Here is a 72,089-nt window from a genome sequence, read left to right on the forward strand (position 1 = left end):
TCTTCTTGATTTGTCCTTCTATCTTGATGGTTTGAGGAGTGGTAATTCCCACCAATGCATTACAAGATATGGTCGGATTTATTTGTTCTTCATCTAGGCTTTGTTCTTGGAGTATATCCTCTTCTTTTGACCTTTCTTGCTTCTTTTCTTCTTCCTCTTCACAATCTATGTAGAATAATTTCTTCTCAGTACACTTATGACCTTTAGTGTATTTGCTATCACAACTGTAACAAAGCCCTTTTGCTCTTTTTTCTTCCAATTGTTGTGGTGTCAACCTTATAGGTTGTGGAAGACTAGGGGCAACAACACTTCCGTCTTTATAGTTGTGAGTGGTATGCTTCCTGGTTGCCATAATTTTGCTTTCCATTTTTCTTGCTAACCTGAATGCCTTCTCTAATGAATCAGGTTCCCAAAGGCGAACATCATGTTGGATATTATCCTTTAAAGACCCTATGAACACATCAATCCTATTCTCCTCTGGAATATCTTTTACCCTTATGTTCAATTTTTGGAACTCCTCAATGTGCTCCATTATTGAACCCTTTTGTTTGAGACTTATGAATTGGCTAAAAAAAGTGTTGCTTTTTGTATCCTCATAATGTGCTATCAATTCTTCCGTAAAAATTGCCCAAGTGATAAATTGTTTACGAGAGCAAAGCCATTGATACCATACAAACTGATTTGGTTCCAAATATAAAGTTTCCATACGTACCTTTTGTGTGTTTTGCACATTATTGAGATCGAAGAATTGCTCCATCTGCAATATCCATGTTGCGGGATCCTTGCCATCCATCTTATATTCTGTTCCTTTTTGTGCAAGTGACACTTGTTGCACTTGGTCTCGTAATTTTGCTATATCATGTTGCATTTCTTCCTCTTCTTCATAGGTCATGCTAGAACTTTCAGGTTGCTTACTAGGTGTTTTCATTTTCTTTCCTCGGGGCATCAATTATCGATAATAATGGTTTACTATGCCCTTTGAATTCCTTCAAACCAAGCTTACGCAAAAATCAAAAAAAAAAAACTACACACCTTTTTTCGCTTTGTAGAAGTCTGATATTGAATCTGATGTATCTCTGAAATTTCAAATCATCCAGTTCTAAAATTGTGATCTGTAGTAGCCTTCTGTGTCCTATTTCCAATGCCACTAGTCTGATCCAAATTGGATTCTCCAAGAAAGAGTTATGCACAATCTCATGCAGTGACCTGATTATAGACTAGTTCAGTAGATCGAACTTGTATGAAGTGCCACGTGTCACTATTTCGACCTTTTACTCTGAAACATATATACAAGACAACTAAAGTTTGTCCTCTTTCTGTACCTTCTTACGCAATTTCAATCTGATGCTCAGAAAAAAGTTATGACGATTTTCCCCAGGTCACCTGTTTGGAATGTAATTCAGGAGTCTGCAAAAAAGACCAACTTCCTCATATTATATCTCCGCAAATGTAGCGCAAAAAGCTCTGAAATTCGGACCTGAGGTTCAGCGCGATTTCTTCTCAAATGGGTTTTTTTTGCAACTTCCGAAACGTCACAGAAAAAAAGTTATAGCGAAAATGCCACGATGACCTGTTTGGAGCAACGAAACCCTAGAATCCAAAGCTCTGGTACCAAATGTTATGAAACCAGCTCAAGAAAAGATAGATCAATGCCTTAGAATTCAGCCTCTTCGAGGGGGAAACCTCCTTTACATTACATAAATGAACAATTCTTGGATGATTCAAATGAAAAAACCTCCTTTCTATATATAGGAGTCTAAGGAGTCACAATATAATCCAGCCGACCTAACAATAATAATATAAAGCCACAAAAATAACAATAGAGGGATTCTATGGGGCACAGTAATAACAATATGGGGCAATAGGGGCACAACAATATTAATAAGGGGTATAACTACAATAGTAATGGGGTAATCACTAGTATTATAGGGACCCAACAGATTTCTTTTGAAGAAAAACTAACCTTAGTTTATAAAAAGGTATATGTTTATAAGACTAGAATCAATTAGAATATTCATGCAGTAACAATTAGTATTACAGAAGGCTTAATATTTAGTGAAGAAAGATACAAGCTTATAGCATGTTATTTTTATCAAAACATAGTATTATGGAACAGTGCCAATAATGAAGTAATACTTGAACTATTCTTTATGACAATCAGAAGATCTATTGTAATTAATAATAACTATTGAATTAAGAATCCATGTGGCATTAACATGAACATTTATAGAATCTGAGAAAAAATAATAAAACCCTACTTAGGAATTTCCTCCCTTGGCAAAGACTGGAACCGTGATTCCAATTCAAAATAACAAGAAATCGAATAAACGACAGGGCTAGTATTTAACTAATTACATCGAGGAAAAGCAAATAATAATTTATCATTCCCAAGTCATTCTATAAACATCAAAATCATCTTTCCACCATGACAAGGCTAGTATTTAACTAATTACATCAAGGAGGAGAAGCAAGTAATAATTTATCATTCCCGAGTCATTCTATAAACATCAAAATCATCTTTCCACCAAAGTGGCAATAGAGGCAAGTGTAAACAAGACATAATCGAATATAGAGAGCATATGCATATTTCTTTAGAAAATAAAACAAAGCAGTGTATAAAGTCAAGCTACCAAGTGTTCAATCCGGAGCAACGGCCGAAAAGCCCTCGAGCTCTCAGACCCTCAAGTGCCGAATTCCAGAGTATATTTTAAATTACAAATGGTGTATATTTTAAATTACAAATAGAGTTACAAAGAAAATAGTCATGGACTTATGAGTTTCAAAACCCTAAAACCTATCTACAATTTTCCACGCGAGATTTTTTGAGGAAGGCATTCTAAGCCATTCCCACCATACTTTAATAAAATAAAAATAGGAAGAGAGTAAATCTAAGCTATAGTATCTCTGGTTGGATATCTACCATATTACTTTGGTTTTCTTTCTCGTTGATTGTTAACCTTTTCCTCAAAAAGAGCTTCACTGTCGCACCACTACCAACCCTGTCCTCCAATTCTTCATTGTATTTTGCATGACTACGAAAGTGTGTGAATCTAGTGAATATAATTATTGTGTTGCTTTTAGAGTTGTCAGTGAAAGTGTGAATCTAGTGAATATAATTATTGTGTTGCTTTTATAGTTGTCGAGGAAAGTGAATCTAGTGAATATAGTTATTGTGTTGTTTTAGACTTGTTGGTGGGAATTGAAAAAAAATCATTTTCCTCGTATATTTTGTAGGAACGTCTTGCTGCCAAGAGACACAACCACCACAAAGGCTGCCCTCTACCTGTCCAACCATTCCAGCAGATCGGAGCCCTCCCCGCTACCAGCGACGGGTTGCACGACCAGCATCAGCGGGCTGACGAAGAGTGGGGACTCTGATGGCGTTCTGTAAATAGCAAAATATACTTGTCTTCATATTCAAAGCAGGATTTCAGAGCTACGACCACGCATCATTCCTCTATACATAACTAAAATATCCCAGGCTTCATACAGCCTGAATGAGACCGTGGACGATAGGAATCCGAAGGGCAAGCCTTAACAACAATTCATTAAGACAATGATTGACTAGTGACTTTCCATGCCCATCAAAAATACATGCATGATGAACTCCAACATACATGCATGGTGAACTCCAAAGCTCTGGCAATGAACATGATCTTTCTGCGAAGGAGCGGAACAAAGATGATTGATGCTCAATTAGAAGGGCGGGTACAATTCGATGGCAACACTGTAGTGAATTTGGTGGGTGAAATCTAACAGCTCCCTCGGCTGGTACAATTTGACAGCAAGACCGGTTAGTAAAAGTCCTAGGGCTCCACTGCAGGGGTCTAGCTGGTATAAGTCTGGGGGCTCCACTGCAGCTCGATTTAACAAACAACTTTAAGGAAAAATATTAAGTGAACTAACAACTCAACGACGTTGGTCACTTTTCGAGCTATTGTTCCACTGCATAGTGGAGAAGAAGGAGAGATTGTAGAATTGTTCAATGGCTTGGTGGAGAAGGTGAATTTGTTCGATACCAAGAGAATTCGTAGGTAAGTTTAGGCTTCATAGTTTTAGACTTAGTACTATTGAGCCTTATTTTGTGTTGTGTGTGGAGCATGATTGTTCAGAGGCCTTTTGTTTCAACCAGATGTATACCCCAGGAAGTTTGTACACCCCTCCATGCGGGGGGGTATGGGGGGACTTGTCCCCCCGCGGGGGTCCGGGGGTCAGCGGTCCCTCAGTGGCGGTTCGAGGGTAGCGCCCCCGAAGCCAAAAATAGATGTAAGATTGCCTTGTAAAAGTATAGTAATTCCTAGTCAATCTAGGTCGTTCATTAGGCGGATGATCTGACGGTAGAAATTATGTTTAATTTAGGGTTTTTTTCCCTACAAGGCAACCCCTCTTTTGTATGAGGACATTGTATTTGAGGCTGTGATATAGATGTGTATTCTCTGAGCGAGAAACAGAGAGGTGAGACAGTGAGAGAAAACAGAGGATATTACAACGGATTTGTTGTAGGTTGTGTCTCTTCATTTTGCTGGATAATAGAAAGGAAGGACTGGATGTTCGGGGTGGACATAGCCCAAACTGGGTGAACCACGTATATATGTGTCTCTCTTGTTTTATGCTTTTTCTGTGTTTATATTTCTGTAATATTTTATGTGTTCCATTGCTCTGTAATATATAATTTTCTAACAACTGGTATCAGAGCCAAAGGTCTATTTGGCTGATAAACTCGTAGGAAAGAAGGGTTCCTCATTCGAGTGGGACCAATGGCAGAAGATGGTAAGTTTAGGGTTGAGAAATTTAATGACCAAAACTTCTCACTATGGAAGATGTCGATGGAAGATTATCTGTATCAGAAAGATCTGTACCTACCATTGAGCGGGAAAACGAAGAAGCCGACGGCTATGATAGATGAAGAATGGAACCTTCTCGATAGAAAGGCACTCGAAACAATACGGTTGTGCCTCACTGTGTCAGTCGCCTTCAACATTTCGAAGGAAACAATGACAGAGGGTTTGATTCAGGCGTTGTCGAAACTATATGAAAAACCCTCCGCCTCAAACAAGGTATTTATTATGAAACGATTATTTAATATGAAGATGTCGAAAGGTGGATCTGTTGCAGATCATTTAAATTATTTTAATACAGTTACAATTCAGTTAAGTTCTGTAGGGGTAAACTTTGAAGATGAAGTTAGAACTCTGTTATTCTTGTGCTCATTGCCAGAAAGTTGGAATGGTTTAATAATGGACTTTAGTAACTCTGTCTCTGGATCTAGTACTTTAAAGTTTGATGATGTTGTCGGTGCTATCCTTAGCGAGGAAATGTGACGGAAAAGCTCCGGTGAGACATCGGGTAATGCTTTGAGTGCAGAGTCTAGGAGAAGAAAAATGGAAAGAGGAAAGAGCTTAAGATATCGCAGTAAATCAAGGAAAGGCAGATCCAAGTCCAGACCGGGGATAGTTTGCTGGAAATGCGGAAAGAAAGCACACCTAAAGAAAGACTGTAGATCTTGGAAGGGAAAAGAAGGAGATGCACAACAATAAAACAATCATGAAGCAAATGTGACAGGTGAGGTGTTACAAGATGCTTTGATTCTTTCTTTCAAAAATATTATTGATTCCTGGGTGGTAGATTCAGGGGCCTCATTCCATGCCACACCTGATAAGAAATATTTTCATGACTATGTTCAAGGAGATTTTGGACAAGTTCATTTGGGTGATGATAAACCCTATAAAATTGTTGGAATGGGTAAGGTTCTTGTAAAACAGCAAAATGGAAACCAATGGCTACTAAAGGAGGTAAGGCATGTTCCAGATCTAAAGAAAAATCTGATTTCAACAGGGCAGTTAGGCGGTGAAGGTTATGTGACAACTTTCACAGATAAAGCTTGGAAGGTCACCAAAGGAGCCCTGGTAATAGCAAAAGGTGAAAAGGTTGGTACATTGTATTTATGCAATGGTATTTCTAACTCTGTTAATGCTTTAACTTCCAAAGGAGTAGATGCAGCATTATGGCATCATAGGCTCGGACACATGAGTGAAAATGGGATGAAGATTCTTCACTTAAGGAAATTGTTGTCAGGTTTGAAGAATGTTGATTTGGACTTCTGTGAAAATTTCATTTATGGAAAACAGAAGAGAGTCAGATTTCTAAGAGTTGGGAAAGAAAATAAGAGCGAAAAGTTAGAGCTTGTGCATATAGATGTATGGGGACCTACTCAGGTATCATCTCTCGGTGGCTCTCATTATTATGTTACCTTTATTGATGATGCAACTAGAAAAACTTGGATTTATTGTATTAAGAATAAATCTGATGTATTTGATACTTTCAAGAAATGGAAAGCTTTGGTTGAGATTGAGACAAGAAAGAAATTGAAGTGTCTTAGATCAGATAATGGAGGTGAATATTGCAGCCAAGAGTTTGATAGGTACTGTTAAAAGCATGGAATTCGCAAAGAGAAGACAGTTCCAAGAACACCCCAAGAAAATGGTGTGTCAGAAAGGATGAACAGAACAATCATGGAGCGTGCAAGGTGCATGAGATTGCATGCATGATTGCCTTTACAGTTTTGGGCAGATGTTGTAGATACTGTTGTTTATCTAATAAATAGAGGGCCTTCAAGTTCCTTGGATGGTGGTGTTCCAGAGGAAACATGGACAGGTAAAAAGGTAAACTACTCCTTTTTAAAGCCTTTTGGTTGTGAGGCATTTTTCCATATTGATAAAGAAAATAGAACAAAGCTTGAGGCAAAGTCAAAGAAATGTACCTTTATTGGATATGGTGTTAATGATTTTGGTTATCGCTTATATGATTATGAAAATCACAAAATCATTAGAAACAGATATGTAATATTCAATGAAAAGGTCTTGTATAAGAATCAGTTGTAGGAAAAGAAGCAAGAAAAAGAAAACAAGGAATATGCAGTTCTTGATGAAATCTTTGAAAAGTAAAGGTGCCTGAAAATAATAATAATTAAAAACCACAACAACAACAACCACCACAACAGTAACAGGCACCCCAAACACCTGAAAGTGGTGTTAGAAGATCTACCAAGATAAGTAGACCCCCTGAACGATACTCTCCTTCATTATATTATTTATTGTTGACTGATTCTGGTGAACCCGAATGTTATGAAGAAGCAATGCAGGTTGAAAGAAGGAAGAAGTGGGCGACAGCCATGGAAGAAGAGATGGACTCCTTAATGCATAACTAGACTTGGGACTTAATCAGGTTGCCTATAGGAAAAACTACATTGAAAAATAAATGGGTTTACAGGCTGAAGGAAGATGATGGAGGAAAATAGAGGTACAAAGCTAGACTTGTGGTGAAGGGGTTTGCACAGAAGAAAGGTATTGATTTTGATGAAATATTTTCTCCTGTTGTTAAAATGACTTCAATCAGAACTATTTTAAGTCTAGTAGCAGCTGAAGATTTGCATCTTGAGTGGTTAGATGTAAAGACATCCTTTCTCCATGGGGATTTGGAAGAAGAGATATATATGCAACAACCACAAGGATATGAGGTGAAAGGGAAGGAGAAACTACTGTGCAGGTTGAAGAAGAGCTTGTATGGCTTAAAACAGACTCCAAGGCAGTGGTATCTAAAATTTGACAAGTTTATGTCTAAACAAGGTTATACTAGATGTCACACTGATCATTGTGTTTATCTGAAAAAGAAAAATGATGGCAGCTATATTATATTGTTATTATATGTAGATGACATGCTTGTTGCAGTGTCTAACATGCAGGAAATAAATGTGTTCAAAACAAAATTGGCAAATTCATTTGCAATGAAGGATTTGGGAGCTGCAAAATAAATCCTTGGTATGAGAATCACTAGAGATAGGAAAAATCGCAAATTAACATTGTCTCAGAATGAGTACATACAAAAGGTGTTGAAAAGATTTAATATGCACAATGCAAAACCAGTTAGTACACCTTTTTCTAGCCATTTCAAACTTAGTAAGGAAATGTGCCCAAAGACCCAAGAAGACATGGATTATATGTCTAAAGTTACATATGCATCAGCAGCTGGAAGCTTAATGTATGCAATGGTCTGCACAAGGCCTGATATTGCACATGCAGTGGGAGTTGTAAGCAGGTACATGAACAATCCAGGAAAGGAACATTGGATGGCAGTGAAATGGATTCTCAGATATTTGAAAGGTACCACAAATCAAGCATTATGCTTTGGTGGTTCAAACATTTCTCTACAGGGATATGTTGATGCAGATATGGCAGGTGACAGAGGTAACAGGAGGAGCACTACAGGATATGTATTTACTTTTGGTGGAACAGTTGTCAGTTGGGTTTCGAAAATCCAAAGTGTTGTTGCGCTTTCAACAACAGAAGAAAAATATGATGCTGCTACAGAGGCTAGTAAAGAAATGATTTGGTTACAAAGGTTTATGCGTGAATTGGGTAAGGAGCATGATATGGGCACGTTATACAGTGATAGCCAAAGTGCCATTCCTCTTGCAAAGAACTCAGCATTTCATTCCAGGACTAAACACATACAACTCAAGTACCATTTCATACGATCAGTGTTGGAAGATGGAGAGTTGAAGCTGGAAAAGATACACACTAGCCAGAATCTTGTAGACATGCTAACAAAAGTTGTAACCAGAGAGAAACTGAGAACATGCTCAATTTCAATTGGTCTTCAAGGATGACGATGAAGATGAGAAACAGCCAGGTCCAAAGAGGAGTCACTGTCCAGAAAATGAAGCAGCGGTGGAGTTGCTACAATCATTCTCCAAGTGGGAGATTGTTGTGTGTGGAGCATGATTGTTCAGAGGTCTTTTGTTTCAGCCAGATGTATACCCTAGGAAGTTTGTACACCCCTCCACGCGGGGTGGTGCGGGGGGACTTGTCCCCCCCCCGTAGGGGTCCGGGGGGGCTGATCCCCCCCGGCTGGGGGGTCCGGGGGCTAGCGGTCCCCCGGCGGGGGTTCAGGGGCAGTGCCCCCGAAGCCAAAAATAGATGTAAAATTTCCTTGCAAAAGTATAGTAATTTCTAGTCAATCTGGGCCGTTCATTCGGCGAATGATCTGATGGTAGAACTTATGTTTAGTTTAGGGTTTTTTGCCCTAGAAGGCAACCTCTCTCTTTGTATGAGGGCATTGTGTTTGAGGCTATGATATAGATGTGTATTCTCTGAGCAAGAAACAGAGAGGTGAGATTGTGAGAGAAAACAGGGGATACTACAACGGATTTGTTGTAGGTTGTGTCTCTTCATTTTGCTGGATAATAGAAAGGAAGGACTGGCTGTTCGGGGTGGATGTAGCCCAAACTGGGTGAACCACGTATATCTGTGTCTCTCTTGTTTTATGCGTTTTCCGTGTTTATATTTCTGTAATATTTTATGTTTTCCATTGCTTCGTAATATATAATTTTCTAACATTTTGCTCCAAGCCACAAAATCGGGTAGTATTCTATCCTACTCTCTGCGAACATCCTAACATTACCACGATAAAAATTACAAACCTATAATTCTTTTGCAACAGAGAAATATTAGTATCGGTCCTCCTCGTAACTTGAAACCCTCACCTGCTACAAACCCATGCAAGAAAAGATTAGAAACCATGCTCTACTCTGTAATTCTTAGTTCATTCTTGTATGGGTTATAACCAAGAATCCACGCACCCATCACCTTGTCAGATGCCACTAAATCCAAGTTGGAGTCCCCGATGTAGTGAAGGACCTGTAAGTTCTCGGATGGGATCTGAAGAACATCATAAAAGTTGACGATCGTTGAACCTCATATTATCTCCAACCACAAAATGCCATTGTGATTGAAGCCACATAAAGAAAAAGGATTCAAGGAGTCTTTTTAGATCTGCAACATATAGATCATATGGAGAGTTAATGCTAAATAGTTCAAAAATCAATCCCATGAGCCAAAAATATATATAGAAAATATAAAATAAGAGTCAAAATGTTGGGGAAACAGAAAAACATACCAGATAGACTTCAATATATGGAAAATTATATACCCGGCATGCAAAAGTCTTGGATCTGATGAGAGATGTTGTCCACTGTTATCTGCATCCTCCAGATACCATGTGGAGATGATAGCCCCTGTTTTGATAAAGCATCTGCCCTCCGGTTATTATCCCTGGCAATGTGGGAAATTGTGTAGTCCTTCCTGTTGCTCCATAAAGCCTCAATCTTGTTCAGCCATCCATAAAGATTGATATTTCTTATGATATGTTTAGACTGTACATGTTCAATGATGACTTTCGAATCTCCAAAAATATGAAGCTTTTGTAAGCCACGAAAGTCACAAAAATATATAAGTCCAGCCAGGGCCATGGCTTCTGCTTTGTTGTTTGATCCGGCTCCTCCATTCCAATGTATGTCAAAAGCTTGTCCATCCTCTGGATTAATGAAAACTCCACAGGCGCAAGTACCATGTTGAGCAGCTCCGTCAAAATAAGCATGAGGATATCCTGAGGCATCCTTGGACTGACGATACCTTCCATGCCTGACTTTGGATTGGCGAGGCCGTCCAAGCGCATTGTATAAGCAAAGGATAGATTCATAAACTGTTGATAGTGGTTCCCTTTTGGAATTGAAAATCATCCGGTTCCGCCATTTCCATATGGCCCAGATTGTTAATAATGGAATGGGCCTCCACTCGATGAACATGTTACTCCATCCTTTGAAAGCCTCATTAATGGAAGGTGAAGTGACATTGGCGAAACCAAAATGAGCAGCAAGATTCTGCCAAATCAACTGTGCTTGAGGACATTGTAGAAAAATGTGTAAATTGTTCTCAGAATTTGATCTACATAGGGGGCATATAGCTGGCCCACACCAATTCCACTTTTAGAGATTAGCAATTTTATATATTGGATTTTGGCAATTGAAATTACAAATTAATAAATACATATACAATTTTCCAAGTATTTTGTCAATCGACTTTATGTTCTATTAATGTCTTCCATGTTAATGTATTCCAAGTATTGTATCACTACCGGTGTTTTATTATTCTCTAACCCTTAATTATATAAGTTTATTATTCTCATAGATCTTGTGAGTATTTGGTTCATACTTGCGAATATTTTCTTCTTGAATTTAAGATTTATATGTCGAATGAAAATCCTGATTTCTAAGTATTTTTATAAATTCAATAGGCCATCCCAAGTAGCTAATTCAAAATCGTGAAGGTAAATCAATTGTGATTTATTATTTTTTAGCTCAAATATTTGATGGGGACACTACAAAATTTCAATGTTACTTTTTGATAAGTTTGTGCTCCATATCTAATTTAAGATTTTTTTAAAAAAATCAAATATTTGAATTACTTTTCCAAATTAGAATCTCTTAATATTCCTTTTTATTTCACATCTCTTTAAATGATATGGGAGAAAAAGCATATTGATAATAATGAGAGTTTCTTTCTTATATTTTAAGTTGTCTGAAATTCTATATACACTCATTTTCAAGTGATGTTATTAGTTCATAGTTCGAATATTCTTAACGTTTATAGATTGTCTTTTAGACCATTATTTAGTTTTTCTCATGAGTATGCTTAAGAAAGTGGTTTTGAGAATGTTACAAGCATTAGAATGCTGGTAATTTTTTACAGTTCCTAAATCCATAATTATAAATTATTTATATAATCTGAATGCATTCTTTTTGGTAGCATGTAGTTTTATAATCTTTAGTTCCATAGCTACGTCATCTTAGTATTCAGTCAAGGTATAGAGGGACTCCTTGTATCCCAAAATATTTTTATTTCCTTAATAATTTACTCTTTAAACATTTAATTGAAACTGAGATTCAAAGTATTTCTCTGCAATCTTGTCAAGAGGTAGTTGCAAAATACATATGTCAATAGGTTTTGGAACTATCCCTCCATATCAGCGCACAATAACACTAAACTTTCTTAAATCTACTTATAAGATTGTATTCATCTATCGATCCCCTATTCACCCTAACATCATATACATATAATTTTTTTAGAGGCTCGTAACATCATGTATATATTTTTAGAGGCTCGTAGTTATGGATAGACAGTAAAATGATGAGTTTTTCATTCTTAATTAATGGAGAATTAAATTAAAAAGAATTATAAATAAATATTTTGTTTGGTATTATTTTAAAATAATAATTTTAAATTAAAAAAAAAATATAAATAAATATTTTGTTTGATATTATTTTAAAATAATAATTTTTTATTATAATATTTTGTATTAAAATGTATAATATTTATTAATAAAATAAATTGTTTTGAAAATAATTCGGAAGAAATCACATTGGCAAATTTAGGCTGACACGTTTCAAACTAACCAGTGTCGAATTGTTACAAAGTATCCCAATACATAATGAATTACAACTAACATTTTACATTATCAAAAATATTTTATTTATAAATTTTATAAATAATTTATTTTAAAATATTTCAATAAATATCTACATTTAAATTTGGATATAAAAGTATTTTTCTCCTCACTCCGTTATTCTTTATATGTTCTCATATAATTATTCAAAAAAGTTTACCTTTATTTAAAATTAATAATAATTAAACACAATAAAATTTAATTTCATAAATTAATTTTATAATTTATAAACATTAATAATTCATTCATTTCATAACTAGTAATTTAATAATTTAATTTTCTAAGCATGGGGTTTTACGCAGTGCATTATATTAGATATCATTTTGGGATTCAATTGCGTTAAGTAAGTCATTCACGTATGACCATTTCCATGAGAGGTAGTCGTAACTGACTAATTTCTCATGATTTTTGAATAGTTCACTTAGCACTCATTGCATCGGGTGATGCTCACAGGGGTGAAGAAGTGGGATTGAAACTAGTGAAATGAATCACATAGCATCAATCATCACTTCTGGGGCTTGCACCCGGTAACCAGGACTTCCCAGGAGGTCACCCATCCCAGAACTCCTCTGGCTAAAGCGCGCTTAACTGTGGAGTTTTCCCCACAATCAAGCCCACTTAGCTTGCTACCCCATTTGCAAAACCTTAGCAAGTATTGTGCCTCGTGAACCATTCAAGTAGAGATCCCTTGACTCTTTTTGAATTTAAGTATGGGGGTTTTACGCAGTGCATTATATTAGATATCATTTTGGGATTCAACTGCGTTAAGTAAGTCATTCATGTATGACCATTTCCATGAGAGGTAGTCGTAACTGACTAATTTCTCATGATTTTTGAATAGTTCACTTAGCACTCATTGCATCGGGTGATGCTCATAGGGGTGAAGAAGTGGGATTGAAACTAGTGAAATGAATCACATAGCATCAATCATCACTTCCAGGGCTTGCACCCGGTAACCAGGACTTCCCAGGAGGTCACCCATCCCAGAACTCCTCTGGCTCAAGCGCGCTTAACTGTGGAGTTTTCCCCACAATCAAGCCCACTTAGCTTGCTACCCCATTTGCAAAACCTTAGCAAGTATTATGCCTCATGAACCATTCAAGTAGAGATCCCTTGACTCTTTTTGAATTTAAGTATGGGGGTTTTACGCAGTGCATTATATTAGATATCATTTTGGGATTCAACTGCGTTAAGTAAGTCATTCACGTATGACCATTTCCATGAGAGGTAGTCGTAACTGACTAATTTCTCATGATTTTTGAATAGTTCACTTAGCACTCATTGCATCGGGTGATGCTCACAGGGGTGAAGAAGTGGGATTGAAACTAGTGAAATGAATCACCCAGCATCAATCATCACTTCCGGGGCTTGCACCCAGTAACCAGGACTTCCCAGGAGGTCACCCATCCCAGAACTCCTCTGGCTCAAGCGCACTTAACTGTGGAGTTTTCCCCACAATCAAGCCCACTTAGCTTGCTACGACATTTGCAAAACCTTAGCAAGTATTGTGCCTCATGAACCATTCAAGTAGAGATCCCTTGACTCTTTTTGAATTTAAGTATGGGGGTTTTACGCAGTGCATTATATTAGATATCATTTTGGGATTCAACTGCGTTAAGTAAGTCATTCACGTATGACCATTTCCATGAGAGGTAGTCGTAACTGACTCCCAAAATGAAAAATGATATCTAATATAATGCACTGCGTAAAACCCCCATACTTAAATTCAAAAAGAGTCAAGGGATCTCTACTTGAATGGTTCATGAGGCACAATACTTGCTAAGGTTTTGCAAATGGGGTAGCAAGCTAAATGGGCTTGATTGTGGGGAAACCTCCACAGTTAAGCGCGCTTGAGCCAGAGGAGTTCTAGGATGGGTGACCTCCTGGGAAGTCCTGGTTACTGGGTGCAAGCCCCGGAAGTGATGATTGATGCTATGTGATTCATTTCACTAGTTTCAATCCCACTTCTTCACCCCTGTGAGCATCACCCGATGCAATGAGTGCTAAGTGAACTATTCAAAAATCATGAGAAATTAGTCAATTACGACTACTTCTCATGGAAATGGTCATACGTGAATGACTTACTTAACGCAGTTGAATCCCAAAATGATATTTAATATAATGCACTGCGTAAAACCCCCATAATTAAATTCAAAAAGAGTCAAGGGATCTCTACTTGAATGGTTCATGAGGCATAATATTTGCTAAGGTTTTGCAAATGGGGTAGCAAGCTAAGTGGGCTTGATTGTGGGGAAAACTCCACAGTTAAGCGTGCTTGAGCCAGAGGAGTTCTGGGATGGGTGACCTCCTGGGAAGTCCTGGTTACCGGGTGCAAGCCCCGGAAGTGATGATTGATGCTATGTGATTCATTTCACTAGTTTCAATCCCACTTCTTCACCCCTGTGAGCATCACCCGATGCAATGAGTGCTAAGTGAACTATTCAAAAATCATGAGAAATTAGTCAGTTACGACTACCTCCCATGGAAATGGTCATACGTGAATGACTTACTTAACGCAGTTGAATCCCAAAATGATATCTAATATAATGCACTGCGTAAAACCCCCATACTTAAATTCAAAAAGAGTCAAGGGATCTCTACTTGAATGGTTCATGAGGCACAATACTTGCTAAGGTTTTGCAAATGGGGTAGCAAGCTAAGTGGGCTTGATTGTGGGGAAAACTCCACAGTTAAGCGTGCTTGAGCCAGAGGAGTTCTGGGATGGGTGACCTCCTGGGAAGCCTTGGTTACCGGGTGCAAGCCCCGGAAGTGATGATTGATGCTATGTGATTCATTTCACTAGTTTCAATCCCACTTCTTCACCCTTGTGAGCATCACCCGATGCAATGAGTGCTAAGTGAACTATTCAAAAATCATGAGAAATTAGTCAGTTACGACTACCTCTCATGGAAATGGTCATACGTGAATGACTTACTTAACGCAGTTGAATCCCAAAATGATATCTAATATAATGCACTGCGTAAAACCACCATACTTAAATTCAAAAAGAGTCAAGGGATCTCTACTTGAATGGTTCATGAGGCACAATACTTGCTAAGGTTTTGCAAATGGGGTAGCAAGCTAAGTGGGCTTGATTGTGGGGAAAACTCCACAGTTAAGCGTGCTTGAGCCAGAGGAGTTTTGGGATGGGTGACCTCCTGGGAAGTCCTGGTTACCGGGTGCAAGCCCCGGAAGTGATGATTGATGCTATGTGATTCATTTCACTAGTTTCAATCCCACTTCTTCACCCCTGTGAGCATCACCCGATGCAATGAGTGCTAAGTGAACTATTCAAAAATCATGAGAAATTAGTCAGTTACGACTACCTCTCATGGAAATGGTCATACGTGAATGACTTACTTAACGCAGTTGAATCCCAAAATGATATCTAATTTAATTTTCTATTCAATAATTCGTCAACTTTAATTCATAACTCTAATTTAATAACTTAATTCAAAATTAAAGAATTTATTAACTCTTAACTTAATAAACTAACTTTCTAACCATTAACTCATCTAACTTTAAAATTGAAAAACTTATTAACTAATGAGTGAATAATATGTCAACCTCCTACCGACTCACAAATCTCTTTATTCTTATTATATTATGACATATAAGCCTCTTTTCAAATTATTGTTCCCCTTTCTTTTCTTCAGCACATTGGGTAAAGTAAGAAGTTAAGTAAGAAGTTATCTTTCACTTTATTTAGTATTAGTTAGAAATCTACTAACTCATTATCCCTAGTTTTTTAACTAGAAAAAAATATTTATTCATTAACTTACTAATTATTTAATTATCATTTATCATATTGATATTTTTGGTATACATTATATTTATTGCAAGATGATCTCTGCGCAGTATACATAGGGGCCGAGAGATGTTTGAGGGTGGAGCTTCTAAAAATATGTTTTTTTAGTTTTAATAAATGGTTTTATACCCCATGGTTTTCTAATTGTGATTAAAGTTGAAATATAATTTGAGTACATGGATTAAGGTTGTGGATGCCATAATATCTTACGTATTGGATTGTAAATGGTGAATTTAATACAATTAGGTGTGATTAAGAACATTTGTTGATTTTCATACTTAAGGTTTCTAGCATAAATATATAAGAAATATATATGAATGTTATTAATTACTTTTATATTTTATAATGAATTTGGGTGTGCATCGCTCATTGTAAATATTTAGAGCTTACATTTGGTATTAAAGAAATTATTAGCTCTAGTGGGATGCCTTTGTTTCCAAAAAACTAATAATAATGGGCATGTGATAAACCTAGTTTTGGTGGGAGTTATGTAGCAGCAATTCTTGTGGTGAAACAAGATGGCAAGAAATTCTAAATTTGACAGTGAGAAATTTAATGCATAAGGATATGCTCTGTGGAAGCTAAAGATGGAAGAACTTTTGGTCGATAAATAACAGTGAGTCACTATGATCCGAGTACTGCACCTATGAGCATGTTGACATAAGATTGGTTAAAGTTGCGTAGGAATTCAAAGAGCACGATCTAATTGTATCCTTAAAATTTAACATTGTTAAATGTTTTCGAAGAAGATACAACCAAGCCATTATGGGATAACTTAGGGGCTTTGTATTAGTCTAAATCTTTGGTAAACATACTTTTGCTTTAATAGACATTGCACCTCTTAAGGATGAATGATGGAGACTTGGTAACAAAGCATTTAAATTCCTTCAATACTATGGTAAGTTAGTTATTGTTCATTTATATTAATATTTTAGATGAAGATAAGTACATTAGTTTATTGTGTACATTACTAGATTCATGGGATACTATGTTTATAGATATTGATAATAATGCAACCACTTTAAAGTTTGATGATATGCTCTCATCCTTTCTATCATAAGAAATGTAGAATTTTGTAGACTTTTTCCTACAAATCAACTAAACAATGTAAACTTTGAAATGGGAATTGATACTCTTACCTGTTTCGTAGAGATAGCAAAAAAGTGACCTGATTTTGAAAAGGGATGATGCAGAACACACGTTTTTTTTACAGCATAGTTTTTGGCACTTTCATTTTTTTATGTACACTGCATTTTAGAATGGTAGTGATTTTCATGCTGATTTAAAAAAGTGGTAATTCTACATCAGACCCTTTTTTTAAAAGACCTATTTTTGACTTTAAATTTTCTAATGTATGAAATGTAAATAATTATTTTGTAAATTTAATAATTTTTGAAGTGGTCGTTTTTTCATATTTTCTTGTTTATATTTTAATTTTAATATTTTTGTAGTAAAGTTTTTATTGTTTTGCATTTTTAAATTAGAAGGTTGATATTTTGAATTTTCGATATTCTACATATTTATACATCCTTAGTTAATTTTTCAATCCATATGAAATAATTGTTTCTAAAAAACAATATGTTTTTAACAATGGACATAAAAATAACCATTTTTAACATAAATATAACTAAAAAACTACACGTTTTGATAATTTTTTGCTAGAATTGACATGTCAAAATCACAATTTTTATACGAAAATTTTAACTAAACTGGTTAAATAATAGTTCTTTTTTTAATGAATTTCATGTCAAAAAAATAATAATAATCACTTTTTTTCCAAAAAATAATGATTAAATTAAAAATTAATGTGAAAATCACATATTACAAGAATTGAACGCGTAACAGTGTCAGTTCCAGTAATCAGAATCAAATAACCGCCGCCAGACAGCCCATGGGGGTGGCTATCCAATTCTCGAAATTAGATAGCCACCGCCCGGCCACACCCACCCCCATCCAATTCTCGAAACCAAATAGCCACTGCCCAGCCACCCGTGGGGGTCGCTGGCCGGTGGCTATCTGATTCGGTGGTCATCTGATTCTGAGAATCGGATAGCCACCGCCTGGCCACCCCTAAGGGTGGTCGGGCGGTGGCTATCTGATTCTGAGAATCGGATAGCCACCCCCATGGGCAACCGGGCGATGACTATTCGATTCCAAGAATTGGATAGCCACCCCCACGGGCATCCCGGCGATGACTATTCGATCCGAGAATCAGATAGCCACCCCCATAGGCAGTCAGGCGATGGTTATTCGATTCCGAGAATCAGATAACCACCCCCGGTGGTCAGGTGATGGCTATCCAATTCTCGGAATCGAATAACCACCCCCTGACCGCCCTTGAGGTGGATATCTGATTCTCAAAATCAGATAGCCACTGCTCGGCCGCCCCCATGGTCGGCCTAGCGGTGGCTATCCAATTCTGAGAATCAGATAACCACCACCCAGCCACCCCCACAGGTGGCTGAGTGGTGGCTATCTGATTCCGAGAATCAGATAGCCACTGCCTAACCGCCAGTGGGGGTGGCCGGGAAGTGGCTATTCGAGCCACTGCCCGGCTGCCCGTGGGGGTGGTGGCCGATAAAATTGTTTTTTTAAATAAAAAATAATTTTTGTTAAATATGTTTATTGTGTGTGTGTGTGTGTGTGTGTGTGTGTGTGTGTGTGTGTATATTAAATGTTATTTTAAAAAATATCAAAATATATTTAGTTTTTCTTAATTTTAATGTTTTTTTGTTTTTATTTTTTTTTTAAATCTAAATTTTAAATCATTGTCAAATCTAAATTTTAAATTTTACATTTTTTAATATAAAATTTGAAATGTTTCTTTTTTTTAAATCAAAGATATATATTTTTTTATTTTTTTTAAATTTTAAATTTCTTTTTATTTTATTTTTTAATTTGAAAATATGTATTTTTTTTAAATTTTAATTATTTTTCGGGTTTCTATTCTTATTTTTAATTTTAGCATATTTTTGTTTTTTAGGGTTTTTGGAGAATGTTTTTAATCTTAATTTTTGTAGTTTTTAATTTATTTATTTTTGTTATTTTTCTATGTTTTTTTAATCTAGTTTGTTTTTAGTTTAATTTAATTCTTTTAGTTTTTCTTAATGCTTTTTTTAAATTTCCTATTTTTACTTCTTTTTTTTTCTTTCTTCTTTTTCTGTTTTCTTTTCTTTTCTTTTCTTTTTTGAAATTTTTTATGGTTTACCACATTAAAAGAAATTGTTATTTTTTTGAAAATATGTTTTCTTATTATTTATTTCTTTAAATTTTTTTAATTTTTTAATTCTTATATTTTATAGGTTATTATTTTTTTTATTTTTTTGTTAATACCTTTTTATGATTGATTTTTTTTTTTTCTTTCTTTTGTTTTTAATATATATTTTTATTTACGTTTTGTATTTTTTTTAACTTTTTTTTTTTGTATTTTTCATTCTTTTTATTTTTGTTTTTAATTTTAATTTTATGTTTTCATTATTTTTTTGAAATTTTAATGTTTTTGGGAGTCATAACAAAATCTTTTAGACCATTATTTCAAAATGTTGAAAATTTACCAAAAAAAAAGGTGTTATTCAAGCATCAACACTTTTCATTTTGAGGGTGTTTTTTGCACAATTTTTGCACATAAAAATTCGGTTTAATTGACATTTTTTTTAAATGTTGAAAATTAACCCTAAAAAAAATCCATCTTTCCATTATTAGCACTTTTCATTTTCACGCTGTTTTTTGCACAATTTTTGCACAAAAAATTCGTTCTCACTGCCATTTTTAAAACATGTTCAAAATTGACCCTAAAAAAAAAACCATCATTTTAGTATACACACTTTTCGTTTTTAGCACTATTTTTTTATGTTTTTTCAGGGTTTTTGGTGCAGAGTTCTTGTTTTGAATTTATAGTTCTCGTTTCAAAGTTTACATTGTTGTTAGCTATAAATCAGCTAGCTCTGGTACCATGTAGAAATTCCCACATGTAGATCACTTGATAATGCAATATACTAAAGAAAAATACGTGATCTACTTCTACAACCAATTTATCGAACATGAGAAACATCAATAAGAACACATATAACTAATATGGAGAAATCAATCACACATAACACAAAAGAAATAACCCGAGAAAAGCCTCAACCTAAAACCCCAACTCTATATTATCATACAAGTTGAAATATAGTCCGGATTACACAAAGCCTTAGCTCGGAAGTTATCTAGCTCTCAGTACAATCCCTCTGCTACTCATAGACAGTCAAAGGCTTCTCACAAGCCTTCTCCTCTGCCCTCCAAGCCTCCTATTTCCTGGTGCGATTTCCTTGGTGTCCAATGCTGCCACCTGTGTGAATTGGCCTCTTCACACACTCACTAACCTATGATCTAACTGCACAAACCTGAAGGAGATAAATCCTCATCATGGATGAGCTTATTTTATAAGAAAAATATTCATCCAACTGATAGTACATTGTCCTTTCTCTTATCTCATCTGGGTCTCTGACAAAACTGACATGCATCAGTTATCCATGAGTGAATACACAATTATCTTAAAATAATAGGTGTCACATGCATGCAAGCATCAACAAACTATATCTCATTAATTTAACAACTTGTTAAATTAATCTAATTGAACTTGACTAAGTTAAACTAAGTCAATTGATCCTCTCAATATAGAACTCATCCTTAATTCCTCAATCAGTGGAGCAAATCAAGGACACATTCCCCTGTCAGTGGAGAAATTATTGCATGTTCTCACAAAGACTTCAAGTTTGATTTTCCTTAACTAATTGACTCAAATTGAATTAATTAATTAATATTCCAAACTGCCAAACTGTTGGTAAGACCAAATTCGAATTTACTTCCTATAGATAGACCAGGGACTGCTATAAATAGGAAGGGACCCAAAAATTCTATTTTTAGAAGATGTTATTTTTAGCAGTTTCACCTCTCACTAAACATGGCCAAAATGCTCATTGGCAAAATTTCTATTTTTATAAGTGTTATTTTTAGTAGTTCTATTTTTAGCACTTCCTAAATTTAGCATTTCTTGTTGCACACTTTTCAACACTCCCTATCAACAAGAAAGGCTTCCTCTCGAATCCGATCCCGTAACTCTGGAATGTTATGCATGCAACACATCTACCAAGTTTGTTTGCTCTAGCAACACTCGGAACAAAAAAGCTCCCAACTGACCTCTATGTTGGGCTAGAAACATACTCTGTTGCTGAAGCTCTACTTGCTGTTGACAAGTGCTCCCTCTCTGACCTCTGCGCTACTGCAACATCTCCATGCATCTCGCACCGTTGCACCCTTCTCTGTGCTACCCTGCACTGTGCAACACACTTGTTCCTCTCACATTGTTGCAACCTGCATGATCTTCACTGTCCTGGTATTCCCTGCACTGTAGCTCTGTCTGCCGCTCCATCCGCATCTGTCTCTACCCAATAAGTCAATTCTTGCTACTCCACTTTGGGGCTCCGGTAGCAAGGTCTCATCCAAGAGGTTGGGTACCTCAAGGATCCTGCCCCTCCTCCAAGGAAGGATCACTCCACGTTGCCCCACCTCCTACCTAGAGGTATGGCTGGATGTGATCCCTCTTCCCACCTGGCTCGAAGTTTCCCCATATTGGAGGTTTATGCATGAGTAAATGTCTCTATTGGATCTCTTCTCAGCGTCCCCTGTTGTGGCTGCTCCACAACCTCCTGAAGCTGTTGCACCAATCGTAGCTCCTCCACAATTGTCTGAGACTTCTTATGGCTTTGCATGTTGAGACGTAATTTACTCTCCTTTTCAACCACCAAGTATCTAACCTTTTCCTTGCTCCTCAAGGCTTTGCATGCATCTTGTACCTCAAGTGCATACAGGTTCTTGGCTAGCACACAAATCTATTTCCACTTTGCCGCCATCACGAAATTTTCTAGAAAAAGAGCTGATTTTAAATCAGTGATATCTCCCTCATCCGAACTCCGATTCAACCGATTTTTTTATTTTATTTTTATTTTTTGGTATTTTTCCACAAGGAACCCAAATCTACTATTTGTTTTCGAAAACTTAGTATATAAATTTTTAGATATGCTCTGCAAACTCTCGGCCCAAAACTCAAAACTTTGAAATCTCCTCTTGGTATATTGTTCTTCCTTGATCACCTGTGCTCCAATACCATTCAGAAATTTTGTAGAATTTTTCTTACAAATCAGCTAGCTTTGGTACCATGTAGAACTTTTTCTACAAATCAGCTAGCTCTGATACCATGTATAAATTCCCATCTGTAGATCACCTAATAATGCAATATACTAAAGCAAAATACTTGATCTACTTCTACAACCAATTTAGCATAAGCTTAATCGAACATGAGCAACATCAATAAAAACACATATAACTGATATGGAGAAATCAATCACACATAACATAGAAGAAATAACACGGGGAAAGCCTTAGCCTAAAACCCTAACTCTATATTATCATACAAGTGGAAATATAGTCCAGATTACACAAAGCCTTAGCTCGGAAGCTATCTAGCTCTCAGTACAATCCCTCTGCTACTCATAGACAGTCAAAGGCTTCTCACAAGCCTTCTCCTCTGCCCTCCAAGCCTCCTATTTCCTTGTGCAATTTCCTTGGGTCCAATGCTGCCACCTATGTGAATTGGCCTCTTCACACACTCACTAACCTATGATCTAACTGCACAAACCTGAAGGAGATAAATCCTCATCATGGATGAGCTTATTTTATAAGAAAAATATTCATCCAACTGATAGTACATTGTCCCTTCTCTTATTTCATCTAGGTCTCTGACAAAACTGACATGCATCAGTTATCCATGAGTGAATACACAGTTATCTAAAAATAATAGTTGTCACATGCATGCAAGCATCAAAAAACTATATCTCATTAATTTAACAACTTGTTAAATTAATCTAACTAAACTTGAATAAGTTAAACTAAGTCAATTGATCCTCTCAATATAGAACTCATCCTTAATTCCTCAATCAGTGGAGCCAATCAAGGACACATTCCCCTGTCAGTGGAGAAATTATTGCATGTTCTCACAAAGACTTCAAGTTTGATTTTCCTTAACTAATTAACTCAAATTGAATTAATTAATTAATATTCCAAACTACTCGTAAGACCAAATTCGAATTTACTTCCTATAGATAGACCAGAGACTGCTATAAATAGGAAGGGACCCAGAAATAGTATTTTTAGAAGATGCTATTTTTAGTGGTTTCACCTCTCACCCAAGGTGGCCAAAATGCTCATTGGAAAAACTGCTATTTTTAGAAGTGTTATTTTTAGCAGCTCTATTTTTAGCACTTCCTAAATTTATCATTTCTTGTTGCACACTTTTCAACAAGAAATAGGTGGAAAACCATGGATAGTCAAAGAAAAATCCATTATCTCTAATAGGATGTTCCCTAGATACAAATAAAAATAATTCTTCGAGTGGGAGGTCTAGATTTAGAGTAGATTTAAATCCTTAGAAAATCCTTAAGGGAATTCTAGGAATGTGGTAAAGTCGGGCACTACAAGAAGGATTATAGATCTCAAAATGTTGATAAAGGGAGGAATTTGATGATGTTCCTTCAATAGAAGGAAATGACTCCTAAGAAGGAGGGAATGTGTACTTGGCTTCTTCAAGCACACATGCAAATCATGATGTATCTTTAATTGATTCAAGTGCTTATTTTCATGACTCCTCATGAGGAGTGGTTTTGTAAATATGGAAGTGATGACAGAGGTGACATTATCCTAGGAGATGAATAAATAGCTAGAATCATAATAAGACACAAATTTAAGATGTTTCTCTAATATGGAAAGATTAAAACACTCTCAAAGGTTTTGAAAATTTTAAATTTGGTTAGAAACTTGATATTTGTATGAAAGATAAGTAATGTGGATTCAGATATTGTATTTGAAAAGGAAATCTACAAAATGGTTTGAGGAGAAATGGTGTTGCTAAGGGGAGTTTAGAATGGAACTATATATAAGTTGTTGGTTAAAAGAGTGGGGACAAACTAGAGACAGTGATGGGCCTTGTGAATGTCTAATCGCCTTACTCTTTTAATTATTTTTTTGTAACATTATAGCTCAAAATCATGTTTTCTTTGAAGGTTACAATAGTGATTGATCCCAAGTTTTTAATTTTCAACAGAACATAGGGAACAATGGTGACAAGATTTCCCTATGCAGAAGAGATAATAATTTAAACCGAGAAATTCACTATCTAGAGCAGATATGGCGGTCCTTGAGCAGCTCTATCTAAAAGAGCTCTTTGATGAGTTTGAGAGAAGTGAGGGGAATGCCTTAATGGGTTACTCTTTAAATCACATATATGAAAGTTTCACATATACATGTGTTCTTCATATACGAAAACTATGCAATACAGGAGATGCACATATATAGAAGTTGTGCAACTTTTGTATGTGCACATATTTCGTATATGTGCATGTATTTTGGATATGCGCATATCTTCTGTATATGTGCATATATGGAAGTTGCACATATATGGTAGATGCACATATACGAAAGATATGCATATATACAAAAGACATGCATATATAGAAAATATATGAACATATACAAAATATATGCATATACATAAGGTATGCACACATACAAAAGACATGCATATATGGAAGATGAATATATGTAGAAGATATGCACATATTTAGAAGATATCCATATATATAGAAGATGTGCATATACAGAAGATATGCACATATACAAAAGATATGCATATACGAAATACATGCTCATAGATAGAATACATGCATATATGGAATATATGCATATGCAAAAGATATGCACATATGGAAGATGTGCATATACGGAAGATGCATATATACAGAAGATATGCACATATACAGAAGACATGCATCATCATCATCATCATCATCATCATCAGATATGCAAGATATGCATATATATAGATGATATGCATATACAAAAGACATGCATATATGGAAAATATGCATATATGAAAGATGCATATATATAGAGGATATGCATATATAGAAAAGATATGCATATACAGAAGATATCCACATAAAAAAGATGCATGTATACAAAATATATGCATATATATAGACGATATCCATATATAGAAGATATGCATATTTAGAAGATATGCACATATACAAAAGACATGCATATACATAAGATATGCATATGCAGAAGATATGCATATGCAGAAAATATGCATATATACAAAGGACGTGCATATACGAAAGTTACACATATATGGAACATATGTGCATATATAGAAGTTACACATATATATTTATTCTTACTTTTATTTACAAATGTTTAGATAATGAGTGGCCAAATTCCACACATTTTTTTCAATCTATTTTTCTAGTTTTTACAAATCACATAGGTTAATTAGTAAAATATTGATATTTCCACCTCTCTTTAGTCACACTTAGTCTAGTAGGAGAAAGAGTAAGCAGCCCATTATCCACCCATCATTTCTTTTTCATGCAAGGAACAATTGAAATCTAGTTTAATTAGGAGGATATTGCAACAGATCATCAAATATCCACATCTTCTCACACTTTACATGCTCACTTGATCACCTGCACATAGTTACACATGACACACTAAGCTTCTATATGCTTTGTATGAGAAGGCATCCAGTTTCCAGAGATTTTGATACTTAGAAAGACCCTAAAGAAAATTAAGACCCTTAGAAGCTACCATAACTTGAACCAAATAAATTCCCCACAGGAGGCACCAAGGAATTTATAGTTCAGGTTAGGGCCATTGGGGGTACGCATCCCATAATTCTCCATGGTCATGTCACATCTTTGAGACATAGAAGTTAACTTTATAGGGATCTTGAAATCCTTCATTCGTCCAATAGAAAATAATACCCAAGCATGGCATAGACTAGATTTAGAGGGATTTCAGCTTGGGTACAATGCATGTAGTACTATTTGGGGCTACCTGACCCATCTAGTGCTCAACACTGGTAACTAAATACCAAGAAGCTAATGACTTGAATGCTCATGTGGGATGAAGGTACTTTAGTGTCTAAAATGTAGGGAATCCATCCCTATAAGTGGAGGTGCGGGCAGCACCAAAGCCTCATATGTTACCTTGGTCAATTCTTCAGTTGTTCAAATGTGTTACTAGTTCTTTCATGACGTTGCCTTAGTACCCATCATAATATATCATCGCAAGGCCCAGTTACTTTGAGAGTTGTTCACACCCTGGTACACATAGTACCCTAGAAATTAAGAGATTGTGGAGTGTGAGAACATTGTAACCTTCGTTTATGACTCATGTATAGGAGGTGTATGTACTTACATACTGATTGTTTGATTGGTTTTGATTATACACTGAATTATTCATGGCCAGCAAGGTGTTGGGTGTAGTAGTAAAAAGAGCAAATAGGAAATGAGATGGAATAGCTAGATTATGTGTGGAGTACTTTTGAGGAGGTTGGGTCAAAGGATCCATGGGGTTGATTATATGATAACGGTAAAGGGTATACGTGGCAGCATGAGCCTAGGTTATCACAATTGCATGGGAATGGTTGTTCGATGAAATGGTCATTGGAATATTGTGATTGCAGTAAGAAACACATGGGTTGCGGCTAGAGTTATTTGATATAATAAAGGATCTGGGATTCGGCTAGAGTTTCGTTACAACAATATGAAAGAGGTGGTGAGAAAGAAGGTGAAGAAGAGATATGAGGCTTAACTTCAAAGTCATGCAGAAGAATGGTTTCTAGGGCGAAGAGAATGGCCATGGATATTGATAATGTGAGGGGAATGGCTGAATGGGGTAATCAATGTAGGAGAAATTTATATCGACCAACAAAAATGCTTACCAAGTGGAAGGGTATACTTGAGGTTACATAAGGAACATGGAGGAGATACCATAGGGGAAAATGTGGATGGGGTGTTGTTCTTCTTAACTTTTTGTTTATCCTTTTTGGTGGCACCCTTTGGTGTTGATGCATGTGTAACTACAAGTTGTAAGGATTTCTAAGGGGGTTTCGACGGAACCGATCCTATTTATCTATGATCAAATAAACCTTTGTAGTATTTTGATTTCTATTCTAGTTGGTTTTTATTGCAAGTGTGTTTTCTAGAGAATTAAACCATGGAGTTATTTTCATATTATAAGAACCACATATGTATTAATTTTTCACATATAATTCAAACATTTCTAATTTTACATCCTTGGATTGGAAATAGAATATAACAATATTTAAACACATAAATTAAATGACACTTATCCATCTGTTTAAAACCACTTCTCAGACATCCTTAGTAGACACTTTTAAAGATAAAGGTATAAGTATAATCTATGGAGAATTGTCCCCATTGAATCCACACCCAATTTTTAGATGATAACCATATGAACAGAGTCCAATGACTTTATCTATAAAATTGAGTTTATCTTATTTAATTCCGACCACTCCAGTGGTTACACATAAGGTGCACAAATGTAAAACCGCTCACACCCTCTTGTACTATCTCAAGTTGTTGTAGGTGTTACCGATTGATTATGACCCAATCTCCAAGGTTGGTTATGAATATGGGGTTATAAGAATCCTCTTTTTGTAACATCATAAAAAATTAAAATCAATGCCACCATCACATTCATCTCGTAAAGATATTTTCAGTGATAGATTTTATTTCAATCAAAATCTGGGATTGAGAGTTATGCTCATTTGAAGTTTTGCAATTCATATAGCACCACATCAACATTAAATTTCTATGTGGAACCCACCTGATTCCTATCTATCCCACATGACATTTCTATGTTAGCATAACACAGTGTCCATGTAACTAGGGTGTTTCCACATGTCATCCACGTGGTATATGCATGTTTCCATATATACGTGCATATGAAAAAGTTGTGTATATACAGAAGATGACTTCCATATATATGTCGATTATATATATATATATATATATATATATATATATATATATGGAAGTGTTCATATACGAAAGATGACTTTCGTATATGCACACTTCCATATATGTGTATATACATAACTTGGATATAGAATCCATCACTTCTATATATATGTGAATATACATAAGTTATAACTTAGATATAGAAGCCATCACTTCCTTAAGAGGCCACTTTTAGGCTAAATTTTCTCTAATGCACATATCTTTTGTATATGCGCAACTTTTGTTTATGCATATAATGGAAGTTGTGCAATGCTTATCTATATGCTCAGCTTTCGATATGTGCATATATAGAAGTTGTGGATATATGGAAGATACGAACATATATGGAATATATTCGCATATCTTCCGTGTATGCAAAACTTTCATATACACATATATGGAAGTTGCACATATACAGAAGCAGTGCACAACTTTTGTAATATGTATAAACGGAAGTTGTGCATATACGGAAGTTGCAAATATATGGAAGATATGAGCATATACAGAATTTGTGCATATACAAAAGTTGTGCATACACAAAATTCACACAACTTCTATATACGTACATTTTATGTATCGCATATCTTTAGTATATGAACAACTTCCAATTATGCACAAATCTTTCCTATATGCACAACTTTCATATATGTGCATATACAGAAGTTACACATATATGGAGCATATACGAAAGTTGTGCATATAAAAAAGATATGCACATATACGAAAGCTATGTATATACGAAAGTTGAAGGTGAGAACAACTTATGTATATGTGCATATCTTCCATATATTCACAACATTCGTAAATGCACATATATGGAAGTTGCGGATATACATAAGCAATATGAAACTTTCATAATATGCATATACGACAACCTCCATATATGCACAATTTTCGTATATGCACATTTCTTATGTATTTGTGAAACTTCCATATATGCACATTTTCTGTATATGTGAATCTACTATATACGCATAGCTTCCACATATGCGCATATACGAAAGATGTGCATATATAAAAGACACACAACTCTTATATATGTACATCTTGTGTATCACATAGCTTTCGTATATATGCACATATATGGAAGATATGTACGTATATAGAAGTGTATTTACGGAAGCTGCACATATACAGCAGTTGTGCACATATATGGAAAATATGTGCATATATGGAATATATCTGTGTATACAGAAGTTTTGCATATACGGAAGTTGCACAAACATGAAAGTTGTGCATATACGAAAGATGTGTGCATATACATAAAGGACCACAAAATTGATATGTCCATATATTTTGTATATTATGCACAACTTCTGTATATGTGCAAATTTTTTATATGCACAACTTTTGTATACACACATATCTACTCTGCCACAAATATCAGCATTCGAGGATACACCAGGGTGGCACAAAGCCCAAGAATGGCATCCATGTGGGTTGCAAAAAAGGTGGTCTCTATCTGCTCCCATAGGAAGAGATTCCCCAGATTCCATCTACCCCCTTAACAAAATCCTCTACCTCTGCCCCCAATTTGGATTTGATTCATTCTTCTCCACCAAATAAGGGGTGAACAAGAATGGCCCCTTGTAAACACATTCCATCCCAATTCCTCCAAACATATTTATTCAAACTCATTCATCTCTGCGGAGAATGTGTCAGGTCCCCTAAACAACACTTCTAATCCAAAATTCTTCACTTGTAGGAATTGGGAAAGTGTAGGATTTTTCACATTTTCTTCACATGTGGAGTTCTTCTATATATGTGTTGACTTCCATACATGCATCTCTTCTATATATGTGCTTACACTTTGATACATGCCATATATAGAAAAGCTGCACATGCGAAGAAAATGCATATATGTGCAACTTCCATATATGTGTAACTTATGTTTATGCAGATTACGAAAGTTGCGCATTACTTTTGTATATGCTCAACTTCCATTTGTGTGTATATATGAAAGTTTTGCATATATAGAAAATATGCACATATCCTCCATATATACACAATTTCTATATATGCACATATACGGAAGTTGCGCATATACAGAAGTTGTGCGCAACTTCCACAATATGCATAAATGGAAGTTATGCATATACAAAAGTTGCACATATATGGAATATATGCACATATACCAAATTTGTGCATATACGGAAGTTTTACATATATGAAAGATACATGAATATATAGAACTTGTGCATATACTGAAGTCGTACAACTTCTACATATGCACATTTTATGTATCACAATGTTTAGTATATGCACAACTTCCAACCACGCACATATCTTTCTTATATGCCCAACTTTCGAATATGTACAAATACGAAACTTATGGATATATGGAACATATTCAAAATTTATGCATATATGAAAGACATGCGCATATACGGAAGTGCCCATATACGAAAGCTACATATATACAAAGGTTGAAGTTGTACACAACTTTTGTAAATCTATAACTTCCATATATGCACATATCTTCCATAAATACACAACTTCCGTATATGCATACATAAAAAAATTGTGCATATACAAAAGTAATGTGAAATTTTCATAATATGCATATATAACAACCTCCATATATGCATAGTTTCCATATATGTGCATTTATTGTATATGCACAACTTTCATAAATGTGCATATTTGAAAGATGTGGATATATGGAAGACAAACAACTTTTATATATGTGCATCTTCTGTATCACATCTCTTATGTATATATGCAAATTTCATATATATGCATACATTTTGTATATGTGCAACTTTCATATATGTGTATATACAAAATTTGTGCACATACGTAATATATGTACATATACAAAAGCTGTGTATATACAAATTTTGAAGTTGTGCATATACAAAAGTTGTGCATATATGAAAAATATGTTCATATACAGAAGTTGTACATATACAAAAGATATACACATATACAAAAATTGTGCATATATGAAAGATATGTGTGTATTACAAAAGTTGTCTATATACATAAGTTGCACATATAAGAAAGTTGAGCATATATTGAATATATGTGAAGATATAAAAGTTGCGCATATATAGAATATATGTGCGTATACATAAGTTGTGCATATATGAAAGATATGTGCATATACAAAAGATGTGCATATATTGAAGTCTCGCAACTTTATATATGTGCATCACATGTATCACATATTTTTCGTATATGCCTATGGCTTAATGTTTGTGTCTCATCAAATACTTTTTCACCCAACTTTGAAAAAAACACTATTAGTTTTGGGTCCCAACTATTGAGGAAAATGGGATATAGCGGAGGGGGACTTTGGAAGAATGGATAGGTAATTATTTTTCTTATTTCCCATGAAGTGCAGATATCTAGAGAAGGTCTTGGATGTGTTTTTGCCATTGACTTACTAGCTACATTTAATCTTGTTGAATCTAGGAAGGTGTCATTTGTTACAGGTGGATTTTAGGCTTTGTTGTTAGAATAGAAACCCCCTTCTGACTATGTTGCATAGATTCATGAGATGGTTGATAATGTCATTATAAATGATAATGCTACATTAATGAGATGGTTGATAATGCCATTATAAATGAGAATTTAATGCACTTATATTTGATTCTGTAGAATAGAAATATCAACCATATCAAAATCCTCATATGAGAGAGATTTTACCTAAGGATAAGAAATCTAGTATCTTTACATTCAACTAGTTGCAGAAGCAATATGAAAATATGAACCATGGACTAGTACCAACCATCATGATCCATTACCAATGGATTAATAGATGATGTTGGAATCATTTGAACAAGTGCTTACAAATTTCACATTTTTAAGTATCATAGACTACGAAGTTGTATTGTGTTCTCTTATGTGAGCTTGATGTTTTCCTCTAAAATCGTTAACTAAAATTCCTAGAAATGATAGTTGACTAGAGTTTTTGACTAGGTTGTTTAGCAGTATAAATTTGATTGTTATTACTCCCTTATTTGCGTTTAATGGGGAATGTTTGATGATGAAAAACATTATTATTGCTACTTTTCTATCTAGTCAACTAATTGACTAGACATTGTTGTCTTCTTGTCTTGTTGTTAAATTCCTTGAAAGTAATTTCTAATTTTTGTATGATGGCGGCTAAAACGGCTAAGTCTTCTTCAAAGTATTTTTATTTTGTGTTTAGATCAACTTTTACAGTTAGAACAAACTATGAGTGAAGTTTTGGTATGTAATTTGTTTTCCTCCAATCCCAGATTACGAGTCTGTAGCCATACTTCCTATTTGGACCTTCCATTGCCTATACAACTCAATAGTCATTGGAAGGATGATGATAGTTGCTTCTATTTCATACCTTTATTATGGTCCTTTACCAACACCTACTTTTTATAAAGCTTTGATGAAGTGGTCATCATTGTTTTCCTTGCTTGTGCCTCTACAACATCTTCTACTTCAAAGTTAAATGTGGTTCACTAAAATTTCTTAGCTCTCATCATTAACGTTTTCATACTTGCTTCTTAAAGTTGTTTCCATTATTTCCATTTAGTGGATGATTATAAGATATATAGTTTTAGCTTCCATGTTTTCTCAACATTACCATATTTATCACTTTTGTGGAGTTTTTTCTTATCTATTTTTTTTGTTTTCTCTACTTATGAGAGTTTACACTTCGACGCCTTATTAGGCGTTATTTCCAAGACCAATTTTTCTTTATATTCACCCCCTAAGCCCAATTTTTCTTTATATTCACTCCCTATGTTTGACTTAATGATCCCTTTTACAATGAGCCAACTATTGTGAGTTTTAAGCTCATATAGGTTATTATTCCCCAATTGTCATAGCTATTTTTAGCTAACGCTAAGCCTCCTCCATTTTTATGCCACTACCTAAGTAGTGGCATCTAGCGACGGGTAGAGACAATTAATTGTCATTCTCAACATACTGAAAATTTGCGTTAAATTTTTGAATATTTGAATGTTAAACATTAGGTTCACGATTTTATATGGATGTGACATCTTCACAGCTACGAGGTAGGGATCCATATCAATGACACAATCTAGGATGTTCAATTAGCTGACATTGAGACTCGCAATGAGATCCACACATAGAACAACCATGGGGGTGGACAACATCAAATTGCAAGCAAGTTGGACCACTTTCTTATATTAGAGGATGTTCTAAATCGAGATTATTTTTTAGAAGCCATGATTCTGCCTAGCATGGGTTCAGATCACTCGCCCATCCAGCTAGAAATTAACTTAAAAGAAGTTCCCAAGAACTGCCCATTTAGATTCGAATTTTTTTGGCTAAGAAGTCCAATATTTGTGAATAATCTTTACCAATGGTGTGGAGAAAAAGAGGTTGAAGGAAATAGTTAGATGCAATGATTCCAAAAGAAATTAAAAGAATTGAATTTGAAAATCAAATCATAGAACAAAGAGGAATTTGGTGATATGGTATAGGAAAAGAAGAAACTAGAGGAAAAAATGGAGGAATTTCAAAGTCTAATCATAAGAGAATGAATATAAGAGTATATGACCATAGAGGAAAGAAGAATCATCCATGAGCTAGAAGAAAGGTGCAAACAAGAAGAGAGACTATGGAGATAAAATTCACATATCCAATGGTTGAAAGAGAGTGAAAGGAACACTGGATTCTTTCATCGTTCAATGTTGAACCACATATGACAAAACCAAATCAACTCCTTATCTGATAGCTATGAGGAGAGAATCCTTGATCACAGGGGAATGGAAGAGGAACTGCTCTCATATTTTTGAATATTTTGAAGGAGGGGGACCAAGACCATAGAGAAGCTATCAATCAAATCACAGATGTAATACCAAAGCTAATATCTATAGAAAAAAATGAAGCCTTAATGTGACCGATATCGGGAGAAAATAGAGTCCATAATAAAGGAGATGTCGAATAATAAGTAACCTAGACTAGATGGATATACTGCAGAATTCTACAAGGCCTATTGGTCGTTCCTTGGGGCAGATATTGTGGAATTAGTTGAAGAAACACACAAGAAACAACATATTTGGTCAAGGATGAATGCAACTTTTTTTACACTGATTCAAAAATAACATGAGCTTGAAAACCCAAATGGTTATAGAATGATAGCCTTATGCAACATCATATACAAGATGATCTCTTCTATCATGGTGTGTATATTAAAACCCCTTTGAACCTCATAATTAGGTCGAAACAAACAAACTTTGTAGTGGGGAAACAAATCCTTGATTACATAATCTCGGCTCATGAAATACCTCACTCTTTGAAAGCTCGATGAAGGCCATGGATGCTGATGAAACTAGACTTATCCAAATCATATGATCACTTCAATTGGCAATTCCTCTTTCAGATGCTAGAAATCATTGTATTTTCAGAAGATTAGATATGATGGATCAGATCCATGGTAACAACCCCTTTCTTTTCTATTCTTCTCAACAGATCTCCCTCAAGGAAATTTTGCTCCATCCAAGGCTTGAGGTAAGGCAATCCCTTATCCCCATTCTTTTTTATTATCACAATAGAAGACTTGGGCCATTTTCTTCAAGAGGAAAAGTGAAAGGGTCACATAAAAGGAAAACAATCCCTGAAACTGATCTCTCGGAAACACACCAAAAATTTGTGGACAATAATATGCTCTTTGGAGAATTAACAATTTGAGAGGCTAAAGCCTTGCATGCTATTCTGGAATAGTTTGAGCTGGCCACAAGTATGTCTCCCAATAAATAGAAATTAAGAATACATGTTTTTTACACCCTTGTGTAAATTCAAAGATATTTGGCCTAAACCATGGATTTATATATTGGATCCCTCCCCTCAAAGTATATACGAGTTCCTTTGGTGGTGAATCCCCTATCGATCGCGTGTTGGAATGAGGTCTATAGTAATTTAACTCAAAAGCTATCATCATGGACCTTCCACTCTCTTAATCTTCCAGGCAAAGGTACCTTGCTAAAGGCAGTTGTGCAAGCCATCCCGATATATCAAATTTCGGTGATGGCTTCTCTTGCGAGTGTCTGTAAGGAATTGGTGTCAATATTTAGAAATTTTTTTTGTTAGGAAACAAACCCACATAAAAATGGGCACTAGTATCATGGGATAAATTATGTTTGTCAAATCTACATGGTGGGATGGCGCTGAGAGATCCATAAATTATAAATAAGGTAATGGGTGCAAAACATTGGTGGTGCTAGATCGAGGGGGTTGTGAACTATGGAAACAAATATGGAACCAAAAATATGGGAGAGGTGACAACCAAGAGGGGATTCCTCAATTAGAACACCTTCCCCCAAGTTATCCAATATGGAATTTAGCCTATAGTAACAGTTATATGGTCAAAGATCACCTTTTTTGGGAAATCCATGACAATAATTCATCCTTCTTTTGGAATGACTCATGGAAAAAATTCCCTAAACCTTAAATAAATCGAAATCTGCATCCCTTCCAAGCATTCATGTCGTCTCCTAAAGTCATTAGAGTAAAGGATTACTGAAAGAACATAAGCATAAATGAGGAGTGGAGACAATGGAAAATAGAGGTAGACTATTAAGTTTTGGAAGCCATATCAAAGTGGAAACTTTTCAGAGATGTGTTAAAGGAATATTGAGTCTTTCCCTCTTAGAGTCAAGATAAGATTTGATGGGGGTATAAATTGGTGGGGATGCTTACTATCAAGGAATCCTATTCACTAGTTTCCGATCCACTCTTGGTCTAGAGATCCCATGTGAAATTTGGACGTACAAACTCTACCCTAAGGTTGCTCATTTCTTATGGTTTCTTTGTCGAAAGCGTTTTCTTACTTGGGACCTCCTGCTAAAAAAGGGATTCATTGGGCCTTCTAGATGCCCATTCTTTCAGCAACAAGAAGAGAATATGGAACATCTTCTACACTTCTATCAAATAGAAAGCACTCTCTTGGAGTGGTTTTTACACACCTTTGGGCATTTGGATCGATCCCCTAATAGCTTGGATGAAACAATAGAAAAATAGTGGATGGCTCTCTTCAAAACTTTGATTGTTAATTAGGCCTGGGTCCTCAACCTAGGCTTCCTCCTTTGGAACATATGGAAGGGTCATAATAGAGCCATATTCAAAGACCAACAAACTTTTATATAGTAGATTGGGAAGACTACCAAAGACAATTTTAGGGAAATTGTCTTATCTGAGTCCTAGACAAAGGATGACTCGAAAGCTACCAGAGAGGAGGCTTCGATTTTGGAAATTATAGACCTTTCCCCAGCTGTGTTATTCCCTATGATTCCCCCTCGTCCCAAGGATAACGTCTCCTCCTCAGCTATTTTCCTCCTCCCCCCCCCCCCCCACACACACACTTGAGGGATTTATAAAAAAAAAAACATTGATGGGGCCTCAAAAGAGAATCCAGGCCCTACAAGGTTTGGTTGAATTCTAAGGGATAGATTAGGCCATCCAATGGTTAGATTCATGGGGCCCTGTGGACACACAAAAAATAATGTGGCAAAAGTAAATGCCCTTGAAAAAGGGCCGCAGATGGCTAAAAGAATGAACTTCAACAAGATTTTGATTTATATCATGGTGATGCAAAATATTCTCAATGGAGCACTGGTGGATAAAGTAATATGAAGTTGGAGACTAGAAGCTCAGATTTCTCATATGAAAGACATTATTCTATCTTTCCCATACATGATAAAAACTCACACTATACATTGGCTAGCTAATTAAGGTGCCTTGGAGGACTCCCAATATGCCTTGGAGGACTCCCAATACCTCGCATTGAGCTGACCATCGAATGTGGATGCAAATACAATGCATTGTGTATAAGAACATTTTCACAAGGATAAGGTCTCCCTCATTGGGATGAGTCTTGATAATAATCAAGGACAAGGAGTATTACTCCCTTCACACACGCTGATTAGAATGCAAGCGAGGGATAACAAGTGGGTATTAGAAGGAGGTTCGAGAGTAATTCTGAATGTAGTGATTGGTATAACTACAAGGGTCTTGAGAACAATAGAAAATTTTGTGAGATAGGAGATGAGTTTAGGAACTACAAGGGTAATTTCATTTTTTGTGGAGAGTATGCTTGGAAGCAATTTCTGGTTCTCTAATGGAGGGGATAATCATCCCATTAGCACAACAGAAAATAAATCCCATAGAGCACCAAGAATCTACAACGTGCCCATCATTTGGGACCCTAGAGTAAACTATTTATGGAAAAAAGTAGGGTTTGAAGGTTCTTGGTCTATCATTCCCTCTTCAAAGCTTAGATGGTGGTGGAAAAATGGGGCTCATGTTGCTTGTCGAGGCCAATGCCTTCTCTTCTAGTATTTTAGGTAAGAAGTATATTTCTTTTATGTTTCACTTTGGTAATTAAGATTTTCATACACTATATTGAATCCTCTCCCACAAGCCCGGTGAGCTCCTCGTCCTCCTCGCTCTGCTGCTGGAGGTAAGGTTTAGTGGTGCATTTAATTTTTGGTTTGCCTTGGAAGGTCAGAATTGGAATCGGACCCGCTCCGGGCATTATCTCTTTTCTCAAGTGTTTTAAAATTCTAAGTTCGTTTAAATTCAACACATTTGGGGTGGAATTGGACTTTGGAGCTATAATAGCCTCTCTTTGTTGCTACTTGGGTGGTAGGTCACACAATTAAGGGGTGAATAGTATGTGGTGCCACGATATTTATTTATGGGAAGCATCCATCAGAGAGTTTCATTATATTAGTAGAATCTTTACGATGCTTCGTCAATAAGGCCATCCTCGATGGCGAGGTGGCCATCAGGGCAGAGGAAATCAAGAGGAGGAAGGGGAGCTAGTAGCCCCTCATAGAGATTCACCCATAAATGTGGACCTTTCATCTCCCTTTGACTCTATCGAGCCTCAAATTTGTCTTCTCCAACATTCAGTAGACCAGTTTTCCCAAATGCAACAAGTGGACCACGTTGACCTGGTGAGTTTCTTTGCAGACATCCAGCATAACCAAGGGTACATTCTCAATCTTCAGGCATCCCTCCGTAGGAACCAACAACTGCTTCAAGATTGTATAGACAAATTTGAGTCTCGAATGGCTCACATGGAATCCCACATTCATGATGCCTTCCACCATCTAGCTAATAGAGGTACTAAGGCAAATTACCCTAATGCAGTAAATATCCCATGATGAAACCAAATTCCCTAATATTTTAATTTGTTTTGTCTGTATTTCATAATTAAGAGGGTTGGGTAAAAAGAATTTTTTTTACATGTTTACACCTTCTAATAAGACTAAAAAAATCCATTCCAATGAACTATCATATTTAAGTAAATATATTTGTATATGATTGTGTCAAAAATACTGTAGCAAAACTATCTTATAACCTTTAAAATTCAAATTCTGTTACGTCAAAAACACTAATGTCTGACATAAAACATTTGTCCTGATTGCCTAGAGTGGATGTTGGGATCTTCGAGATAGTACAAAATCCCCAAATTTACTAATTAACAGTGCAATTTGTTGGAATCTGAAACTGGGTTTTTCTTGTTATTTTGCAGTGACATAATGTCTTCTACAAACATATCTAAATTCATAGATTAAGATCCATATTCCGACACAGATTTCTTGGCGATAAAATTATATCAATTATATAACTATGTCATGTTGCTCTTATGACAGCTAGGGTAGAGCACATGAAACCACACTTGTTGTTAATATATAATGTATGTTCACTAACTATAACCCTGTTGGCTTATGGTGGCCTGACCTAGGTTCAGCGTTATTTAGCCAAACAAATCCCTACACTACTAGCCCTCTCGACATCAACCTGTGGAGCGTGGACTGAAGTCTCACTCGAAGCAGTATGGGGGGATGCTGGAACCAAGTTTCCTTACCGTTGAGATTTTTGAGATGTCGATCTAGTCCAACTATATCTATCTTCGCACAGGTCATTTCGCGCACTGTCCCAACATTGAATACCTTTGCGCTCTGTTATAATCATCTTTCGTGCAGCCCTAACCAGGGGTTGAGATGCTTTCACACTATTAGGCCAGCGAACTGCACTATTTCCCCAAACTACACCGTGTATCTTACTTATCTTCTTAACAGATCTTAGATAACTTCGCATAAACAAATATTCTATCTTGCATTCAATTAATAAATAAAATTATACACATTCGCGCATAATATAAATTTTAGAAGTGAATTCATAACCAAGATCACAAATGCATAAAACAGGAAAGTAATAAACAGAAATGATAGGAAACTTCTCTTTATTAATACTTGCAACTGTTACAAACTTGACTCGCCCTATGCACTCAGCTGCACGGGTCCGTGCAATTAGTTGCTGACTACAAGGCCTTTGTGCACTCAACTGTAGAGCCTTCCCCTACTCTACAACCTAAAAAATAGACTTTACTCCACATATCTATCTTGCATACATCATATGTTCATATTTTCTTATCAATTGATTTCTTAACTACTTAGAGCCTCAATCTATTTATACAATCCCATGGTCCCCGGACCAAGGGTAGATTTCTATAGCTGACATTACAATAAAAAAACTAAGGGCTGACAACCCTATGACTCTTTTACAAACTATGCGCTCTGCACAAACAAAATGGGGAGTCTTTATATCAGAATTACAAGCTTTGACCAAAATCTAGGCTCTAAACCCAAAAAATTCCCTTGGGGGATCCCGTGCCCAATAGGCGCCCAACACAAAAATCATGACTCACCCTCGAGTCACTCTATTGGTGCAGATAGCTTTACACGAAGACCTCCCAGCTCTGACTAGATCGTTGCAAGCTCGGTAGTGCACTGAGCGGCTGCCTGGTGTACTTCCTTGACACGTTGTTCAGTCACCGTTGTGGCTGAACTGTAGCCCTAGATCCTTTCATGCATTGCTTGTAGCTGGGTGAGCTTTGCTTCAATGGAGGCTGTAATGGTGTACGCCTCATCAATCCACAGTTGTAAGCGGGCCTTCATAACTACTTCCTTATGATGAGAAGCATCCACCTGCTCCTTGAGCACTTTAGCGTGATGCATCCTAGTGAGCGTCCATGTAAGGGAAATTATCTGCATGGTCCCTTTTACTTCGTTGTATCTCTGTTGCAGCTCACACACCTATTTCTCTAGGCGATGTATTTTCAAGTCCTCCTACAGGGCGGTGAGAACCTCGAACGACTACTCGAACAACTTTTTGCAGTTTGTCACTGCAGTGTTGACCGCCGCCATTGCAGTGCTAATCGGGGTGGCACGTTATTCCTTAACCTTTGGTGGAGTTGAAGGTTGTGCCTTCAACCGCAGTTCTTCTATCTGAAGGTTCAGCTCCAGCTGAACCCTGGCCATTTCCTCTTTTTCCTCGTGCACCCCTGCTACTAATTTTTGAACACGTGCCTCAACTAGTTTTTCTACTTGGATGGCCAACTCTGAGACCATATGGTAGGATTCCTCTACCACCTGAACTATTTGTCTGTTCTACACCACTACCTCATCACGCTGCAGGCTCAACTGTTCCATGTTGATGCACTGTTCGCTCATTACCTAGAGCGCGCGACCCTCCCTGGCTCGTAGTTCTGTAGTGACCCCATCCTGCAAAATATAGTGTGTCTCCTGAGGAAGCACAACCATGTTTAATCCGATTCCCTTCAACCCACTGACCATAGGCCTTTCTGCCTCATTTTCTGTAATGAGTGCGCCATATGGCAACACTATTGTGTTAGTCATCCAGGCACAGAGGATTTCCTTGGTCGCGGACGTGCCTACTATGAGGCTGGTGGACACAGTGCCCGCCTGTGGAGTGCACAACTACAACTCCTGTATCTGCGTCCGGAGAGCCCCTAACACCATTTGGTATTGCTCCTCAAAGTGCTGGAGGGCCTCCACAGTGACGTCCCTCACAATCTCACCAATATCATGGAGATCCCCGTTAGTGACGGTGATCGGGTCGAATGAAGTCTTTGAAGCCTTCGACTTCTTTCACAGCCCTACCTATTCTCTCAGGCATGGATGTTTTATCTGGGTGGAAGTTGTCTGCGGGTCTGTGCCACCTTGCTCTGTCTCGGTCTCTGGCTCAGGCGAAGGCGACTTCTGTCCTTTGCGCTCTTCTTCTGCTGTCTTCTACTACTCTTCTGCCAACTTCGTAGTGTTGCACGCTGCCTGGGCCTTAGCTGTTGCTTCTTCCTTCCTACATTTCTATGCCAACTGTGCCATCCACAGTTTTGCCTCTTCCTTCTTCTGCTGCACAGTGGACTTCTCTGCTTCCACCGCGAAGCAAGCTAGAGAACGCCACTCCAGCGGCCATGACTCTAGGACTGTGAATATGACATCATTTATCACTAGGTAGGGTAACTCATGCCACGTCATTGCGGGGTCCTTCCACACATGATGTAGACATGGTGAAAATCTTCAGTGAACTCCGCGAAGCTCTATAGACTATTGTAGACCATGGGTGATAACCATCGCTTGCGATTAATCCACATTCTAATGTTCATCTCCATGAGAACCTGAAATATTTTGTTGTCCCTTATCCTTTCTGCATCCCTAGTTGCCCATAGCAAAGTGGTGCAGGGTTACTCTCGCACATATACCCACACTATGCAAGAATCTGCATAATCACAACTGTCCCAGGCAATTGACTCTCAAAGGATTCAAATCTTCAAGCTATATATGGTTAAGTTCCTTTTCAACAATTCCTTTGTATCGGAACTCAATCACCCCGCCTAAACCTCTTATCGGGGGTTTCTACCTCTTCAAAACCTTGACATCACCCCTTAATTACACATACACAACCTTTCCCCCTGAAATTTGGTTAGTATGTGGTTAAGACATAAAAACCCTTATCGACACTCTTCTTTCGTTATAATCTTTTAAAAAAGGAAAATAACTATAACATACCTTTCTCCGCTCTTATATGGATTTGCACAGTCCTCGAGGTTGAACCTCATCGCAATCAGCATTCACTACTATCGCGGGTTCGTTAACACATATATGCCTATCGCATCTGATATGCGATAACACATTACCGAACCTCATATATTATATAGCTACACTTATAACCTTTGGAGCCCACTTCTTATCGCTCCTCACGCAATACAAAAGGAAACTTTGAAATTCCGCTCTGAATTACGAAAGGCGGACTTCAAACTCATTAAACCCATGACTATTTATCGTCAGGTTCATATCTTATCGCTCCACAAGACTACTCCACCCTCCTCCTTCTCCGATATGCGATAGGCGATTTATCATTGTTAGCGATATCACAACACCATTCAACACCACTGCTAGCCCTTGGCACCTCCGACTTCCAATTGTGATTTAAATCGTGATCGTTGATCTGGTCGCGATCCAATGGTCCACGAACAATCAGCGCTCATTCATCGCAATACTCCAAGGCTCACTCCAATAATTTTAAAAGGTCTTCGCCAATGCGAATTTATCCTGGCCATTGATCTTAACGATCCAACGGCTGCTGAGCGTCCATCCTTTACTTTTCTGCTCGACTCTCTTTGCTTAATTTTTCCGCGTTTTTTTTAGTTTCTTCTTTATAGTCCAGGTTTCTTCAAAGGTTCTATCTTACACTCCTTTGTTGCTCAATTCATTCTCGCTAGCGCTTAACTTCACTCCTTCTCTCTAGAGCTATGTTCTAATGCTCCAATTGGACTCGATGATCCATTTCGATTCTTTTGAATCAGGCTCCTCTCTCTCTACTTGTTCTTCACTAGAACTTTTCTTGCAACCACAATTACAAAACCTACGGGTTCACACCACAATCAATCATAAAACACGCGTTTCATACACTCTGACACAGTGACAAAAAACTCTGCATATATTAATGTAAAAGAAAATATTACATTCGAGACACCTCGGTCTCACACATGCCTGATTATCAACATTAGTGGCCTCTTTCTCTGACTCTGCCCGTAGGCTTACATATATGCCAGGATTGGTTCTATTGAACTAATATGAACTCACTCCTAAGTCTATTGAACTGACTCCTAGATCTTTTTCCCACTTCTACTTCCATTAATTCCTAAAGTCTCTCTCTTGTCCCTCGAATCATGGACTGTTTTAAGAGTTCCGATTGACTTTGGACTCTTTCCATTTATTCACCATTCAGTTCTCATTTATTTGAGATCTTTTACAACTTTCTCCATTATCTAATTAAATCACACTTAAAGCCTAAATTACATTAATTTGAGACTTAGGAAATTACTGCCTAAAAATACATAACACCCCTATGTCTATTTATTTACAATGATTTTCTCTTGGGCTGAATGCTCCTGCATCATGAAGTGTACTTTTCTGCCTCCGGAAGGTCCTGTGCAATCGTCGGGAATTGGCTATCTTCGGGAAATTTCTAGGCCACCAATACTATTGACAATAGAAGCCACGAATAGTGAAAAGTCTTTCCCTGCTCCTGTGCCATGCAACAGTTCTCAAGGAACTCTCAACATAAATAGTTTTCCCAGTTGAACTACACGGCTTTCGCGCATTACGCTGCAGAGTGCAACCACTAGCACGAGCACCTCATCCACGCGGAATTTTCGTATGAACTTTCATGCCAATATCTGCGTCGCAACTTTAACCACAGGGTTGTTGATTTTGGAAATGGCGTACCCTCTCTTCTTCTTCTCCAACTTAAACTTCTTCTTCATGGCCTCTGTGATGGTGAAATCATCTCTCTTTCCCTCCAAGATGTTTGATGGGTCCTCCCCTTTGCAAGGGAGCTGGGTAATTCTATGAATCAAATGGTTTTTGATGGGGATGGGCTCCTCCAGCCACAAGCACCCATCATGTACTAGGTAAAGCAGTTTCCTGATGACAAAAATGGCCACTGGGGCATGATGGTAATGCGACACCCAGACTAGGTTTAGCAACCCTACTTTCTCAATTCCTCTCAGCCATTTACCTGACTCCAATTCTATGATTCCGGTCAGCACGTCTTTCTTCTGGCGCATGATTTGTGCGGTCGTGAGAGGTGGGAACTTCTTGTGGTCCGCGACATCCCAATCCTCAAACTTCAACACGGGCACTAGTCCGAAGTGCACTCCTTCAAAAATAATGCCATCAGGGAGTAGCGGAGTCCGTGGAGAGCTCTTCTGTAGAGGAACATATGCGGGCAGACTAGTAAGAGGGTCTGCACCCTAGGTTTCAACCTCCATTTCTAAATCCTACTCCTCTACTAGGATTTCTTTGAATTCTTCCTCCTCATCGGCCTCCAAATTGATAACCTTCCCCTTTTCTTCCATGGTGAGCCTAGTCCTTAGCGAATTTATAGGTGATACGTGTACTAGTACCATGGCCTACTTGTCTTTCTTGGGTCTCGGTGTGTGCGGCGAATTAGGGATTTCGCGACTATCCCAACACTTTTTGGGGCTTTTACTTCTGTAATGGCCTGCGGGGCTTCCTTGGTGGTCATTACTTTGGTATCCATGGCTTCTTTAGGTGCTACAATAGTGTGATTCCACAATTCTCTCAACTTCTCGAGTAATTTCTCAAGCAACGAATTCGCCTTCAAAAGATCGAACAAGTCTGGGTTCATGAATGTTTATGCGTGCAACAACTCATTCCTCAAATTGCCAAGTGTTGTTTGCTAGACAGCCTTTTGTAATTTATAGCGCATTTTGAATTTGAATTCAACTGTTCCCCCCACATTCGGTCCATTAATGCTCGATTGGCAGCAGATTTTCAAGAATCTAGCCCATAAAGTTCACCTTAAGTGCATGCCCCCCGCTCCCTTTGGTCTCAAACCAACCATCATATCATGAATAGTGACTGTAATGGTCACTTTCCAGCTGACCCTTGTGGCAGCGCAACTACCCTCACGTTGTCGTGGACCCTGGGACGCTTCGCTACTACACATAGTCCTGACATCACGCAGTCCCTGCAGAGTAGTTTATAGTCCTGCGCCTTCTTTCAACTACCTAGAGTGCTAAGATTATGCTTTTGTCAGCTCGTCAGATGGTCGATCCCCCTATGTATCTCTTCAAACAATTGTCATTGAATTTTCCTGGGAATATTTCTCCATTTAACTTTACCAACTACATTGTGCCACCATCTGTGATCTCCTTAATAACATACGGTCCCAGCAAATGCATTCTGAGCTTCCCTAGGAATTTATCGAACTTACTATCATACAACAATGCCAAATCATTCACTTTGAAGGTGCACAAATTAATATTTCGATTGTGCCAAGCCTTTTCGCTGCTTTTGGATCTTCTGGTTAAATCCAGCCAAAAATCGTTCTTCCTCGAGCTCCTCCAACTGCGTGAGCCTCTCCTCCAGGGCTCCATGATCCATCATACCTATCTGCACTACTATGCATAGACTAGGCACGATGTATTCCATAGGCATTACAACTTCTACTCCATAGACAAGCCTAAAAGGTGTCTGTCCCATTAGTTTCTTGCATGTCATCCTATAAGCCCATAACACTGCAGGTATGCGTAGGTGCCAATCACTTCGTTGCGCATTGCATGCCTTGGTCAGCGGGATCTCCAGTACTTTGTTGAATGCTTCTACTTCCCATTAGCCAATGGGTGATACAATGTGCTCTTCTGATGATACACCTGAAACTCTTTCATCAGCGTTGATTGTTTCATCTAGGAAGTACTTACTGCGATCACTCAATAAGATCTTTGGACATCCAAATTGCGTTAGTACGTGTTCAAACAGAAAATTTGTGGCATTTGTTGCCATGCAATCCTTCACTGGCTGCGTTTCTTCCCAACGAGTCAGTTACTCTATCGCAGTGATAATATATCTCGCGCTTGTTTTTCCTTGAGGTTTGATAGGTCCTAAAAAATCTATTGCCCACTTTTCAAAAGGTTGCAACGTCATTTGTGGATTCAAAGGCATTTCATCCCTCCACGATGGCTTACCTGTTCTTTGACATACATCGCATGCCTTACGATGTGCTTTTGAATCCTGATGAAGGGTTGGCCACCACAACCCGATGTGTAGAATCTTCTGCACGGTCACTCTTCCCACATAATGTCCTCCTGCGGTGCCCCCATGAGTGTCCGCAAGGATGCTGCTTCATTCAAATTTAGGTACATATCTTCGCAGTATTTCATCATTCCCCATCTTGTATAGATGCCCAACAATGATTGAAAAATTTGTCGTGCGCACCACTAATTCCTTCTTCGCTGGACAGAGTATTCTTTCGGCGCACTTCTAGTTGTTAGAAATTGAATTATATCTTCAAAATGTCCATATGCTATGCACACAACAAAAAGCTGCGGGTCGGGTAATCCTTCCTCCAGACTAGTAGGTTCCTCCCCTGTCTCAATGCACGACAGGTGATCTGGTCCTGCGTTCAATCATCCAAGCTTCACAACAACTTCAAAATCATATTTTTGGAACAATAAAATCCATTTGCATATGCGCCCCCTAACACAAGCTTATTGACCAAGTACTTTAGTGCAGAATGATCTGTATACATCTAAAAGTGTCCTCCTAGCAAGTAGTGTCGATACTTCTAGAGCACATACACCATAGTTAGTCCCTCATGTTCAGTGGTCGAATAGTTCTTCTCTGCTTTAGATAATCTGCGACTTGCGAACGCGATAGGGTGATCCAAGCCTTCTCCACCATTCTGTGTTAGTATTGCCCCCATCGCTATACGCGACGCGTCAACATGGACATGAAACTCTTTCTTCCAGTTTTGGAAGACCACAATCGTTGCAATAACCATCTTTTCTTTCAATACATCCAGGATTTTCTTAATGTCACCGTTCGAGCAGAAAATGACATCCTCTTATCCTCCGATGTGATTTTGATCTGTCGATACCCTGAGAACCCATCAGTGAAAGAATATGCTTCATGACTGCCTACATTGTCCAACAACTCATCCGTGAACGAAGTTGGGAATGGATCATGTACACACGCGTCATTCAATTTTCTGAGATCCACACACATTCTTATTTCGTCCTTCTTCTTCTTCTCTTGTACCATCATCGAGCTTACCCAATCGGATTCCTCCACAGACTCAATGATGCCTGCCGCGAGCATCTTGTCTAGTTCTACATGGACCTTCTCCTTGTATTTAGGATTTAAGTGATATGATGTCTGCTTAATTGGATTCATGTCAGGTTTTAACGTGATCTTCATTCCCCATAAATCTCCAATTATTCCCTTCAAATCCGTAAACTTGGTCGAGAATAAGTCCTGATATTCGCGGAGTAATTCAATGACCTTATCCACCATTGCATCGTCCTAGTAGTCTCCAATCTTCGCAAATTTAGGTTCCGCCTCTGTACCAATATTCACCTTCTTAGTCTTCACCGACGTGGTTATGTCAGGGTTCTCAATCTGTGGTCCCTGAACCTCGCGATGGCCTTCCATCTCTAGAATGTTAATTTTCCACAGATATTCATCTTCTTCTTCAACACTTCATTATAACATTCCAGTGAGCAACTCAATTGAGTAGCCCATTCAGGTTGAATCAATTCTACCGGTTCCTTTGGTATCCTAAAGATGGTTGCTTTTACCTCTTGTAACGCTTCATCAATACTATCCCACCCATCCTCAAAACTGATGGAAATCACAAACCCTTCACGCAGGACATCCCATTCATCTGTCCCATGGCGGAGATCTATTTCTATATACCATTTCATTGGTATAACATCTAGGGTATGACAGAACAAATGCACACACTTAGGTTGTGGCTTTTCTCCATAGGCCTGCATTCACTTTGCCATATGCATGCGCGGATCATCCTTCCCATTGTAGTTATCCATTAGTTGCACCCTTGGCTTCCCAAATCGTCTGCGTAGCATTCCCTGACATTCACGCTAGTTGTCAAAGCTCCCTTTGTGCGTACCCCACCATCTCGCTAGCGTAGCACACAGTACCCAGTTGAAGGCCTAGAATCGTTGCTTTTCTGGTACTTCTCATTCAAATTTATCTAAGAAGGTATCTACCTCACTTAAACAATCATAAGTAGGCAGGTCTCTTACCTCTGTCAATACGTAGTGCAGCCACCTTATCATCATATTAGAATTCATTGTAGTTACCTCACTTAACCGATTCTACCATCGCTCTATTTCCTCATCCGAATCTGATGTACAGGAGCTTTCACGCTCCCATGAAATCTTCCCATCTGCGATGGGATTCACCCACTCTTGGTTTCACTCTCTTATCTTATACATGAAGTACAAATCATCATCACTTTCCTAGTCACGCACCGGCTCCATATAGCACAATCCTTTAGCAGGGTCCAGGGTTACAATTACACGTAGTGACTTCTTTTCAAAAATTATTTTTCACTTTTTAAGATTGATCACCCCATTCATGTCAGTGGCCCAATCGATTCTTCAGAGCACGGGGTAGGGATTGCTGTCATCGACAATCTCTATCACTTCAAAGTCTTCCAGCGTGCTCGCTCCCTCAATATCCACAATCATTCCCTGCAATCGCCCCATGGGTATTATTTTCTACTGGTTCGCCATCCTTCGCTGAATTGGAGACCACTGCAGTGTAGGTCGCCCCATTTTCTCCCATGTCTACTTCAGAAGAACATTTGCATCTGATCCCAAATCCAGAATCACATGGTCCATCTCATATTCTCCAATCTATGCGGTTAGTCTCGTCTCTCTTCCCGTTCTTGTCTTATGTTTTCCGATCTTTCGGACTACGCGTGGTTCTCCTAGCGTGGTCCCAGTGCATCTGTTGATGAGTTCCTGTAACCCTTTCACTGCCTTACTATTACACAGTAGCTTCATACATGTTTCCATGAACGTTGTGAGCATAGATGGGTCCATCCTCAGCTCTGGTTTATCTTTTCTTGCTGAAGTGGAGGCATCAATGAAGCTCTTCTTAGCTTGCATGAAGGTTTCTCAAGTGTGCTCCAAATCAAACTTTTCTTCCTTCATCGGAGCTTTGCGAACCCAAGTACTATCTTCTAGTTGTTTTCCTTAGTCATATCCCATCACAATTCCACTTCGGAGCAAAATGTTCACATTTGGATCTTCCTCACGTGGCTCAGATCTCATCATCTGCAAGTTCTGATTCGAGCGAGGCAGTAGCACTCCTTTGTTGCATATCCTAGCTATCAGCATAGGACAATCTTCTATCTCATGATCAAAGAAGGTGCAATACAAACATGACGGGTGCGTTGGATTCGTGAAATCGCCAACATAATGTCTTGGCCCTCCGCAATTGTAGCATATCAACTGTCTACGACCTCTTCTAGGTCCTCCTCTGCCTTGGCCTCGTCCGTGCCCCTGAAATCTTGCGCCATTCCTACATTTTGATCAAGGGGCTGTGTTTCTCCCTGAACTCTATAAGTGGGAGTTCTATCAATCATCAACTCATAGCTTCTACAAGTGCGCTCATCATGTCCCACTAACCTACAAAAGTTACAGAACAATTATTGCAAATTTTGCGTATACATCTGTAACAAGTGATAATTGTATGTGGCATATTTTCTTGCTATTTGACAAATCAAGCACCACAAAGCAGGTGTTGCGCTAGGTCCTACTTGTGCTTCCGGCCTTAAGGGAATCGGTCCTCCTCACTGCGCCTTTTTTATGCACCATCTAAATTCTAGCTATAGTTAAAAAACCTCGCGCTTTGGACATGGAGTGGGAATCGCTGGACACCGAGTGAGAATATTTCAAAATTCAAAAAACAAAAGCTAAGTTAATTGAACTTTCTGAAATTCAAGAAAAAATATCGAAATCAATTAACCTTGGCTTTTGTCCTTTTAATTTTGAAATTCAAGAAACAGGAGCAAGGTTAATTGAACTTTCTAAAATTCAAGAAACGGTATCGAAATCAATTAAGCTTGGATTTTGTTCTTTTAATTCCAAACTATTTGAAAATAATTTAATTTAAAACAACGATACAAATTAATTTTATATGAATTTAAATTTTTAATATATGTTCCATTCTATTTCCCTTTGCATCTGGAAGTTAGGACAGCTCATCTACAAGTTATGATAGCTCATCGACCCCTCAGCATCCAAAAATTTCCTAAGTCACCCCTCTCACTGCAACTCCTGGAATATCGTCCAAAAAAGAGAATGATGAAAATAATGGAATAGTGATGACTCTTCATCAGGTGAGAAGCGAAGAAGGATTTATCTCCGAGACTACCCAGAATATCAGCGACTGACCAAGATGGTGAGAAATTGGAAATCTCTGAGTATCGCAGTGAATGCCCAAGTATTTTGGATTGTGAAGATGGGTATTAATCAGTAGAAGCAACTGGTGCTGTCAAATATGGCTCACACTCCAATTAGATCTTAGGGTTCGACCCCAAAGCAGCGAGCGGAATGATTTGAGTGCTGGGGCTTTCACTGTTGAGCAGCGAAATGGTGAGAGCGGTGAATTTTCCCACATTGAAGAGAAAGTGTAGTTGAGCCCTCGGCAACACAAACAAATCCCCGAGCCCCAAAGTGAGTGAATATTTTGTTCAACATGTCCGCAAACCTCACCAGCAACTTTCCTTCAATGACGAATGCGATCTCGGAGGCTCTGGGATGGATGTGAGGACGAACTAGCCCTCTCTTGGTGAAGTCGGTGCGAGTTATGGCGAATCCCTCAATGTTGAATCATGAAAGGTTTATGGCAACGGTCAATGTGACCTTGAAGCTGAAAGGGTTGACGCTTGTATTTCTTGGGACGTGCAGAGTCGATGTCTTAACAAGGTTACATGCAGGATGGTCTTTGTTGGCTCCCACGGCCAGCGAAAGCTTTAAGAAGACGTTGATCCATTTCTGAGGCAGAGACGGGTCAGAGGTTTCGCATTCCATGTGGACCGGTTTGAAGAAGGGTTGGATGAGAATTACCCCTTCGATTTGCAATGGCCTCACATTTTTTTCCCCTTAAAATAAAAACGATTCGAAATGCATGTGTTGAATATGAAATCGATTGGAAATCCACGTGGCAGCTGCTACGAACGGATGGTTTCCTGGTTCGTTTCGTAGGCCTCTTAGAATCTGAAAGTGTAGAGTTCCACCCACAATGAGTAATAGAACCCGTGTTACGTCTGACATCATCTGTCATTGTCTAGCATTAGCGGGAAGCTCGAGGGAGGGAATTCAATTCAATATACACGGCTACAACTTCCAGCGGATACGAACCTGTGCAAAGGAATAAATTCACAACGAAAGTTAACCCAGCGTCATTTAAGAAAAAAATAGACGATAATGGGGACGTCAACTAATTTATTTTGAATTATTAGATTTTTTCATTGAAAATTTAAATAACCATTAATATTGATTTATGGAAAGTTGATTTAAAAAATTAATTCTTATTAATATAGTAATTTTATTTAAATATGTAAATCCATGGTATTGAAACTATTTTATTACCATTATTTTAAATATGTAAATATGGAACACTTAATTTATTACATTATGGTATTAAAATTATTTTATCATGGAGAGTTGATCAATTGTTTTTATATTTCCAAACAAATCCATGAAAAACATTGATATTTAAATGTATACATCTATTCTTCATTATTTTAAATATGTAACTATCGAACACTTAAACTCATTTAAGTTTAAGAGTAATAAATAGACACCAAATTGATTGTATCAGACACTTTTATGGGAAAACCCCTTTTAGAGTTGAACCTTTGAATTATTAAGAAAAACACATGTTCTTAAATGTTAGCTATTTTTTAATTTTTTTTTTTAAATGTAATATACTTAAGATATGTTATTAAATTGATGATCATAATGTAATAAATAACTATTATGTCAGAAAACATGTTCTTAAATATTAGCTACTTTTAACTATTTCAAAACATGTAATATATTTAAGATATGTTATTAAATTGATTATCATAATGTAATAAATAAGTATTATGTAGCAATAGTCATATGACAATTATTATGTAATATAATCACTAATAGGTAATATTGATTAGTTATACAACCATTATTACATGATATTTCTTTAATTATGATAATATTTCTAATATTACACCTTAGGTATACTATAGAATCCTTCCTCAGATTTAAGAAGATTACTTAATTTTGATGAGATTTTTTGAAATTGCTAGGAAAAATGAGTCTTTTGTAGCCTTTTTCAATTAAAAAGTATTTATTATCAAGGACATGCCTCCTATTAATATTATATCCTTAGATTAGAACGGGTTCCTAGATTTTCAAAATTGTATCCACATAAGATTGAGGAACCTTAAATTTGATTTGGGGAAGTTGATCAAAATTAATTCTATACAACCTCCATTAGGTTGAGAAAGTTATTTAAAATAGAGTTTGTGCCACCTCATACTCTTGAATTTGGAGAGGGTTCCTAGATTTCCAAGAGTTTATCCAGATCAAATTTGAGGAACCTTAAATTATAGTGAACCTTTTTTGATTTTAGGAGGTTGCGCAAAATTGATTGAATACGACCTCCTTTAGTTCGAGATGGTGGTTTTCATGCAATTTAATTGTTTAAATTTTGTTACATTCAATTGTCAATACATTGTGTTCACAAAATTATAAACACCAACATTGTATGTGTCAAACTAATGCATAAATGATTGTCAAGCTATGAAATAACTTTTACAACCTAATGCTCTAAGACATGCATTGGCAATAAAATTCTATCAAAATGGAAATTAAAGGACCACAAAAGTTTTTTGGGTCACTAAGCTTATGTTTTCAAGTGAACTTTTTGAACTCCAATCATAGTCCTTTGTTTGGCATCATAGGAATTAAATGGATCGATGGTTCCTTAAGAAGCACTTTCAACCTTCAGTGCCTAACTTCTTTACACTTCAAAGATAAAATTCAATTAGGAAGAAAACAAAATGCTACAAGTTTGTTGGATCACTAGGATTATGTTTACAAGAGCATTTTATGAGCTTTGATCACAATACTTTGTTTTGCGTTAAAGACATCAAATAGTTTTTCAATTCCTTAAAAATCACTTTCGTTCTTCAACCTTCAGTACCTAGCCTCTATAGGAAATCCACACTTTTGCAATGGACATATGAAAGTTCAAGGACTAAAATGATAGTGATTTAAAATATTGATATATAGAATAAAAATATATCTAATTACCTAATCTAGCTAAGAAATAAATTAATTTGAAACATAAAACAAGTAGGGGGGCCTACTTGTAGACTTGCGCTACAAAGGAAAACTATAGTATAAGTACTTTTCTAGGAAATAAAACTTATAATAGCATAATTTATATTAAAACAAGAATACACAAGTTCACATTACAATTATAAGGAAGTTTGGATAGACTCAACATGAATCCACATATACTTTGCCATTAAACTACAATATACACCAACATATTGCCTTCAGATTGGACCATTTGAACAACTTTGTAATACACAAAATGGTTGTTTTCTTGGTCAATCCTTTAATATTAGAAGCACTGAAACTCAACCTTTACTTTTTATATATGTTATATAAGATAGGGGATGGTGTATTGAACCATGAAGAACTCCCAAGGACATTCACAGTTTTTAATTGTTTACATCCCAAAAATAGAGTAGGGGGAAATGCAATTAACATATACAACATTTGTTGACATGGATAGCTGCTTGTATGTTGGAATAAGATATTTACATGACATGGCATGCATGAAAATGTCCATGCCACTTTCCAATGTTGAAGAATGTGCAACAAGAAATGTTAAATTTAGAATGTGCTAAAAATAGACCTGCTAAAAATAGCATGTCTAAAAATAACAGTTTGGCCAATGAGGTCATTGGCCATCAGTGTTCAAATTTGAACCAATCACAACCCTTCTGAAGCTCTCTAGCACGTCAGAGAAGTGCTCAGCGAAATTTACTAGTCAAAAGAAATTTTGATTTTGATTTTTACATGTTTTTTAGAAATTTTAAATAATATTATAAAATTTCATATGAAGGGCTCCCTGTCTGTAGGACATTTAAAAAAAAATCAAGTTGTCTGATTGATGTAACACTCAAAAGTCTGCAGGAGGTTCTGGCAACACTCAAGAAAGTGCAATGGGACATAATGGAGGTTGTTCATCCATTCCCATGCCATTAGTCATAATGGCAACATTGATAGAGTTAGAAGTCATGATATGAGGTTTATGCTCGCATTTGTTGATAATAGAGGTTTCTTTTCGCATTCATTGATAGCAGAGGAGAAGTAGCTATGTATTGGTATCCGTGAACTGGGCATATTTTGAAGGTATCGGAGATTTAGAAGAAACAAATGACAAAAGATAGAATTAATTATAACTAAGGTAGATTATTCTAAGCCTGTTAATCTTTCCTGCATTGATTTTTCCAATTCCAATCTTACTGTGAGTGCAACACAAGTTCAGAAGGTATTTTTAACTCTCAATTTTAATTTTCAACAATCATTTCCCTGGCCTTTCATTCAGTTAGGCGGAACAAATTAAAATTATTATGTCTGGAATGGTTTATTGATCTTTATATAGTCATGTGTAGACTTTGAATTTTTTTTATATCATCCATCATGTCATCGATGAATATTTTTTGGACTAAGTCTTTGAGCAAAGTCGACAACTTTTTGCCCTTCCAGAGGAGGAAATGATGAAATAGTTGCCGAATGAGAACCGTCAAGGTTACACTCCGTATCAAGCAGAATCTCTTAATATTTCCATTCAACTCGAAGGTTTGATGTGGATTTGTGTCTCCTTCTATTTACTTTTGCTTGTAATTACATCTTGCTCTGATCAACTCTGAAAAATCAATCCGTTGAAGTATTTCACTTCATATTTTTTCATATATTTGTTTTTCCAGGGGATTGGAAGGGGAGTTATGAAGCTTTTGAAGCGTCAATAAAGGCAAGTGATTTCAAAGTCCCAATCAATGGCCTTCAACAGATATGAAATTCAGCATTTAAAATGATATTTTTCATACTTGTCCAACACTTAAAAATAGATTAAAGTGACAGTATTGACATTTTTACATCATAACCACATACTGCATTTTCTGTGGCATCTTCATTTTCCTTAATATGTAAAATTTTATTCTTTCTTGTCAACCCACCATTAACACAAGACCGTTGAATTATGAGATTACCCCATTAGATAGTGATACCTATGCTTACTGATTCACAAACTTTTATTTGTCATCTTGTAAATAACTACTACCATCTACTACATCTTCGAGGATGCCAAATATATTCGAGTACTGATCATCCTATGGCTATGAAAACATCTTCCATTCTACCTTTATGTGGACATATTCATGACATTACTTTGATGTTCCACATAGATATCTTGACATAGTATAATAAGGCCGATATGGTTACTTACATTTTCCATGAAAACATCATTACTTTGAAACTCTTTTCGACATGGAAATCTTGAGATAGCATAATGAGACTGATAGGGTTCTTTATTTAGGGTTTCCTTTTAGCGAACATTGGTATATGGACATAGTAATCTCTTTATTAATTTGAATTCTTATTTTATAGTAATAAATGAAATAAATTAGTTAAAGATGTAATTTTATCATGTTTAAAAATAGATTAAAATGATAATATTGATATTTTTACATCATAACCATATTTTTTGTTGTATCTTCATTTTCTTTCCTAACTTGTAAAATTTTCTTTCTTTCTTGTCAACCAGCCATTCAGACAAGATTGTTCAATTTTGACAACCATTCATACAAGATTGTTCAATTATGAAATTACCCCATTAGATGGTGGTAAATAACTACTACCATCTCTTTTCTATTTTAGATGATTCCATGATTGACAACCATAATGCTTACAAAAGCCTAGCATTGCTTCCATTTGAACTTACTGTAATCAAGCTTACTATTAAGCCCACTTACTATTAAGCCTAACATTTGTAAAATCAAACTTTATTTAAAACCTTGTATTTCTTCTCTTATCTTAAAAATCCTTTTTCTTTATTAACTCTCTAGTTTTTGAAAACATAGAAATTAATGCTTTAAAAAAAATTGAGAAATAATAAGTGTGCTTCCCATAAAATTATGTAGAGTTTTGAACTGAGGAGAAGTGTTAAAATGAAACTCCAAAGCTCTATTAATAACCACACAACCGAAGATTGGTCTGCCTATAGGGCTACAACTTAATTTTCTTTTTCCAGTCGGTCTTCCCAAAAGATATAGAATGCCAATAGCTATCCATACAACTATTATTGTCTCTCCCGCTTCATTTTCTCCATTCGGTATCTAGGAAATAAGTTGTGTGTGTGGGTGTCCATGTAGCTGCTACTATGAAGGGGTTTTTAAGGAGATGTTGAAATCATAGAAAAATTAAAAGACATTGTTAATGAAAATAAACCATATTATTAGAAAAAGACATCAACAAAAAGAAACCGCATCAATTGAAAAAGATATCAACCAAACTTGAATTCATTGTAAGGACCAAATTTTAAAACCGTTCTTAAACGACAACAAAAATGATCAACCAAGCCATACAACAACAACACTGCAAATGTGTATTACATATTACAATATTTCCTTATTAGATATGGAAAACTTTCCTTTTAATTACATAAATTTTTGAATCTATAGAGCTTGAAGTTTTTAATGGAGATAAAAGTCTATTGATAGTGTTCTTTGATTGAGCAATGTTAAGAGAAAAGTTCAATTCCCTTGGTTGTTGAGAGTATATATTTGTTTTTTTGGTTTTCTTTAAATTGTTTCAAGCTGAGCAAAAGATATATTTTAAATTAGAAACAATGAAAACTAATTATTTTTTTTCCATTGTGCAAATAAATTTATATTTTCAATGATGTAAATTCAAATACTTTTGAAGATTATCTAATGAATAGAAGAAACATATGTTTAATTTTTTAAACAGAATTTGAGAAAAATGTTTGCCTATATACTAAATTCTATTGAGATTTTATGGTGTTTTAATGTAGCCACTTTTTAAATTTTAAATATTTAGAAGGACACCATTTCATTTGGCATTAATTTCTATAAAAAAAGTATTTAATATACACTTGTTAATAGAAGTACAATTTTTTTTATAACATTTCATCTTTGAAGGATTAGATAAATATATGCCCTTCCAAATAAAATTAAGACCAACCCTTCAAATTTGATCACTGTTGGCCACATTGGGTGAGAGGTGAAACTGCTAAAAATAGAAAGTTCTAAAAATAGCATTTCTAGGTCCCTTCCTATTTATAGCAGTCCCTAGTCTATCCATAGGAAGTAAAATTAATTTTGGTCTTAACAGCAGTTGGAAATATTAATTAATTAATTCACCTGAGTTAATTAGTTAAGGAAATTCAAATTTGAAGTCTTTGTGAGCATGCACATGAGTTGTCCCACTGATTGAGGAATTTCTCCTTAATTTACTCCACTGATTTATGGAATAAGTATGAGTTCTATAATGAGAGAATCAATTGACTTAGTTCTAACTAGTCAAGTCCAGTTATATTATTTTAACAAGTTATTAAAATAATAAAATATAGTTTGTTAATGCTTGCATGCATGTGACAACTATTATTTTAGATAAGTGAGAATTCACTCATGGATAACTATTGCATGTCAGTTCTGTCAGAGACCTAGTTGAGATTAGATGCGGGACAGTGTACTATCAGATGCTTGACTATTTCTAGTAAGTATTTTTTGCATTGTTGAGGAACTAGTGTCCTCAAGGAGTGTGTAGTTTGACCATTGGTTAACTTGGTATGTTTGGAATTAATTACATATGCTTTTGCTATTATTTCCTATGCAAACTGCACAAAGAAATAGGGATTGGACCATAGGTAAAGCCTTTATATACATGGCTTGGTTGGTTCATGAGACATATATCTTCATAGTTCATTGAGAACTGAATAGCTTGAGAGCTAATTGTTTTTGTATTGTGAAGAGGATTTCCACTTGATTGATAATACATGGTTGGGGTTTTATGCTGGTGATTTCCCCTGGATATATCTTGTGTTATGTGTGATTATTTCTCTTGATCAGCTATGCATGTTTCTACTTGATGTTGCTCATGAATTTGATTGTGCTTCCGCTTAATGTTTTGTAGAGTAGAACAAGTATTATGCTTTAGGACATTGCATATATCGGTTTGGTCTACAGGTGAAATTTCTACATGGTATCAGAGCACAGGTGATTAAGCGAGAACAATATACTAGCAGGAGAAATTCGAAGTTTATTATTCAGGATATAGATCTCAAGTTCTTATCACATCTATTTCATCGATGGCGTTCTATGGTTTAAGGCTTGAGTATGCCCTTGATGGCAGCTCAAACTATATAGCTTGGAAGGATCGCATGGAGGCAGTTTTGGAAGATAATGGCCTTAAGGATTTCATTGATCAAGAAATTTCTAAAACTGCTGACAAGACTGAGCGGGTGGCATGGAGGAAGTGTGTGGCTAGAGATAGGAGAATTCTCTTGGAGGGAGTGCGAGATCACATTGTCTCAAGCCTCCATGGGAAGGAGACTTCGCATGCAAAGTGGAAAACATTGAAAGATTTATATCAGAATAGCAGTGATCAGAGGAAGCTGGCACTGAAGGAAAAACTTTGAAAGATCAAGTGTGAAATGGATGAGACAATCTCTATGTATCTGACCATGCTCATCACATGCAGGGATGAGATTGCAAGTGTAGGGGTCATGACATCGGATGAGGATATGGTGAGTCTAGCACTCCTTGGCCTTCCTAAGAGCTAGCATAGCTACCAGGACTCAGTGAATGGAAGGGAGAAACTGCCATATTGGGAACAATTATGGTCGGATTTTATGCAGAAGGAGATCAGACGGAGCACCAGAGACAGTTCTTTAACCATGCATGATGAGGAGAACTGTGCCTTAGCGAGTAAGGTGAAGAACGGGAAGGAGAAGGTATCTCTTTTAGAATCTAGTTCTTCCAATGATGGGAAGAAGGTTGACAAATAGAAAGTGCGATGCTTTCGTTGTCATGAGGTGGGCCATTATGCTGCAAATTGTCCACGGAGGAAATCCAAGAAGGGATCCGGGGAAGGATTTGAAGATGAGGCACTTGCTTTATAATTTGAGTTGGATTTCACACTCTTCGCATGAATGGTTTCATCCATAGTGGGAAGTGGTTGGTTTCTTGACAGTGGAGCTTCTTTCCACATGACCGTCGACAAGAGTTTGTTCAATACTTTGGAGGAGAAAGATCTCTAGATACTCATAACAATGGGTAATGATGAGAAGTATAGTGTCTCAGATGTAGGCACGATTATTTTTCAGAGGGAGCATGGATCTCACCTTACCTTGACCGATGTCAAGTATGTACCAGGACTGAAGAGAAACTTGGTTTTAATCACGATGCTGGAAGACAGAGGCTATCATGTAGTCTTCAGTAAGGGAAAGGTTTTCCTTAGACACATCATCACTAGATAGGTGAAGCAGATTGGTTCACGGGTCAGGAACCAGTATGCTCTTGAGGTTCAAGATGCATGTAAAGCCTTGAGTAGCAAGGCAACTGATGGAGACTTGGTGGTTGAGAGGGAGGGTATATTACCTCTCAACATGCAGAGCCAGAAGAAGTCTCAGACAATTATGGAGGAGCCACAATTGATGTAGCAGCTTCAGGAGGTTGTGGAGCAGCCACGACTGGGGAAGCTGAGAGGAAATCAAGTAGAGACATCTACTCATGCAGAGACCTCCAGTAGGGGGAAACTTCAAGCTAGGTGGGTTGAGGGATCACATGCAACCGTACCTCCAAGTAGGAGGTGGGGTGATATAGAGTGATCGTCCCAAGGAGGAGGGGCAGGATCCTTGAGGTACCCAACCTCTTGGATGAGACCTTGCTATAGGAGCCCCGATGTGGAGTAGCAGGAACTAACTAATTGGGTAGAGATAGATGCAGATGGAGCAGTAGAGAGAGCAACAGTGCAGGGAATCCCAGGACAATGCATAGCTAGCAGGTTGCAGCAATGCGAGAGGCACAAGTGTTTTGCATAGTGCTAGGTGGCACAGAGAGGTGTGCAATGGTGTGAGATGCATGGAGATGTTGCAGTAGCGCAGATGTCAGAGAGGGAGCACTTGTTAGTAGCAGGTAGAGCTTCAGCATCACAGTATGTTTCTAGCCCAATAGAGTGGTCAGTTGGGAGTGTTTTTTTTTTCCAAGTGTTGTTGGAGCAAGTGGACCGGGTAGATGTGTTGCATGCAAAACATTCCAGAGTTACAGGATCGAGTTCAAGAGAAAGCCTTTCTTGTTGTGAGGGAGTGTTGAAAAATGTGCAACAAGAAATGTTAAATTTAGAATGTGCTAAAAATATACCTGCTAAAAATAGCATGTCTAAAAATAGCAGTTTGGCCAGTGAGGTCATTGGCCACATTGGGTGAGAGGTGAAACTGCTAAAAAATAGAAAGTTCTAAAAATAGCATTTCTGGGACCCTTCCTATTTATAGCAGTCCCTAGTCTATATATAGGAAGTAAAATTAATTTTGGTCTTAACAGCAGTTGGAAATATTAATTAATTAATTCAGTTGAGTTAATTAGTTAAGGAAATTCGAATTTGAAGCCTTTTTGAGCATGCACATGAGTTGTCCCACTAATTGAGGGAATAAGTATGAGATCTATAATGAGAGAATCAGTTGACTTAGTTCTAAATAGTCAAGTCCAGTTAGATTATTTTAACAAGTTGTTAAAATAATAAAATATAGTTTGTTAATGCTTGCATGCATGTGACAACTATTATTTTAGATAGCTCAGAATTCACTCATGGATAACTATTACATGTCAGTTCTATAAGAGACCCAGTTGAAATTAGATGTGGGACAGTGTACTATCAGATGCTTGACTATTTCTAGTAAGAAGGTTTTGCATGGTTGAGGAACTAGTGTCCTCAATGATTGCGTAGTTGGACCATTGGTTAACTTGGTATGTTTGGAATTAATTGCATATGCTTTTGCTATTATTTCCTAAGCAAACTACGCAAGGAAATAGGGATTGGACCATAGGTAAAGACTTTATATACAGGGCTTGGTTGGTTCATGAGACATATATCTTCATATCTTCATAGTTCATTGAGAACTGAATAGCTTGAGAGCTAATTCTTTTTGTATTGTGAAGAGGATTTCCACTTGATTGATAATACATGGTTGGGGTTTTATGTTGGTGCTTTCCCCTGGATATATCTTGTGTTATGTGTGATTATGTCTCTTGATCAGTTATGCATGTTTATACTTGATGTTGCTCATGAATTCGATTATGCTTCCACTTAATGTTTTGTAGAAGTAGAACAAGTATTATGATTTAGGACATTGCATATATCAGTTTGTTCTACAGGTGAAATTTCTACATCCAAAACCTTGAAATTGATTAACTATTCAATTTTTTTTTTTGTTGTATGCATTGCCACCCTATGTTTTCCTTGAGCATTAAACGTGGGTTGGTGCCTTCCTTTTCCAATTGGGAGTAATCAAACCAACACTAATCCATCGCAATCCACCTATAAATTAAAACCATGTGGAATATTTTACCTTGGGGGTGTATAGATATGACAACTAATGATTTGGGTTACTAGATTTTTACTAGTGTTATAGGATCTAATACCCACATTAGAAATGGCAAGCTTTAGCTCAAATAACTCATTAAAAATAAGGGAAAATTATTGAATTTAACAACATCACATCTTATCAGCATGTGATGACCATAGTGCAAATTCTTGTGACAAAAGGGAAGGATAATAGGCTATATGAGGGAGTAGAAAGGGAAAAATCATGCTTTTGATAGTAGTAAAGGCCTCAAAATGAAGGTCCAATTTCTCCCCCACACATGAGATTTTGCAAGTCCTTATGCAATCTTGGGGAATAGCCAAAGATAGATCCAAAAAGTCCCCTCAAAACGATGAAAACTATGTTCCCAACACCTCCCCTAATTATCATAATACACGGGTATATTTCACATATCTCATCTTACTTGTTCCTTTAATCTAGTTTATTACAATTATAATATTTTTAAACCTTTAATTTAAATTTAAATTTTATGGGTTATAAAACACTACACATAATAAGTAAAAAAACTAACCAAATCACAATAAAATAAAATCATTGTATAGTGGGAAGCCAAGGATGAGAAGGACCTTATCTACTTAATGCCCCAATACCCACGTCCCTATTGTGCAAAAAATCCTTATCATGTCCATATCAATCTTGTATGACAATGACACATTTTAATGAATCCATGTTGTGTTCATGGCCTTGATCATGGCCTTTTAGCTCAAGAAACTCAAGTTATTGTCCCTCAAATGTTTCCTTGACCATGGTCTCAAACTCAACCCTAGTTCACAGCTTTAGATTATCCCTAGTGCACAAAACCCCATATCCCACATTAAGAATGATGATATCCTATACACCAATATATTTTGTGGCTTGAGGCTTCATTCATGTCCCTTGGTCTCTAGACACTTCATCTAGAGCCTAAGGATCTTATTTTCCCTCCATTCCCATTCTCAAGGCCTTGACACCCGTTTTTACAATCCATAGCATTTTAGGAGCAACCATATTCCACTTAAAGGCGAGATATTCTCATTTTCCAAACTTTCCCAATGAGGACCGCCACTAGTATACATATACATAGATAATACATATTCAATATATGTGTGTTGGTATATATACTAGGTATAAGTATCAACACATATGCTAGAATATATAAGAATAATATTTTAGTATATACATGTATATGTGTGTGTGTGTTGGTATATATACTAGTTATATGTATCGGTACATATATCAATATATATATTGATATATTTCTAGGTGTGTGTGTGTGTGTGTGTGTATATATATATATATATATATATAGTCGGTATATATACCAATATATATACTCACATATTATGCTTATATTTATACTATTATGTGTAACAATATACATGTAGTAATAATATATATATTGAATACATAATGTGTTGGTATACTAGTGGTTGTCAACATTGGGTTAGCACAATACATAGACAAATTAAGAGATTAACACTTTAGTTTAGGGTTGTAAAAGCATCTTAACTTGGTATATTTTAATTCTTTAATCATTATGTTAATTCATCTATTAAGAAAATGTTATGTGGTTGTCCCTAATATGCTATAGGTTGTCCTTACACCATGGTCAGGGCCCTAATACAAATCCCTAACTTGCCAAACCTCTAATAGTGTCCCTATTATACTTGCAGGATAAATATGTCATTGTGTGTGTGATGGTCCTTATTTTGCATGTTTGTCCAATTATGAGTATCTTTAGTATGCTGACATAATATATATATATATATATATGTGTGTGTGTGTGTGTGCGTGTGTGTGTTGACAAATATACCAACATATTTTCCTAGTATATATCTACATAATATGTTTCTCTCATTTCCTTATGAAATAGTCACTTAGACCGTTTTCTAAAATACAAGATATGTTCATATTTATTTCCATTCTTATTTCTTTTCACAATAAGCCTATGATAGTTTTTAAGTTACTTTTTTTCTCTCAAATTCCTTCTACCAAAAAGTGAAATTCCATCTATAAATGACAAGTAGGTTACCTCAATGGATTCCTTAACTTGTATCTCTCTTAATAATCTATTTCCCTTTGTTTTTATAGTGAATCTACTAAGAATTTCTTCTACCAAGAGGAACAAAAATGGTGACAAGGGGCATCCTTGCTTGAGACCCCTAAATTTCATGAAGAACCGCAAAGGAGAGCCATTTATTGACACTTCAAATTTTGTAGATTCCACACACCCCATAATTGAATTAATAGATTGAAGTGATAAACCTATTCAAGGAAAACCTAATATGAGAAGGAGTTGTTTCACTTTGTGATGTTCCTTTGAATGATCAATTTTCATAACTATTATGGGTTGTTTTATAGTTTTTATTTAATGAAGCTCTTCCTATGTTTCCCAACAACATAATGAATCTTCTTATTAAAAATAAATCCAAATTGTTCTTCTAAAATGTAGTAGATGGTGTTTGTTTCATTTTGTTTCCAATGGTCTTCAAGAAAATATTGTAGATAAGGTTTCAAAGGGATATTGTTATGAAATCATTGAAGGTGAATTGTCATTCTTTTTTTAATTGAGTCTTATAAAATCCCCTAATATCTTTCCATATCTTCTTCCTTTCTAAATCACCCTAAGAAACTTATTCTACATGAAGTTGTAGAATCCTAAGAAGAATTCCACAATCCAAGCATCAAGGTGTGGAATTTTGGCCATCTGAAAAGTCCTTAAAATATCTTTTAATTCTTCTATTCCTATAACTCTGTAAATTCATTAATATCATCATTAAAGAATATAGCAAAAAATCTAACTATTTTCACAATCCCCCCTATATTAGCTACATCATTCACCTTAAACAAGGATTGGAAGTGTTATTTACTTACATGGGCAATATCCTTAAAGGATGAGATCTGTGAACCATATAGACATATTGACTCCATAATATAGTTAAATTTCATTCTATACAAGACACATTTTTAAAATAAATTCATATTATTATCTCCTCAAAAAATAAATTTAGATGGATTTTGAATGTCCACTGAACCAAATCGGATCCATAAATGACTGTCAAAGAACCCTGACTGTATCGGGACAAAACAAATCCTTGAAGAATCCAAAACAGCAATCGGAAGCACCCTGAACTGGTGGCCATGGTAGTCAGCGTGGAACGATGAGGACCTCAATCAAAGTGCGTTGACCGAGGCCCATCGAGATTGTGCAGGAGGTCAACGTAGCCCCTGGGAGCCCCAGAATGGGAAAAGGAGCCGATTTTTGATGCGCGATTAAACAGGGCCGAAATGGAGGGGCCTTAAGCCCTTGGTCACGTTGGGAGCTGGAGAACCGCGGGCGGAGAAACGAAAAGTGCTAACGTACGAAGGTGGGACCCACGACCTGAAAACTGTCGATTTTGATCAGGGCGCCCTTGAACGGTAAGAGGTTTTGGAGGAGATTGGAGCGATCCCACTCAGCGATCGACGCATGGCAGCGGAGGTGAGATAAAAACCATCGTGATCATGCATTATCGATCGAGCAAGTTAACTGCGCTCGACGTGCGTATGACGTCAGATCTTGAGGAGCCCAAATCGGACGGTTGAGATTGTGCCCAATAGACAGAAGCAGAATCGACAGGGAATTAAGTTGCGATTTAAGGGGATTTGGAATCCGTTGACCACCACAGTGGAGAAAGAATGTATGCACGACATAATCGAAGAAACGTATCGATGAGCAGGCTGGCGCTATTCTGATGGAGATGTGTGGCTACTTCCCGAGCATTCATGCTGACGTCGAACAGGGAACTCCAAGCACACAGGCGGTAGGTGAATCGAAGTAGGTGGGAGAGGAATTGAATAGGCATGGAGATCGAATGGCTAAAGCCATGAACAGAGACAGTCGAATAGGAATTGAGAGAAGAGAGGAATAGAGAAGAGTCCAAGCAACCAAGAGAGATAATGAACAGTGAACCCTGAGAGGAGGACTGAGCACGGAGAGCAGTAAAGCCAAGTAGAGGATACAGAGGGTCGTGCTGACCACAGGCAGAATCGAGCACCAGAGAGCTTGAAGAATCAAGCCTTCCCATAGAGGAATCTGTCTGGATTGAGCACCATAGTTGGCTCATTCCACTGTAGACCAAGGGTCACAGAGCTGGTAGGAAGAATAAGAGTCTGTGTACTCTGAGTGTCTTAGGGAATCTAAGAACCACCCTTCCAAGCAAAATCTGCTTCAGGAGAACCCATATTGAGTCCCTGTATTGTAATTTCTCTATTGAAATACACAATAAAACAAGGCCACCACTGAAGCTGGACCGGAGACGTAGCCCTGGAGAATAGGGTGAACTCCTTATTAAAAAATGCTTGTGTCTTTGTGTTGCTTACTGTATTTCTCTGCTATCTTTCCATTTATTTTCTGTGTATTGGCAATCTAATCAATCCATTGTTTCAATAACACAGAACACACACACCATCACATGAGTCTGTAATACATTTTTGTTTAATATATCTTCAACTGAGGTCACTCATAGGGTGATTATCAGATCAAGTGGTATCAGAGCTCTAGGCTGTAAGGTTAGACAAGCTTGTGTTGGTTTAGCTGTGAATGCTCACTAGATCAAAGCTCAAATTAGTAGAAGGAGAGTTGGTGGAAACTAATCCTGAAATTGGGAGAGTCTATCCTCAGAAGACAATGTCAAAAGAAGGTTCTATAGGGCTAGACCCTCAATTCATAGAAAGTTTCCTAGCTATAAAGTCTATGGTAGAAGAAATGTATAGGGACTTTAGAAAGAATAAGGGTGAAGATTCATCAGGCTCTAAGCAAGATAAAGAAGAAGATGAATCTCATTCCCATGACCACTCCAAAGGAAAGTGGAAAAAAGAAAGCTTCCCTACACCTCCTAGTAGCCATGTGCATAATAAGAAAGCATCTTTGATTAAGTTAGATGTTAAATTTGATTTTCCTATATATGATGGAGAGCTAAATGCTGAAAAGTTGGACGATTGGATTAGAAAAATTGATGTGTATTGCAGAGTACAAAATATAGACTTAGACAAGAGTAAGATTCAGCTGGCAAGCCTTCGCCTAGGGGGCACTGCCTTGGTTTGGTGGGAAGGAAGAACCCAAGTTGATGTGAAGAAGCATGGTAAGACCATATCTATCTGGAGTGAATTTGTTACTGCAATCAAAAAGCAGTTCTATCAATTGGCCTACATGCAACAAGCCATGATGAGTTGGCAAACTCTTCGGCAGTTGAAAGGGCAAAGTGTACAAGGGTATACTCAAGAGTTCAGAAAGAGAGCATTGATGTTGGGTATTTCATTAGACTCACCAGAAACTCTTTTGAAGTACATTGGTGGTCTACACAGCAACATGAGGGATACCATCCTCATGTTTAATCCCACTAGTATAGATGAGGCATATGTACAAGCTACTCATATAGAATCTAGAGGAAAGAATGGAAATCTAGAAGTTGGGGGACCATCCCAACCCATTGTAAGCAAGATCAAGGAGAAAAGAAAGTAGAAGTGGAAAGCAAGGAAGGCTAACACTACACAAAAAGGAAAAGCTTCATGCGCTCACTGTAAAAAGGAGGGGCATGATGATGAGCACTATTGGATTCTGCATCCAGAGTTGAGGCCTAAGAAGTCTGAGGGCAAGAAGAATAAGATTGTTGCAGCGATTCAAAAAGATTTGGGGTCAGACTCGGGAGATGAAACAATCATTGAAGCCATAGGTATAAAAGGTAAGAATTCTGAAGCATCTACTAGTAATTCTGTTCAATCTGTTATTGATGAAGAACATGAGAGAAAAAGACATGAGCTTTTCCATATTCGAGTTGTTTCCAAAAATCAGAAGATTGATACTTTGGTTGATAGTGGCTCACAAGTAAATCTGATTTCTGAAGCAATTGTAAAGAAATTGGGATTAGCAAGCACACCTCATAAGAAGCCATACCCATTAGGATGGTTGAATGATAAAGCACAACTACAAGTGACTAGACAGTGCAAACTTAAGTTTTCTTTTGGGTCAACATTTGTAGATGTGGTTGAGTTAGATGTAATTCCTTTGGATATATGTGGAATTGTTTTAGGAAGTCCTTACTTGTATGATAGAAAGGCTATTTTCTATACAGCTGAGAACAAGTATCTACTTGTTAAAGATGGAATCGAATACTTTGTAAGAGCTCATAAGCTCAAGAATAATTATACTCTCATAAACTCAGGGCAGATGAAAAGAATGATAAATTCCTGCAAACAGTTCTTACTAATGGTTGTAAAGGAAAAGAAAACTGATAAAACCAATGTATTTGAGGGCTATAATTCTTATCACCAAGCTGATATAGAAAATATTGTTTTAGAGTATGATGTCTTGTTTCAAGAACCTCAAGGTCTGCCACCCAAAAAGGGAATAGTACATGATATTATTTTGCAGCAAGATGTTCCTTTCCCTAACATTGGGATGTACAGGTTATCTTCTTTATAGAATGTTGAAATCAAGAAGCAGGTGCAGGAGTTGCTCGAGAAAGGGTTCATCAGGCCTAGCACATCACCATGTGGGTCACCAATCGTTTTGGTGAGAAAGAAAGATGGCTCGTGGAGAATGTGCATTGATTATCGAGCACTGAATAAAATAACAATCAAAAATCGTTATCCCCTTCCTCGCATAGATGATCTTTTAGATCAATTGAAGGAAGCTGTTTATTTCACCAAGCTCGATTTGCACAGTGGATACCATCAGGTCAGAGTTGTAGAGCAAGATGCATGGAAGACTACTTTCAAAACAAAGCAGGGATTGTATGAATGCCTGGTTATGCCTTTTGGCTTGACCAATGCCCCTGCTACTTTCATGAGATTAATGAATGATGTACTCAGTGTAGGAATTTACAGGGTAAGTTCCTCAGAAAGAATACCAAGAGGACACCGCTCACAACCAGATCTCAAATCAATACACCAGTATTTTTGACGTGGTTAAAACCCTCAGAGTGCAAGGAGGGAAATAGTCCACGGCCTGTCCCAACGTGGGTACAGACAATTTATTAATCAAAGAATGAAAATTTACATAAGCTTCTCTCATGCACGGATTACCCGAACAATGACCCTCCATGCGCTTTAAATAGAACTCATGGACCAATCGGGTGTCAAGCCACGGATCAAGTGTCGGTAATACCGAGGTGAGAGTGAACCGTCGGATCACTACATATCGTGACCGTCGGATTGTAAGTTACAAAATGTACAACGGTAAAGAAACACACTTTACCTAACTCTAACCTAACTCTATACTAGACCAAGTTGAACTTAACTATATCCTATGTGTCGGAATATCCTAACATCCCCCCTTAAGAACAACTTGGGATAGGATTGAAGGATTTACAAATATGACACAATAGGAGAAGGAAGGAGGCACTAGAGCCTATCCCCCCTTAGTGACAACTTCCTGAACTCCAAGCATATATCGAAGTTTAGTGAACTTCGCCTCTGTGAGAGCCTTTGTGAAGATGTCTGCAACCTGATCATCTGTTGGACAATATTGCACTTCAAGAACATGGTCATGAATGAGCTTTCTGATGAAGTGCATGTGTAGTTCAATGTGTTTGCTGCGCTGATGCTGGACTGGATCTTTGCATAGCTGAATGGCACTTTGATTATCACACCAAAGTGTGGTTGGATGCTGCTGCTCAAAGCCAAACTCTGATAGGATCTGACGAAGCCACAAGGCTTCCTTACTAGCTTCCACGGCACCACGATACTCTGCTTCTGCTGACGAAAGAGAAATGGCAGCCTGTTTCTTACAAGCCCATGTAATAGGTCCTGAACCAAGAGTGAAGACATAACCGGCAGTAGACTTCCGATCATCAAGGTCACCAGCCCAATCAGAATCAGTGAAACCAACTAACAGAGGAGCTGCTTTGGCACTGTAATGAATCCCAAACTGTACTGTACCTCGAACATAACGAAGTATTCTTTTAGCTGCTTTCCAATGACTTTCACGGGGGTTTTGCATAAAACGAGCAACAAGGCCAACAACAAAGGAAAGATCAGGACGAGTATGGGTTAAATACAAGAGTTTTCCGACAAGTTGACGGTATAAGGTAGCATCAACTTCAGGAGAAGTACAAGAGACTGAAAGTTTGACTCCAGACTGAAAGGGAGAAGGGCTGGCTTACAGTCTTCCATGTGAAAATGACGAAGAATATCACAAGCATACTTGGACTGGGAAAGGAAAATACCCTCTTGGGATTGCAAGACTTGAAGACCGAGAAAATAGTGTAAGTGTCCTAAGTCTGTCATTTCAAATTTCTTTTTAAGGCTGGACTTCACATGGTTTATAAGGTTGGGATCACTACCAGTAAGAATAAGATCATCAACATAAAGAACAAGGATGATAAGAGAGTTGCCCACTTTCTTGGTGTAGACAGTATTGTCAGAATGACACCTAGAAAAGCCAGATTCTAAAAGAAAGCTATCCATTTTGGCATACCAAGCTCGAGGAGCTTGCTTGAGGCCATAAAGGGATTTCTTAAGTCGACAAACGAGGCTGGAGTCTGTTTGTATGAAGCCAATGGGTTGTTCCATATAGATTTCTTCCTGCAAGTCCCCATGCAAGAAGGCAGATTTAACATCCATTTGATGGACTTCCCATTTTAAAGAGGCAGCAAGGGAAAGAACAAGGCGGATAGAGTTCATTTTGGCAACTGGAGAGAAGGTTTCAGTGTAGTCAATGCCTTCAACCTGTGAAAAGCCCTTAGCAACTAGACGAGCTTTATGTTTATCAACTTTCCCATCTGGTCCATACTTGGTTCTGTAAACCCATTTGCATCTAACAAGTTTGCGTCCCTTTGGTAGAGGAACAAGATCCCATGTATCATTTGTCATCAATGAATGATATTCTTCATTCATAGCTGTTTCCCAATGTGGATGGCCTGAAGCTTCTGCAAAAGTGTCAGGATCATGATTTACTGGAGCTTGAGCCAGTAAAGAAGAGGCTCTTTCAAACTGAGAACGTGTACGTCGCTGATCTGTAGGATCACCGGCAAGATCACCTGCTGCATCCCGAGTAGCACGGACCCATCTTGGAAGTTGAGGATCCTGAGAAGGTGGGGAAGGATTATCATCCTCGCTTTCATCATCAGAAGAAGAAATGTTTTCAAAGATAGAAGAGATAGGAAGAGGTGGCACATCCGCCGGACTAGGCTCGCAGGCCGATTTATTTTCATCAAATTTTACATCTCTTCTAATGATAACATTTTTGGACTTAAATGGAATAAGTCTATAACCTTTTACATCTTCAGAATATCCAACAAAAGTACATTTCTCACTCTTAGGTTCTAAAGCTTTATGCTTTTCATCTGGAATATGGGCCCATGCTTCACTTCCAAACACACGAAAGTGACTTACATCTGGTTTAATGGAACTCCAAGCTTCTTCTGGAGTGATATTCTCTAGAACCTTAGTAGGAGTGCGATTGATTATATAATTTGCACAATTAATTGCTTCGGCCCAAAAACTAAGACTGAGTCCTTTAGATTGCAGCATACAATTAGCCATTTCCTTTAAGGTGCGATTTTTCCTTTCAGCTACACCATTTTGTTGTGGAGTGTATGGAACAGTATGTTGCATTTGAATTCCATTTTCGGTGCAAAAGTTGATGAATGCATTTTTAACATATTCTCCACCATTATCAGTTCTTAGCTTAAGAATTTGATGTCCAGATTGTTTTTCAACGAATGCTTTGAAGGCCAAAAAGGTGGTAAATACTTCGCTCTTGAGTTTTAAGAAGTATACCCAAGTGCGTCTGGAGAAATCATCAATGAAAGTTAAGAAGTACTTGCAGCCAGAGAATGAAGCAACAGGAAGAGGACCACATAAATCACTGTGCACAAGCTGTAAAGGGGCTGAGGCGTGCCAAGAGGCACGTTTGTCAAAACTGTCCCGATGATGTTTTCCGAGTACACATCCGGAACAAACACCATCTTTGCAAGATACCATAGGAAGACCTGTCACCATATTTTCTTTACATAGATGCTGAAGGGAGCGATAGTTTAAGTGACCATACCGCTCATGCCAAAGTTTGCTCACTTCATCATTATGAGCAACAAATACTGAGGGAAGATGGGATGACCCAAAGTTGTGAAACTTATACAACCTTTTGGAATCATCAGCAAGACCAGTAGCTAGAATCTGTTTAGGATCTTTTAGATCCTTGATTACAACATCATGAGGTGAAAATTCAACAATTTTACCTTCACCTGAATGAGTTATCTGATAGACAGATAGAAGGTTGCAGGATAAGTTTGGAACACATAATACATCATTGAACTGACCATTGTCTAGATGAACAGTTCCAGTCCCTACAACATTAAGAGATCTATCATCACCAACATATATATTTTTGGTGTTACAATCATTTAAAGAAGAAAACATGGCTTGGTTTTTGGCCATGTGACAAGAGGCTCCAGAATCAATGAGCCACTCATGAGAATGAGAAGAAGAAGAAGATACATTTAATGCATAACCAGACTGAGATGATTGACGATGACATGCAGAAAATGCCGTTCCGGAAGTTGAAGTTGAAGTAGGCTCCAGATGGATGTTATGTTTCTTCATTGCGGCTTCCAAGGCTTCCATCTTCTTAAAGCATTTAGATTCTAAGTGGCCATCTCGATTACAAAAGTTACAATGTCTGTCAGTCTTCTTCCATTTGTTTTTATTGGTCTTGTCATATTGCTGAAATGATCT

The sequence above is a fragment of the Pinus tabuliformis genome, chromosome 8 (assembly GCF_031772625.1).
Source record: "Pinus tabuliformis cultivar Carrire ecotype Pingquan chromosome 8, CPIR1, whole genome shotgun sequence".
Lineage (NCBI taxonomy): Eukaryota > Viridiplantae > Streptophyta > Pinopsida > Pinales > Pinaceae > Pinus > Pinus tabuliformis.